The 63,828-nt window shown below is 55.5% G+C and overlaps 1 protein-coding gene across 2 annotated transcripts; it reads right to left on the bottom strand.

Annotated features, from left to right (window-relative positions):
• Positions 1–11,025: 11,025 nt before the first annotated feature.
• USB1 (U6 snRNA biogenesis phosphodiesterase 1) lies at positions 11,026–34,318 on the bottom strand. Of its 2 annotated transcripts, none has more exons than XM_075332016.1 (7): positions 34,274–34,318; positions 29,600–29,751; positions 29,339–29,522; positions 13,862–13,915; positions 12,709–12,814; positions 12,436–12,519; positions 11,026–11,807 (listed from the first exon to the last, which is right to left on the bottom strand). In XM_075332016.1, the coding sequence occupies exons 2-7, from the start codon at positions 29,709–29,711 to the stop codon at positions 11,703–11,705; spliced, it is 645 nt and encodes a 214-aa protein (XP_075188131.1). In that variant the 5' UTR covers positions 29,712–29,751; positions 34,274–34,318; the 3' UTR covers positions 11,026–11,702. The 2 variants fall into 2 exon arrangements, with proteins under 2 accessions (XP_075188131.1, XP_075188132.1); XM_075332017.1 differs by lacking the exon at positions 34,274–34,318 and adding an exon at positions 34,195–34,224.
• Between the last annotated feature and the right edge of the window lie 29,510 nt (positions 34,319–63,828).

The raw sequence follows: 63,828 nt of genomic DNA, 5'->3' as shown, positions 1-63,828 counted from the left end.
TCCTGGTGACGGTGTCTGTAGATAATGAACAGGCAAAGGCGGTCTGTAGCTGTTCTGCCTCCGAACACCTGGACATTGGAATTGCATGTGCCCAGGCTGCCCACACCCATAACATCTGCGCTCTGGGATTCTTCCTCCGCGTCGTATTCCCAAAGGTGGAGCAGGAGTAATGCGAGGCACAGTCACACGAAGGTCCCCATGAGTTGATGGTTTAGGGCAGTGATGGCGAATCTATGGCACGCGTGCCAGACAGGGCACGCAGAGCCGTTTGTGCTGGCACGCGCGCTGTCGCCACACTGCGCCACTTTGATCTGCTGGTGTGGTCGCGCCAGCAGCTCAAACTGGTGTTTAGCAGAGGAGACATTTCTCCTCGCTCTGACACGCCTCCTCTCCTGGGCTGCCGGCCTGTTGCCTAGGAGACGGAGGAGCGTCAGTAGCCGGCGCCGGTGTCTTGTGGCCGCGCGGGAACTGAAGTGACTGAGGACGCAGCAGTGGAGGAGTGGGGGCCAGAAGGTGAGTTTTTTTTTTTTATTTTTAGCCTCTGTGCGGCTGTGCCAAGATGTGGGGGGGACAGAGCCTGCACGGGGGAAACATGCAGCGCACGGGGGACACATGGGGAGCACGGGGGAAACATGCAGCGCACAGGGGAAACATGCAGCGCACGGTGACAGAGCCAACACGGGGGAAACATGGGGAGCACGGGGGAAACATGCAGCGCACGGGGGAAACATGGGGAGCACGGGGGACAGAGCCAGCACGGGGGACAGAGCCAGCACGGGGGAAACATGCAGCGCACGGGGACAGAGCCAGCACGGGGGAAACATGCAGCGCACGGGGGAAACATGGGGAGCACGGGGGAAACATTCAGCGCACGGGGGAAACATGGGGAGCACGGGGGACAGAGCCAGCACGGGGGAAACATGCAGCGCACAGGGGAAACATGGAGTGCACGGGGACAGAGCCAGCACGGGGGAAACATGGAGCGCACGGGGACAGAGCCAGCACGGGGGAAACGGAGCGCACGGGAGACACATGCAGCGCACGGGGGAAACATGCAGCGCACGGGGGAAACATGCAGCGCACGGGGGGGACACATGCAGCGCACGGGGGACACATGCAGCGCACGGGGGACACATGCAGCGCACGGGGGAAACATGCAGAGCACGGGGGACACATGCAGCGCACGGGGGACAGAGCCAGCACGGGGGAAACATGCAGCGCACAGGGGAAACATGGAGCGCACGGGGACAGAGCCAGCACGGGGGAAACGGAGCGCACGGGAGACACATGCAGCGCACGGGGGAAACATGCAGCGCACGGGGGAAACATGCAGAGCACGGGGGACACATGCAGCGCACGGGGGACACATGCAGCGCACGGGGGAAACATGCAGCGCACGGGGGAAACATGCAGCGCACGGGGGAAACATGGGGAGCACGGGGGACAGAGCCAGCACGGGGGAAACATGGAGCGCACGGGGGACACATGGAGCGCACGGGGACAGAGCCAACACGGGGGAAACATGGAGCGCACGGGGGATACATGGAGCGCACGGGGACAGAGCCAGCATGGGGGAAACATGGAGCGCACAGGGGAAACATGGAGCGCACGGGGACAGAGCCAGCACGGGGGAAACATGGAGCGCACGGGAGACACATGGAGCGCACGGGGGAAACATGGAGCGCACGGGGGAAACATGGAGCGCACGGGGGACACATGCAGAGCACGGGGGACACATGCAGCGCACGGGGGACACATGCAGCGCACGGGGGAAACATGGGGAGCACGGGGGAAACATGGGGAGCACGGGGGACAGAGCCAGCACGGGGGAAACATGGAGCGCACGGGGGACACATGCAGCGCACGGGGGACACATGCAGCGCACGGGGGAAACATGGGGAGCACGGGGGAAACATGGGGAGCACGGGGGACAGAGCCAGCACGGGGGAAACATGGAGCGCACGGGGGACACATGGAGCGCACGGGGACAGAGCCAACACGGGGGAAACATGGAGCGCACAGGGGAAACATGGAGCGCACAGGGACAGAGCCAGCACGGGGAAACATGGAGCGCACGGAAGACACATGGAGCGCACGGGGGAAACATGGAGCGCACGGGGGAAACATGGAGCGCACGGGGGAAACATGGAGCGCACGGGGACAGAGCCAGCACGGGGAAACATGGAGCGCACGGAAGACACATGGAGCGCACGGGGGAAACATGGAGCGCACGGGGGAAACATGGGGCGCACGGGGGAAACATGGGGCGCACGGGGGAAACATGGGGCGCACGGGGGAAACATGGGGCGCACGGGGGAAACATGGGGCGCACGGGGGAAACATGGAGCGCACGGGGGAAACATGGAGCGCACGGGGGAAACATGGAGCGCACGGGGGAAACATGGAGCGCACGGGGGAAACATGGGGCGCACGGGGGAAACATGGAGCGCACGGGGGAAACATGGAGCGCACGGGGGAAACATGGAGCGCACGGGGGACACATGGAGCGCACGGGGGACACATGGAGCGCACGGGGGACACATGGAGCGCACGGGGGACACATGGAGCGCACGGGGGACACATGGAGCGCACGGGGGACACATGGAGCGCACGGGGGACACATGGAGCGCACGGGGGACACATGGAGCGCACGGGGGACACATGGAGCGCACGGGGGAAACATGCAGCGCACGGGGGACACATGCAGCGCACGGGGAAAACATGGAGCGCACGGGGGAAACCTGGAGCGCACGGGGACAGAGCCAGCACGGGGGAAACATGGAGCGCACGGGGACAGAGCCAGCACGGGGAAACATGGGGAGCACGGGGGAAACATGGGGAGCACAGGGGAAACATGGGGAGCACGGGGGAAACATGCAGCGCACGGGGGACACATGCAGCGCACGGGGGACACATGCAGCGCACGGGGGACACATGCAGCGCACGGGGGACACATGCAGCGCACGGGGGAAACATGGAGGACAGAGCCAGCACGGGGGAAACATGGAGCGCACGGGGGAAACATGGAGCGCACGGGGGAAACATGGAGCGCACGGGGACAGAGCCAGCACGGGGAAACATGGGGAGCACGGGGGAAACATGGGGAGCACAGGGGAAACATGGGGAGCACAGGGGACACATGCAGCGCACGGGGGACACATGCAGCGCACGGGGGACACATGCAGCGCACGGGGGACACATGCAGCGCACGGGGGACACATGCAGCGCACGGGGGAAACATGGAGGACAGAGCCAGCACGGGGGAAACATGGAGCGCACGGGGGAAACATGGAGCGCACGGGGACAGAGCCAGCACGGGGGAAACATGGAGCGCACGGGGGACAGAGCCAGCACGGGGGAAACATGGAGCGCACGGGGGACAGAGCCAGCACGGGGGAAACATGGAGCGCACGGGGGACAGAGCCAGCACGGGGGAAACATGGAGCGCACGGGGGACAGAGCCAGCACGGGGGAAACATGGAGCGCACGGGGACAGAGCCAGCACGGGGGAAACATGGAGCGCACGGGGAACACATGGTGAGCACGGGGGAAACATGGAGCGCACGGGGACAGAGCCAGCACGGGGAAACATGGGGAGCACAGGGGAAACATGGTGAGCACGGGAGACACATGCAGCGCACGGGGGAAACATGGAGCGCACGGGGGAAACATGGAGCGCACGGGGACAGAGCCAGCACGGGGGAAACATGGAGCGCACAGGGGACAGAGCCAGCACGGGGGAAACATGGGGAGCACGGGGGAACATGGGGAGCACGGGGGAAACATGGAGCGCACAGGGGACAGAGCCAGCACGGGGGAAACATGGAGCGCACAGGGGACAGAGCCAGCACGGGGGAAACATGGAGCGCACGGGACAGAGCCAGCACGGGGGAAACATGGAGCGTACGGGGACAGAGCCAGCACGGGGAAACATGGGGAGCACGGGGGACAGAGCCAGCACGGGGGAAACATGGGTGCACGGGGGACAGAGCTAGCACGGGGCAAACATGGGAGCACGGGGGACAGAGCTAGCACGGGGGGAACATGGGAGCATGGGGCATATACAAACAGAGCACGGGGCAAACTGAGCACGGGGAAAACATGGCTGCAAAGATGGAGAGAAACGTGCAAAGATGGGGGAAACATGGCTGCAAAGATGGGGGTAAACATGACTGTAAGCATGGGTGGAAACATGACTGCAAGGATGGGGGAAATCATGCCAGGATGGGGTACATTTAGCAGGAAGGGAAACATGCCAGGAAGGGGTACATTTACCAGTATGGGGGGTACATTTACCAGTATGGGGGATACATTTACCAGTATGGGGGATACATTTACCAGTATGGGGGGTACATTTACCAGTATGGGGGATACATTTACCAGTATGGGGGGTACATTTACCAGTATGGGGGATACATTTACCAGTATGGGGGATACATTTACCAGTATGGGGGGTACATTTACCAGTATGGGGGGTACATTTACCAGTATGGGGGATACATTTACCAGTATGGGGGATACATTTACCAGTATGGGGGATACATTTACCAGTATGGGGGGTACATTTACCAGTATGGGGGGTACATTTACCAGTATGGGGGGTACATTTACCAGTATGGGGGATACATTTACCAGTATGGGGGATACATTTACCAGTATGGGGGGTACATTTACCAGTATGGGGGATACATTTACCAGTATGGGGGATACATTTACCAGTATGGGGGATACATTTACCAGTATGGGGGATACATTTACCAGTATGGGGGATACATTTACCAGTATGGGGGATACATTTACCAGTATGGGGGATACATTTACCAGAATGGGGGGAAACATGCCAGGATGGGGGTACATGAACATGCCAGGATGGGGGTACGTGAACATGCCAGGATGAGGAAAAATGCCCGGATGGGGAACATTTATCAGGAAGGGTGACATTTATCAGGATGGGGTACATTTACCAGGATAAGGGAACATGCCTGGATGAGGTACATTTACCAGGATGGTGTCATTTAACAGCATGTGGGAACATGACAGGATGGGATACATTTACAATGATGGGGTACATTTACCAGGATGGGGTACATTTATCAGGATGGGGTACATTTACCAGGATGGGGCCATGATGTGGACAAATATACCAGAATGTAGGAAATATATATCAGGATGGGGGTGATGTTTACCGGGAAGTGGCCAGGAAGGGGACATAACTACACAATGAAGGGGAGGGGAGCAACTCGTATGTCTTTATGGGATTTTGAGATGTTCAGACTTTGAAATGTAGATGTGGATTACAGGGTGACATCTGATTGCATTCCAGGCTAAAATCTCTGTCTAATATGCTGCAATTTATTCCAGAAAGATCAATCCAACTGCTGTGTCTGGAAAGGGCTCAGCTCCAATCTGTGGTAAGCATGAATGAGCGTGATGCCCCCTGCTGAAGAGAAGGGAAGACGGCAAAGGAAAGGTTACAATCAACTATTTACATAATAGGATTGGTTGGCACTTCGGAAAAAAAAATGGGTTTAGAACTACAGTTTGGGCACTCGGCCTGTAAAAGGTTCGCCATGACTGGTCTAGGGTGATGGTGAACATTGGGGCCAGAAGGACCAGGGGCCACCAGCGTTGGGGGGTTGGTGTTTTTTTTCTCACTGGGTAGTAGTTTTTTCCACTGAGGCTTGATGGTGAGAGCCTCATCAGCTAGAGCTGCAGCTTCCTCCACAGTGGCTGGTCTCCTTTCACGCACCCATTCCCGGATCTCAGCGGGGCACTTGAAGTAAAACTGCTCTTTTAGGAGGACCTGGAGGACGGTCTCCAAGGTTAAGGCCTCCTCTGCCTCCAACCAACGATGCCACAGATGTTTGAGTTTGTGGGCATACATCTTGAAAGACACTTCCTCATCACATGCTAAAGTACGGAACGGAGTCCTGTAAGTGTCTGGCGTTACAGCATAATGTTCTAGAATAGTCTGTTTAATATCCGCATACTCACAGTTCCACCGAGGGTCCAGAGCTCTATAGGCTGCAGCAGCTCCACCCTCTAAGAGCCCAACCAGATGCCGGACACACTCCCTATCCGGGACTTCCATTAATCGGCACTGATGCTCAAAGTCCTGGAAGAAGCCCTCAATGTCACCAGCAGCCTCATTAAACTGCTTGAAGTCTTTGCGGGACACTCTGGGAAGTTCCCTCATGATGGGTGCTGGGGTTACAGTCTGTCTGGAACCTCTCGCGGCTTCCACAGCGAGCTGCTTATCCAGCAATGCCATCTCCTCCATCCTCCACTCCTTCTCTTTAGCTCCACGCATGACCTCCATCTTATATTCTATGGTGGTCTCCTCTCCCAGCAAGGCCATCTCCTCCTCGTACCACACAACCCACTGACTTTTTTGAGTATTTACCTCCGGCTGCCGTCTTTCTTCCGTTTGCTGGGAGGATCCTTCCTCAGCGTCATTTTGCGAGCAAACTCCTTCCAACGCCTCAATCAGCTGCTCCTTGGAGAGTCCCTTGTAGCTGACTCCCAGTTCACGGGCCTTTGTTTGTAGGTTCACTGCAGTCCAGTTCTTGTACTCTGAGGTTCTGGTTCCAGCTGTTGATGGGCCGTTGTCCTCCATTCCTAATGCTCTGATCCCACCGCTGCCAACCAGTTTGTCACGGGGTGTACAGCAGAGCAAGGAGAGACAACAGGCCGAGGATGATCCAACAGGTTTACTAACAGGAATACAGGAACAGCACACGACAAGTCCAAATAAAACAGATTCGGGGCACCTCCCGATAATCCAAAGTGCCAGATCACGACGTAATAGTCCTTTTCAGAGTCCCAGAAATCCCACACAATCCACTGGACGGCGAGATCTGTCCGCAGAATCAGATCTCGCTCCCTTCCTCTTCAAAACTCAGCTCCCAACTGCACTTAGAAACAGGAGTGTATTGTCTGAGCTCGTGGGCCCGCCCCTCAAGGGTAGGGGTCTATGCAATGGTTGGGCCCACTAGAAGATTCTAGAAGGTTGGCTCCGAGATGTCTACAGGTTTGTGTAGTTGGCGTTATCCACTGCTTACGAAACAATGGGAAGTTCCCCTGGCTGTGTGGACAAGAGATAATTGCATTATGGGCCCAGAGACACAGGAGATGGGGGGAAGGTATGGTTACTTACATCCCAAGACATTTCAAAGTGTTCAGTAAGTACAACCAAAGGAAAGTGACATCACATCCTGACATAGTATTACAGCAAATACAGTGAGAAGGTAAAATACATCACATGGCATCTTACACAAAAAATATGGGATGGAGAAAAGCACATACATCATGACAGCGGGGAGCGCGCTCCTATATACCCAGAATCTGAGGACGCGGGTAGCACGCTCCTATACCACCTCCAGATATACCCAGAATCTGAGGACGCTGGGAGCACGCTCCTATATACCTCCAGATATACCCAGAATCTGAGGACGCTGGGAGCGATCTCCTATATACCTCCCGATATACCCAGAATCTGAGGACGCTGGGAGAACTCCTATATACCTCCCCATATACCCAGAATCTGAGGACGCGGGGAGCGCGCTCCTATATACCTCCCGATATACCCAGAATCTGAGGACGCAGGGAGCACACTCCTATATACCTCCCGATATACCCAGAATCTGAGGACGCGGGGAGCACGCTCCTATATACCTCCCCATATACCCAGAATCTGAGGATGCTGGGAGCGCCTCCTATATACCTCCCCATATACCCAGAATCTGAGGACGCGGGGAGCGCGCTCCTATATACCTCCCGATATACCCAGAATCTGAGGACGTGGGGAGCGTGCTCCTATATACCTCCTGATATATCCAGAATCTGAGGACGCGGGGAGCACACTCCTATATACCTCCTGATATACCCAGAATCTGAGGACGCGGGGAGCACGCTCCTATATACCTCCCGATATACCCAGAATCTGAAGATGCTGGGAGCGCCTCCTATATACCTCCTGATATACCCAGAATCTGAGGACGCTGGGAGCACTGCTATATACCTCCCGATATACCCAGAATCTGAGGACGCGGGGAGCGCACTCCTATATACCTCACCATATACCCAGAATCTGAGGACGCGGGGAGCACGCTCCTATATACCCAGAATCTGAGGACGCGGGGAGCACGCTCCTATATACCTCCCGATATACCCAGAATCTGAGGACGCGGGGAGCGCACTCCTATATACCTCACCATATACAAAGAATCTGAGGACGTGGGGAGCGCGCTCCTATATACCTCCTGATATACACAGAATCTGAGGATGCTGGGAGCGCCTCCTATATACCTCCTGATATACCCAGAATCTGAGGACGCTGGGAGCACTGCTATATACCTCCCGATATACCCAGAATCTGAGGACGCGGGGAGCGCGCTCCTATATACCTCCCGATATACACAGAATCTGAGGACGCGGGGAGCACGCTCCTATATACCCAGAATCTGAGGACGCGGGGAGCACGCTCCTATATACCTCCCGATATACCCAGAATCTGAGGACGCGGGGAGCGCGCTCCTATATACCTCCTGATATAAAATACATCACATGGCATCTTACACAAAAAATATGGGATGGAGAAAAGCACATACATCATGACAGCGGGGAGCGCGCTCCTATATACCTCCCGATATACACAGAATCTGAGGACGCGGGGAGCACGCTCCTATATACCCAGAATCTGAGGACGCGGGGAGCACGCTCCTATATACCTCCCGATATACCCAGAATCTGAGGACGCGGGGAGCACGCCCCTATATAGCTCCCAATATACCCAGAATCTGAGGACGCGGGGAGCGCACCCCTATATAGCTCCCAATATACCCAGAATCTGAGGACGCGGGGAGCGCACCCCTATATACCGCCTGATATACCCAGAATCTGAGGACTCGGGGAGCGTGCTCCTATATACCTCCTGATTTACCCAGAACCTGAGGATGCGGGGAGCGCGCTCCTATATACCTCCCGATATACCCAGAATCTGAGGACGCAGGGAGCGCACTCCTATATACCTCCCCATATACCCAGAATCTGAGGGAGAGGGGAGCGCGCTCCTATATACCTCCCCATATACCCAGAATCTGAGGATGCGGGGAGCGCGCTCCTATATACCGTCCGATATACCCAGAATCTGAGGATGCGGGGAGCGCGCTCCTATATACTTCCTGATATACCCAGAATCTGGGGACGCGGGGAGCGCGCTCCTATATACCTCCCCATATACCCAGAATTGGTCACAAAAGGGGGAATGTGAGAGAACAGGAGCCATTTTGTTCCTATAGTGTCCATCTTGTCCTATAACTAATGATATCAGAGGGCTCCGCTAGCGCTGATGGACGGGAAGTTTCACATTTCTGTCCATGCCCCTAATTTTATTGGTGCACAGTTCAGGAGTTATTTCTTTGTTTGAGGTACTATATAAACTGGTCACGTGGTGTAATAAAGCAGACAACACAGAGCGTGAGTGCTGCAATGACTTCCCGAGCACTCCTAAAACAAATCTTATTAATTTGGAGATTAAGAGGCAAAGAGGGAGGTATCTGCTCACAGTGATGTCACTGCTGTATCATGTAGGTTAGTGCTCGGGCGGAGGTCACATGTCCGCAACATGTGAGAAATCCCCACAGCATTCAGTGTAAGGACAATATATTCCCAGGTTGCTCCTTCACAGGCTGAAGACGTGACCTCTGGCGCCTCCATTGGATTTATCAAGCCTGAGTATGGAACCTTTAACGAGTCCTCCTACACGTGTTCCAGGGTGTTGCCTCCTCCTCAGGGCAGAGCAGGAGATGGGACTTGTGTGGGTGAGGAGCCGCTGACTGGGGAAAGGCAGAACAATTCTCCGAGCACAGTGCTAAGCCGGTGTAAGGAGACTGTCCAGCCCAGCACTGCTCCAGCATTTCACTGGCCGAGGTCACGGGGGGCCGGAGGTCACGGGGGGCCGGAGGTCACGGGGGGCCGGAGGTCACGGGGGGCCGGAGGTCACGGGGGGCGTCCACTGTGGAGATGTCCACTGCTCTTTTCAGATACTGGATTATTGGTCGTTCCATGTCCGCAAATACTGATCAATGTGGAGTTTAATAACGTGTAAAGACGTGGATGACGTCTGTCACATGGACAGCGCAGGAGCTGCACCACCCGCCACGGTTTGGAGGCCACGTCCCCTCCCTCCAGTGGATGGACCCCATGAATGTTTATACAGTAGGGTCATAGAAAGAGATGAGGAAACGTTCCCTACCATGGTCATGAGTCTCATTCACAACACCCTCCCAGAAGTCTACCCTTGCCGCCCAGCAGAGGGCACTGGTGTCCGCCACTTTCTGTATATAATCTGCTCTCAGTGTGGTCGGCCTCCTCTGTGGAGTTTGCCCCCTCAGGCCCCGGCCTGATCACATCCTCCCTGTATCCTGCTGCTGTCACGTCTCTGCTCAGGTAAACGCTGTGCAGCCAATGTGCACAAAAGCCGAATTTCATCACCCCCGAGGTCCCTAGCAGGAGCGGCGTGGAGGTGACGGCGGGCCGTCCTCATGAGACCACCGAAATGAGACCTCACAGGACGGCCAAAAAGCAATGACAGGACCTGGCTCCATCATCTGCAGAACAGCCGCCGCCGGCTCATTCTGTATTTAGGTCTTGGAGACCCCGATGTGAGCGATGGCCGCTGCGGGAAGTGAAGCATGAAGGGAAAGATGAGGCGCACACCGCGCGGCTTCTTCACACTGTGGGGTTTTTACAGATACACAGTTTGGAAACCCCAAAAAGGTAAAAAAAATTGTAAGTATCTGGTCTGATAAGTCTGCAGACACTACGTGACCGATTCCTCGCACACACTGTCCGTAAGGGGGCATGGAAACGCGCACACACTGTCCGTAAGGGGGCATGGAAACGCGCACACACTGTCCGTAAGGGGGCATGGAAACGCGCACACACTGTCCGCTGAGGTGGGGGGGGGGGCAGCCAGCAGCGCTTGTGCAGGAAGAGAAGGCACTAAGTAGACGTCACACAATGTAAGAAATAAGCAGGAATCTTTATAGGAGGTCTCCGCAGAACTCAGATACAGACAGGCTGCCCCAAAAAGACGACGCGGCCCGGCCTCCGGTCAGCAGAGGGGGGATGGACGACGCGGCCCGGCCTCCGGTCAGCAGAGGGGGGATGGAAGACGCGGCCCGGCCTCCGGTCAGCAGAGGGGGGATGGACGACGCGGCCCGGCCTCCGGTCAGCAGAGGGGGGATGGAAGACGCGGCCCGGCCTCCGGTCAGCAGAGGGGGGATGGACGACGCGGCCCGGCCTCCGGTCAGCAGAGGGGGGATGGACGACGCGGCCCGGCCTCCGGTCAGCAGAGGGGGGATGGACGACGCGGCCCGGCCTCCGGTCAGCAGAGGGGGGATGGACGACGCGGCCCGGCCTCCGGTCAGCAGAGGGGGGATGGACGACGCGGCCCGGCCTCCGGTCAGCAGAGGGGGGATGGACGACGCGGCCCGGCCTCCGGTCAGCAGAGGGGGGATGGACGACGCGGCCCGGCCTCCGGTCAGCAGAGGGGGGATGGACGACGCGGCCCGGCCTCCGGTCAGCAGAGGGGGGATGGACGACGCGGCCCGGCCTCCGGTCAGGAGAGGGGGGGATGGACGACGCGGCCCGGCCTCCGGTCAGCAGAGGGGGGATGGACGACGCGGCCCGGCCTCCAGTCAGCAGAGGGGGATGGACATCACCTTATTACCACACTTACAGTAAATGGTGTCTGCATAGAAACGGGTCAGAACATCAGAGTCTTCAAAGTCATCCACAACCCTCTGCAATGGAAAGAAAGAAGGTTGTAAGCTCCGCCCATCTGACCAGACTCATGTGAGATTATCGGCCCCGCCCCCTGTACCCACCTGTAGCTCCAGCAGCCCCGCCCCCTGTACCCACCTGTAGCTCCAGCAGCCCCGCCCCCTGTACCCACCTGTAGCTCCAGCAGCCCCGCCCCCTGTACCCACCTGTAGCTCCAGCAGCCCCGCCCCCTGTACCCACCTGTAGCTCCAGCAGCCCCGCCCCCTGTACCCACCTGTAGCTCCAGCAGCCCCGCCCCCTGTACCCACCTGTAGCTCCAGCAGCCCCGCCCCCTGTACCCACCTGTAGCTCCAGCAGCCCCGCCCCCTGTACCCACCTGTAGCTCCAGCAGCCCCGCCCCCTGTACCCACCTGTAGCTCCAGCAGCCCCGCCCCCTGTACCCACCTGTAGCTCCAGCAGCCCCGCCCCCTGTACCCACCTGTAGGTTCAGCAGCCCCTCCCCCTGTACTCACCTGTAGCTCCAGCAGCCCCACCCCCTGTACTCACCTGTAGGTTCAGCAGCCCCGCCCCCTGTACTCACCTGTAGCTCCAGCAGCCCCGCCCCCTGTACTCACCAGTAGCTCCAGCAGCCCCGCCCCCTGTACTCACCTGTAGCTCCAGCAGACATGCTCCCTGTAAGGCTTTGGCCATGTCACCAACGCACCAGGCCAGGCTGACATGGAAGGAGGGATTCTGTAATAAGAGGCGCAGCGTCAGTGAGTGGCTGACCTCGCACCGCCATCAGCCGGACGCCACCTCTGTGACATCCAGAGCCGTGCGGTGAAGTTACAAGGAGAAATCCCGACTCCGTGCTGTGATCCAGGACAGCGGTGGGCAACGCACAACCACGTCTACAGCGCCCCGCCACACATCTGCTCTTACCTGATAAAAGGTCTCCAGGTGAAACTCCTGTAAAGACAAGTCCACTCCAGACACCACCTCCAGGAGCTGCTGACGTCCTCGGGCGACCTCCAGCCCCAAGAAGGTCCTAAAGGAAAGAGCCGGAAGGGGTCAGAAGGCAGCGAAAAAGTGCGCAACACCCTCACCCCGACACTGCGTGCGCATACCCCAAATCCCTAACCCCTCCGGCCGTCCTCACCCCCCCCACACCCCTGACCCTTCCGACTGTCCTCAACGCCCCCCCTCCCCCCCCCCCCCCGACGCCTCCCTCCGGCCGTCCTCACCCTCCCCACACCCCTGATCCCTCCGGCCGTCCTCACCGCCCCCTCCCACACCCCTGACGCCTCCGGCCGTCCTCACCGCCCCCCCCCCCCCCCCCGACCCCTCCGACCGTCCTCACCCCCCGACCCCTCCAGCCGTCCTCACCCCCCCCTCCCACACCCCTGACCCCTCCGACCGTCCTCACCCCCCCCCCGACCCCTCCGACCGTCCTCACCCCCCGACCCCTCCAGCCATCCTCACCCCCCCCCCCCTCCCACACCCCTGACCCCTCCGGCCGTCCTCACCCCCCTCCCACACCCCTGACCCCTCCGGCCGTCCTCACCCCCCCCCTCCCACACCCCTGACCCCTCCGGCTGTCCTCACCCCCCCCCCCCCCCCACACCCCTGACCCCTCCGACCGTCCTCACCCCCCCCCCCTCCCACACCCCTGACCCCTCCGACCGTCCTCACCCCCCCTCCCACACCCCTGACCCCTCCGACTGTCCTCACCCCCCCCCCCCCCACACCCCTGACCCCTCCGACTGTCCTCACCCCCCCCCACCCCACACCCCTGACCCCTCCGGCCGTCCTCACCCCCCCCCCCCTCCCACACCCCTGACCCCTCCGACCGTCTTCACCCCCCCCCCCACCCCTGACCCCTCCGACTGTCCTCACCCCCCCCCCCACACCCCTGACCCCTACGGCCGTCCTCATCACCCCCCCCCCCCCACCACCACCACACCTGACCCCTACGGCCGTCCTCACCCCCCCCCCCCACACCTGACCCCTCCGACTGTCCTCACCCCCCCCCCCCACACCTGACCCCTACGGCCGTCCCCAGCCCCCCACATCTGACCCCTCCGGCCATACTCACCTGCTTTTCTCTTTGTTCACATAGACTTTTAGCAAGTCAGCGACACACAGGAACCTGCACAAATAATAATGAATTTATTTCTTTAGCGCCAACATATTCCATAGCGCAGGATCACTGAGTGTGGATTTGTGCACAGAATATCAGACATTACATAGTGACAATTCTACAGTTACATGAAGAGTGAGGGTCCGGCTCAGAATCAGGAAATTGGGGGACACGAGGTAACAAATGCTTGTGGTGTACGTCCGTCAGTATAATACAGGGGGATCACACAAGGCGGCATGGGCAGACGCCGGCCAGGACCTCGGCACGGGCAGACGCCGGCCAGGACCTCTTCACGGGCAGACGCCGGCCAGGACCTCGGCACGGGCAGACGCCGGCCAGGACCTCGGCACGGGCAGACGCCGGCCAGGACCTAGGCACGGGCAGACGCCGGCCAGGAGCTCGGCACGGGCAGACGCCGGCCAGGACCTAGGCACGGGCAGACGCCGGCCAGGACCTCGGCACGGGCAGACGCCGGCCAGGACCTCGGCACGGGCAGACGCCGGCCAGGACCTCGGCACGGGCAGACGCCGGCCAGGACCTCGGCACGGGCAGACGCCGGCCAGGACCTCGGCACGGGCAGACGCCGGCCAGGACCTCGGCACGGGCAGACGCCGGCCAGGACCTCGGCACGGGCAGACGCCGGCCAGGACCTCGGCACGGGCAGACGCCGGCCAGGACCTCGGCACGGGCAGACGCCGGCCAGGACCTCGGCACGGGCAGACGCCGGCCAGGACATCAGCAAGGAGGGGAAGGACACCGGGGACAGACTGGAGTGATTCTGAGCGGAGAGCAGGGAATGGACCCAGTGTCCCCGGCTCCAAGCTTCCCTAATAACGTTCCTTTAGAGCGGCCTCTCTCTCCTCATTAATTTATTGCCTGCTCTCCCCGTCCAGCACCGGCATCTTCAGGCTGCATGCAGAGATCCCGGCTGGTGATGGTGCCTGCCGAGCGAATCCCCCTATGTATCATACTGATGGCCAGCACTACGCCACAAGCACGTTACCTCATGTCCCCCCCGATTTCCTGGTGGATTGTAGGTGAGCCGGACCCTCCCGCCTCCGGGTATATCAGCTTTGCTGTCTGTACTTCTCTCATCTGATTTGTAACGTGCTGTGTGAAACCTCAGCACTATAGAAATAAGAGTAATATCAGCAAGAAATGAACTTTTAGGACATGAAACTGGAAACCAGGATTTAACCAGATTGTCTGGGGTAGAGCATTCCAGAGAACTAGTGCAGCAAAAGAGAAGACTTTGAGATAGGAATAAGCGTGTCGGATTATAGAGGACATTAGTCTTAGATCATTACTGGAATGAGAGGACGGGTAAGTGATAGATGAGGAGGAGATGTAGGGGGTGCAGCACTGTGGAGAGGACGGGTAGGTGATAGAGATGAGGAGGAGATGTAGGGGGTGCAGCACTGTGGAGAGGACGGGTAGGTGATAGAGATGAGGAGGAGATGTAGGGTGGTGCAGCACTGTGGAGAGAACGGGTAGGTGATAGAGATGAGGAGGAGATGTAGGGAGGTGCAGCACTGTGGAGAGGATGGGTAGGCGATAGAGATGAGGAGCAGATATAGGGTGGTGCAGCACTGTGGAGAGGATGGGTAGGCGATAGAGATGAGGAGGAGATGTAGGGTGGTGTAGCACTGTGGAGAGGACGGGTAGGTGATAGAGATGAGGAGGAGATGTAGGGTGGTGTAGCACTGTGGAGAGGACGGGTAGGTGATAGAGATGAGGAGGAGATGTAGGGTGGTGCAGCACTGTGGAGAGGACTGGTAGGTGATAGAGATGAGGAGGAGATGTAGGGTGGTGCAGCACTGTGGAGAGGACGGGTAGGTGATAGAGATGAGGAGGAGATGTAGGGTGGTGCAGCACTGTGGAGAGGACGGGTAGGTGACAGAGATGAGGAGGAGATGTAGGGCGGTGCAGCACTGTGGAGAGGACGGGTAGGTGATAGAGATGAGGAGGAGATGTAGGGCGGTGCAGCACTGTGGAGAGGACGGGTAGGTGATAGAGATGAGGAGGAGATGTAGGGTGGTGCAGCACTGTGGAGAGGACGGGTAGGTGATAGAGATGAGGAGGAGATGTAGGGTGGTGCAGCACTGTGGAGAGGACAGGTAGGTGATAGAGATGAGGAGGAGATGTAGGGAGGTGCAGCACTGTGGAGAGGACGGGTAGGTGATAGAGATGAGGAGGAGATGTAGGGTGGTGCAGCACTGTGGAGAGGACGGGTAGGTGATAGAGATGAGGAGGAGATGTAGGGTGGTGCAGCACTGTGGAGAGGACGGGTAGGTGATAGAGATGAGGAGGAGATGTAGGGTGGTGCAGCACTGTGGAGAGGACGGGTAGGTGATAGAGATGAGGAGGAGATGTAGGGTGGTGCAGCACTGTGGAGAGGACAGGTAGGTGATAGAGATGAGGAGGAGATGTAGGGAGGTGCAGCACTGTGGAGAGGACGGGTAGGTGATAGAGATGAGGAGGAGATGTAGGGTGGTGCAGCACTGTGGAGAGGACGGGTAGGTGATAGAGATGAGGAAGAGATGTAGGGTGGTGCAGAAAGATGATAATTGCTCACCGGTAATTGGATTTTCCAGAACCATAACAGCACCATACATGAGAGTGTCCACCCCCAGGAACAGGGATACAGAGGGAAAAAAAAAAAAAAAAGGGCGTCACTTCTCCGCAGCCTCAGTGTTTATAGTATGTAGACGTTAGGGCTACCAGGAGAACTGTTTAAGAGTCAGAGCCTTCACTATAATTGAAGAAATCGGCTCAAACGGTGCTTGAGTCAGAGCATTCAGCACTAAATGTAGATCCCAAGGAGCCGACTTTGGGGACCTCAGGTGTCTGGAAGTGAAGGAGGTTCTAATGAATCTTTGAATCCATGGGTGATCCGGGTTGAATAGCACCCCAGGGCAGAGACCTGCACTTTTAGTGTACTGGTGGATAGACCTTTCTGGAGTCCTTTTTGCAGAACTCTAGAATTTGTCAGGGAAACGTGTTGGACTTGGTTGGTTAAGTTCCTTCCTGAAAATATTAAGAATTTCTCCCAAATTCTTGTGTATTTGAGCGACATCCCTGTTTTCCTGCCTGACATCATGGTAGAGACTAAGGTATTGGAGGAACCCCTGTCTAGAAGGAGTGTCCTTTCAAGTTCCATGCTGTCAGATGTAATCGCTGAACCCGGGGTGCAGGACTGGTCCTTGTGACAGTAGGTTGGTGACATCGAGGAGAATCCAGGGTTCCGATACTGACATGTACAGGAGCCACGTGAACCATGGTCTCCTTGGCCAGAATGGTGTGATGAGAATGACTCTGGCTCTGTCTTCTCAAATTTTCTTGAGTACTGCCGGTATCAGCTGGAAATGGGGGGGATGGAGAAGCATAGGCCAGACGAAAATCCCAATTCTGGAGGAGTGCATTTAGTCCATCTGGGAATTTCCTTTGGTCTAAGGAGAAGAATCACCTTGACGGTTTTGTCTGGTGGTGAATAGATGTATTTCCGGCCATCCCAGAGGCTACACAGATCTGTGTGAAGATGTCTTGATTCAAGGCCCATTCCCCTTGGCTGAGAACATGTCAGCTTTGGAAGTTTGCCGCTGCGTTTTCCGCTCCCTTTATGTGTCGGCCGGTTGAAGATGACAGGTTCCCTTCGGCTAGCTGGAATAACCGTTCTGCTTCTTCAATCAATGATCTGGATCTGGTTCCCCCTGATGGTTTAGGTATGGCACCGCCATCCTGTTGTTGGACATTCTGACCACATCTTTCCATGATACTTGCTCCAAAGCCTGTTGGAGAGCTTGTCTTACCGCTGATAGTTCTGAGAAATTGGAAAAGTGATTTCTTTTGATAGGGTTCCAACTTCCCTGGAGAAAAACAACACCTCCAGGTCAGCTCCCCACCCCAAGGGGCTTGCGTCCGTGGTGACCACAATTGGGTGTTCACTGTCCAGGGAACCCCTTTCCTTAGATTTGCATCGTCTAGTCACTATCCTAAAGATTTGATCACGTTCGAGCTTAGCTGGAATGTTTGGTCTAGACTGTCTGGATTTGTGGTTTGTATTGACAAGACCTGCCATTGTAGATCCCTTGTGTGTATCTGTGCCCACTGGACTGCTGAAATTGTAGCCGTCAGGGAGCCTAAAGGCCACTTCACACATAACGAGATCGCTAACGAAATCGTTGCTACGTCACGGTTACTGTAACGAAACAACGACTTCACCAGCGATCTCGTTACATTTGACACATACCAATGATCCACCCCCTGCTGTGAGATCGTTGGTCGTTGCTGAATGTCCTGGGCCATTTTTGGCTCTTTGGAGTCCTGCTGGGCAGGATGGATCTCTATATTTGACACCTACCAACGATCTCATTAACGACCTAGAAGAGAACTTAAAGTGTGACACTTAGGCGTGTAGTTGCGTCACCTTTTCCACGACCCCTCTGCATCGTTACTAAAGTCATTGGGAAAATGATTGTGTGACATCTCACCAACGACTTAACAACGATCCGGAAACTGTGACGTAGTAACGATCTCGGTATGTGTGAATTGACCTTAACAGAGACATCGCCCGTGTGCATGCTCGTGTAACTTTCTCCCTGAGTTTTGTGATTTTCTCCTTGGGCAAAAAACAGCGCTGGAGTTTTGCATCTAGTTTGATCCCTAGAAAGACTTGCTGTTGGGAAGGGTCTACTTTTAATTTCTCTCTGTTTACGAGCCAGCCGAGGTCCATCAGTATTGCCAGGACCCGCTCGATTGCCATCCAACAGTCTACCTTTGATTTGCCTACCACTAAAAAAAATCCTCTAGAGAAGGCACAATTAGAATGTCTTCCTTCCGCATGTATGACGTCATTTCGGCCACTATCTTGGTGAATATCCTTGGTGCTAGGAGATCCCAAAGGGTAGGCACTGGTACTGTAGGTGGGTTGGGACTCCGTCGATGTCTACAGATACACTGAGGTATTTTTGTTGTTGTGGTAGTACGCGTCCATTAGATCTACGACTGCCATGTAACAACCACGGTAAAGGAGTGTTACAGCTGATTTTATGGTCTCCATTCTCTACTTTGATGTCCTGGTTCAGAGGTTTCAAGTTGACTTGGTCCTGTAGGACCTGATTGGTTTCTTGACCAGAAAGAAACTGCTGTAAAACCCCTGTCCCATGTCAGATGTGGAACTTTGGTTAGTACCCTTTCTTCTAACAGGAGGACAACTTCCTGCTCTAATGCTCCTTGATTTCTTCAGGTTTTTATTATCACGCCGTGGGGGGAAAGGGAGGAAAAAGTTAGTCTTAGGCCCCGCAATAGTGTGTCTATTACCCATCTGGATGATGGGAGTAGAGCCCATTGGTGAGAGAAGAGTTCCAGTCTTCCTCCCACCTGTTGTCTGGCGTCATTGCTGGTGCCTGGGGTTCCCCCTAAAAGGAGCCTTAGTGAATAGTAACCTTTGTTATCTTTGGCCTTCCAGGCACGCTCCTCCCTTGATCTGTCTTCTGTTTGGCCTCCTCTACGTCCTCTTCTTCCTGAGCCACGAAAGAACCTCTGAAATCTTTGGAAGGGCTCTTTTTCTTGTCTGCCGCCTTCTCTAGGATTTCCTCCACTGCTGGCCCGAACTGATCTCTCCCTGACAAGGCAGAGAGCGGAGCTTTACTTTTCACCGGACGTCCGCTGCCCAGCTTTTGAGCCCTAGTGCACTGTGGCTGGAGCTGCACAAGGCGCATGCACGAGCGGCGAACCTCACACTGTGCACCGAGGCATCCGCTAGAAATTCTGCCACCTTCTGAATCGTGGATAGCGCCTCCAGCAGTTTTCCTCTGGGGCAATTATTTTTTTTAATCGGAGAGGATAACTCATTGAGCCAGGAGACCATAGCTCGTGCGGTGCATGTCGCTGCTATGCTGGGCTTGAAGGACCATGCCACAGCTTCACATGTTCTCGTAAAGGAACATGTCCGCCTTTTTGTCCAGTGGATCTTTTATGGATCCCAAGTCCTCAAAGGGGAGGGCCACCCTTTTGGACACTATACCTGTTGCTGTATCAATTTTGGGGGACTTTTCCCAGGAACCACACAGCTCTTCTTTAAAGGGAGACTTTCTTTTCAGAGTTTGGGGAGCTGTTACTTTAACAGGTTTTTTCCTCTCTTTCTTAATGAGCGCTAACAAGTTGTCATGTACCGGAAACAACTTTTTGTTTCCGCTCCTCCAAGTTCCTGAACATGGCCTCCTGTATGGACCTAGGCTCTTTAGGGTCTCGACCCCCATCGTTGCTCTTACTGCTTTTAGGAGTTTGTTGATATCATCCACTGAAAAAAAACTGTGCGTCCGTATTCCTGGTGTGAGGAGTCTGTTGCCGACCTCTAGGAGATTAAGACGCTCCTGACTCGTCCTCCGAGTGAGTATCCGCGGGCACTTGTTTGCTTGTGGAGGGAGAGGGCCCTTTAAATTGGTCCATTTCTGCCCTCATTGTAGAGTTAACCTCTTCTTTGATCCGAGTTTTACCTCCTGTAATGTAGAGGGGGATTCCTCCACCACCATCTTCCATACAAGGATGGCACGGCTTTATCATATTGCCGATCTAGCTTCTTCTTACATGCAGTGCCTCAGGCTACTTCCTCCTGGAAGTGCCAGAATACCGCGCCCCCAGTGTATGACGTCACTGCCACCGGAAATGACCCAGGATACCCTGTGTGCAGCTGCACTTTCCAGGTATGCCCCTGACCGGCCCAGTCTCCAGCATGGAGCGGACGCCGGGAGTACTTCACTGCGGCAGCCGGTAGGTGCACGTACCACACCCTCATGGAACGGTCGGCAGGATCTGTCGTCAGCGGTACGCTCCAGGAAGGAGGTCGCTGCCACCCAGAGATGCCGACAGCAGCCGCACGCAGCACCACATCCATCCCCCTCTGGCCCACGCGAGGGACACACAGATAATCCTGGAACTTTTCCTAGGCAGCACCGAAGATCTGCTCTTCCAGGAACAGGAAACACACTGAGGCTGCGGAGAGGTGCCGCCCTTTTATCTCTGTAGGTTTCCTGTTGCTGGGGGCGGACACTCTCTCTCATGTACGGCGCGGTCATGGTAAAAGGAAGAAGTGCAGAGGACGGGTAGATGATTGTCACGGGGTTCTTCTCCAATATCACACAAACAGAGCAAGAGATGATTGAACCATCCAGAGAACATTTATTCCAAGCAAATCAAACGGTCCCTACAATAATCCACCATACAAAGGGTAAAATAGTCAAAAAACACGAATATACTCCAGAAAGCGATAAAAGCCGCAGCTTCAGCCCAGAGGATCAATCTTTTTCCTTCTCTCTTGAAGTTCTCAAACAGACGGACCAATCTCACAGGTAAGCAGAGTTTAGGTGGATCCCAGGCCCCCCCTCCCCCAGACCTAGGGACAGAAGCACTACAGGGGTAATTATCTACAGACAATACAATGTTCACACATGGAATATACAGAATAGACAGTGAACCACGCCTAAAATACAAACCTACACAACATGATACACAACCCCCCACATTCCACCATCACAGTGATAGATGATGAGGAGATGTAGGGAGGTTCAGCACTGTGGAGAGGACGGGTAGGTGATAGACAGATGAGGAGATGTAGGGTGGTGCAGCACTGTGGAGAGGACGGTAGGTGATCGAGATGAGGAGGAGATGTAGGGCGGTGCAGCACTGTGGAGAGGACGGGTAGGTGACAGATGAGGAGGAGGAGATGTAGGGCGGTGCAGCACTGTGGAGAGGACGGGTAGGTGATAGACAGATGAGGAGATGTAGGGCGGTGCAGACCTGTCAAGCCCTTTGTGTGTGGCAGAGAAGTTTATATTGTACTCTGTAGTGGATGGGTAACCAGTGCAATGACTGGGGCAGAGTGGAGGCATTGGTGTAGCAGATGGAGAGAAGAGGGACACTGATGAGCAGACAGTAGCACAGTCAATCACAGCAACTCTAGGTTTTTGAATGATGGGAGAATGGAACGGTCCCTTCAGGACAATGCTGACCATATTACACATCCATAGCTGTCAACACAAATCCTTCATTACTGGGACAAAAGAGGTGGGGTCACCCCTTCCATATACAGTGCCTACAAGTAGTATTCAACCCCCTGCAGATTTAGCAGGTTTACACATTCGGAATTAACTTGGCATTGTGACATTTGGACTGTAGATCAGCCTGGAAGTGTGAAATGCAGCAAAAAAGAATGTTATTTATTTTTTTTTATATTGTGAAAATAAGAATTATTCTTACCGTTAATTCGGTTTCTAGGACCTTCCACGACAGCATAGGAGGATGTCTCTCCACGCCCTAATTGGGACAGGAAGCACAAGAGGTTAAAAGGACCCTCCCACCTCCCACAGCCAGTGTCTTACAAAGAACCCATAGCATATGAGAAGTACAAACACATCCAGGAATATCGAGGATAAGGGAGGGAATTACCTGCTGTCGTGGAAGGTCCTAGAAACCGAATTATCGGTAAGAATAATTCTTATTTTTCTAGTCCCTTCCACGACAGCATAGGAGGAATACCAACGAATTGATACCTAGGGGGGGACCACAGCCTGCAGGACCTTCCTGCCAAAAGCCAAATCCCTGTAGGAATCCAGATCCAACCGATAATGCTTCGTGAAACTATGGAGGGAAGACCACGTAGCCGCCTTGCAGATCTGCTCAGGAGAAGCCCCTGCCCGTTCAGCCCAGGAGACAGAGGTAGCCCTGGTGGAGTGCGCCGTAAATCCGGTAGGCAGAGAGAGATGCTGAGCGAGGTAGGCCTCTCTAATGGCCCGCACAATCCAGTTGGCGACAGTACTCTTAGCCACCTTCCTGCCCTTATTTCGACCAAAGGGCTGGATAAACAGGTTATGATCAAGACGCCAAGGTGCAGTAACATCCAGGTAGTGCAACACAGTCCGACGAACGTCCAAAGAATGAAACACTTCCTCACCCGGAGTCCTAGGATGCTGACAGAAGGAAGGCAGGACGATGGACTGAGAACGGTGAAAATCCGAAACCACCTTGGGAAGGAAGGAAGGGTCCAGCTGAAAGACAATGCAGTCATCTCTGACGGTCAGGTAAGGCTCCCGAATAGATAATGCTTGAAGTTCCCCGACTCTACGAGCAGACGTAATAGCCACGAGAAAGGCAGTCTTGTGAGAAAGAGAACGGATGTTACAGGAGGACAGAGGCTCAAAGGGAGACTGAGACAGTCCGGTAAGGACCACCTTGAGATCCCAGCGAGGCGTCAGGACCCTCTGACGCGGACAGAGCCTACTAGTGGACACAAAAACGGCGGATCCAGCGATGATCTGCCAGAGCCGTGTCAAAGACTGCACTGAGTGCTGATACCTGAACCTTCAGGGTGCTAGGCCGAAGGCCTAGGTCCAATCCACTCTGGAGGAAGTCTAGAATCTGCGCAACATTAGGCCGGAGCGGGTCAGGAGGCCGAGAACCACACCAGGAGGAAAATCTCTTCCAGATTTTATTGTAAATACTATTAGTCACTGGTTTATGGTTCTTCTGTAGAGTAGCCACAACTTTGTCAGATAGTCCCTGGGCCTTCAGTGCCCGGGCCTCAGAAGCCAGGCAGCCAATTTGAGTTTCTGGGGAGCCGGATGGAAAAATCGGACCCTGGGATAGTAAACTGGGGTCGGAACCCAGGAGGACTGGTCCGTCTATCCCGAGCGTCAGGATCAGGCTGTACCAACTCCTCCGAGGCCACAGAGGGGCTACCAGGATAGTTGTGGCCCCGTCGTCTCTGATCTTCCTCAGGGTCCGTGCGAGAAGAGGAAGTGGGGGGGAAAGCGTAGGCGAGGCAAAAGGACCAATCGTGGCAGAAGGCGTCCACCCCCAACGCCTCGTCCCGTGGGTTCAGGGAGAAATATGTTGCGACCTTGCGATTTCCTGCCGAAGCAAAGAGGTCCACCTCTGGAGCACCCCACCTTGCCACCAGAGAGCAGAACACCGCCTGATCCAGACTCCATTCCCCCGGATGAACATCCCGACGACTCAGGAAATCTGCCTGAAGGTTTAGTGAGCCCTTTAGATGGACTGCAGAAAGGGATAGCAGGGATTGTTCTGCCCAGTGGAAGATCCGGGAGGACACAGACTTCAGGGCGCCTGATCGTGTACTGCACTGATGGCAGAGATGTGCCACTGTGGTGACATTGTCCGAGTAGACCAGGACGTGAGAGTCCCGGACGAGATCCTGAGCCGCAAGGAGGGCTTCCCTGACTGCCCTGAGCTCCCGGTAATTGGAGGATTGGGAGCTGACATAAGGACTCCAGACCCCCTGAAATGGGGAGTTTGCCACCATAGCACCCCATCCCCGCAGGCTGGCATCGGTTGTCAGTGTAACCAGGGGCGTCTGAGTCCAGGCAACCCCCACCTGCAGGTTGTTGGGCCGCAGCCACCAGAGAAGGGATGAGGAGACGGTCCCCGAGAGGCGAAACCATCTGTTCAGGGAGGACGGGAGTCTGTCCCAATGCTCCAGGATATGATCCTGTAGACACCGAGAATGGGCCTGAGCCCACCTGACTGAGGAAATGCAGGATGTCATAGAACCCAGAGCCGACATAGCCGCTCGAAGGGTCGGGCGAGCCTGACGGCGAAGCTTTGATATTTTGGCTAGCAGGGCCACCCTGTGGCCCTCCGGGAGAAAGGATGCCTGCCTGTCGGAGTCCAGCAGCACTCCGAGAAACTGCCGAGTGGAGGAGGGGTGCAACTGTGATTTTTTGTGATTGGGAATCCATCTCAAGGACCGAAGGATTCCTAAAGACTTCTCCACATGGCTCCGGAGGGTCTGAGCGGAGGGAGCCACGAGAAGAAAGTAGTCCAAATATGGAACCAGACAGATACCCTGCAATCGTATGAAGGCGACCACCTCTGCCATGATCTTTGAAAAGATCCTTGGAGCCGAGGAGATCCCGAAGGGAAGCACATTGAATTGGAAATGAAGCACTTCCTCCCCGTGTAGAACCGCAAACCTGAGGTATTGCCTGTGACCCGGATGGATGGGCACATGGAAGTAGGCGTCCTTCAGATCTATGGAGGCCATCTGGTGGTGCAGACCTATCAGGGGAATAGCCGATTTCACGGACTCCATCTTGAACCGCCGGTACCTGACCTGCCGGTTGAGACGCCGTAGATTGATGATAATCCGGACGTCGCCAGACGGCTTTCTGACAAGGAAGAGACGGGAGTAGTGGCCTATCCCTTCTTCCTGACTCGGGACTGGGGAAACGACCCCCGAGTGCATTAGCTCCTGAATCTTTGCGTACAGTAAAGCCTGGGAAACCTGCGACGCCAGAGCCGTAACTCGGAGACCCGGAAGAGGGGGGGAGATGAATTCTATTAAGAGACCCTCTGAGACGATCTTCAGAACCCATTGGCAGGAGGTGATGGACCGCCACTGGGGAAGAAACGCCGAGAGTCGTCCCCCCACCCGGGCCGAGTCACTGTCCTGCTGAGGACGTTGTTGATGGGGAGGGATGAGGATGTTTCTCCCTCTACCCTTAGGATAGCTCCACCGGCCCGCCTTCCCTTTCCCTCTGGGCTGGGAGGCTTGAGGCAGCGAGGGACGAAAGGACCGCTTCCTGGGGGGTCTAGGATCAGGTAAAGCCTTACGATCATTCGCCTTGTCCAAAATATCATCCAGGGCAGGCCCAAACACCAAATCCCCTTTAAACGGAAGGGAGCAAAGTCTCATTTTGGAGGTGGAGTCTCCACTCCAGGCCTTAAGCCAGAGGGCACGTCTGGCAGAGTTAGATAGAACAGAGGTCCTGGCCGCCAGGCGGACTGATTCCACCGAGGTATCTGCCAAAAAACTGGTAGCCTTCCTAAGTAAGGGAAGGGATTCCAGCAACTCATCCCGAGGGGTACCCTGGGAAATATGAGCCTCCAACTGGTCTAACCACCTAAGTAGGGACCGGGTCTAATAATCTGGTCCGTACACTGTTGGCAAAGCTTCTTATCCCAGACTGCAGGTAGCTTTTTTACACAGACTGGACACTTTTTAATCTTTTCAGTCCGTTCATAGCGGTCAGGTTTATCCGGTTTATTGGACCTCTCTGACCTCTCTGACCTCTCTGACCTCTCTGACTTTTCATTTTTGTCAAATTTCTTAGTGGCCTTGTCCTCCTGGAAAACACAGACCAGATAGAGCCATAAATATCCGCCTGAGACCTATGCATGAGGGACCACCCCCCTCCGTACTTACTGTGGCAGGGGGAACACTGGGCTCTGCAGATGCAGCTGCAGGGGAAGACATGTCAGGAAGCACAGCCGAAATCCTTACCATGAATCTGAAGTCTTCAAGGCAGCCCTTATGCAGAAGGGCCTGCCCCCCCAGTGACAGGGAACGTTCCCCGCCTCCTGCATCCGGTCCCTGACAGGCCGTGGCAGCGTTGGCGTGTCCTCCACGCTGCCTCCGCGACCGGAAGTGCCCAAACCGGAAGTTCGCTAGACCGGAAGTCCCGCCCGCGGCAGCACTTCCGGATCGCCAAGCAGCGTGCATGCAGGAAGCGGCCGGCGGCTCAGGGAGGACGCCGGCCGGGGAGCTACACAGCCTGCATCACCCCAGAGGAGTTCCGGAAGGCTGGAGCAGCGGTCCCCCACAGCGTGAGGGAACAGTAGGGGAGGAGCGGCGAAGGCCCGACCGATACTGTCCGGCTTAAGGTAGGAAAAAAAAAAATATACTGTAGTTCGCCGGCCACCACAGCATAGGAGAAAAAGAAAACCTCTCCATGCTCCATGGGGACAGGAAAGACACTGGCTATGGGAGGTGGGAGGGTCCTTTTAAACCTCTTGTGCTTCCTGTCCCAATTAGGGCGTGGAGAGACAACCTCCTATGCTGTCGTGGAAGGGACTAGAGAAAGTTTATTCAGAGGATCATTTATTATTCAACCCCTCAATCCACCAGAATTCTGTTTGGTTCCCCTAAAGTATTAAGAAGTATTTCAGGCACAAAGAACAATGAGCTTCACATGTTTGGATTAATTATCTCTTTTTCCAGCCTTTTCTGACTAATTAAGACCCTCCCCAAACTTGTGAACAGCACTCATACTTGGTCAACATGGGAAAGACAAAGGAGCATTCCAAGGCCATCAGAGACAAGATCGTGGAGGGTCACAAGGCTGGCAAGGGGTACAAAACCCTTTCCAAGGAGTTGGGCCTACCTGTCTCCACTGTTGGGAGCATCATCCGGAAGTGGAAGGCTTATGGAACTACTGTTAGCCTTCCACGGCCTGGACAGCCTTTGAAAGTTTCCACCCGTGCCGAGGCCAGGCTTGTCCAAAGAGTCAAGGCTAACCCAAGGACAACAAGGAAGGAGCTCCGGGAAGATCTCATGGCAGTGGGGACATTGGTTTCAGTCAATACCATAAGTGACGTACTCCACCGCAATGGTCTCCGTTCCAGACGAGCCCGTAAGGTACCTTTACTTTCAAAGCGTCATGTCAAGGCTCGTCTACAGTTTGCTCATGATCACTTGGAGGACTCTGAGACAGACTGGTTCAAGGTTCTCTGGTCTGATGAGACAAAGATCGAGATCTTTGGTGCCAACCACACACGTGACGTTTGGAGACTGGATGGCACTGCATACGACCCCAAGAATACCATCCCTACAGTCAAGCATGGTGGTGGCAGCATCATGCTGTGGGGCTGTTTCTCAGCCAAGGGGCCTGGCTATCTGGTCCGCATCCATGGGAAGATGGATAGCACGGCCTACCTGGAGATTTTGGCCAAGAACCTCCGCTCCTCCATCAAGGATCTTAAGATGGGTCGTCATTTCATCTTCCAACAAGACAACGACCCAAAGCACACAGCCAAGAAAACCAAGGCCTGGTTCAAGAGGGAAAAAAATCAAGGTGTTGCAGTGGCCTAGTCAGTCTCCTGACCTTAACCCAATTGAAAACTTGTGGAAGGAGCTCAAGATTAAAGTCCACATGAGACACCCAAAGAACCTAGATAACTTGGAGAAGATCTGCATGGAGGAGTGGGCCAAGATAACTCCAGAGACCTGTGCCGGCCTGATCAGGTCTTATAAAAGACGATTATTAGCTGTAATTGCAAACAAGGGTTATTCCACAAATTATTAAACCTAGGGGTTGAATAATAATTGACCCACACTTTTATGTTGATAATTTATTAAAATTTAACTGAGCAACAAAACTTGTTGGTTTGTAAGATTTATGCATCTGTTCATAAATCCTGCTCTTGTTTGAAGTTTGCATCTTATCAAACCTGCTAAATCTGCAGGGGGTTGAATACTACTTGTAGGCACTGTATGTATTATAAATCTGCAGGGGGTTGAAGACTACTTGTAGGCACTGTACATATTATAAATCTGCAGGGGGTTGAAGACTACTTGTAGGCACTGTACAATCTGCAGGGGGTTGAAGACTACTTGTAGGCACTGTATGTATTATAAATCTGCAGGGGGTTGAATACTACTTGTAGGCACTGTATGTATTATAAATCTGCAGGGGGTTGAATACTACTTGAAGGCACTGTACATATTATAAATCTGCAGGGGGTTGAATACTACTTGAAGGCACTGTACATATAAATCTGCAGGGGGTTGAAGACTACTTGAAGGCACTGTATGTATTATAAATCTGCAGGGGGTTGAGGACTACTTGTAGGCACTGTATGTATTATAAATCTGCAGGGGGTTGAAGACTACTTGAAGGCACTGTACATATTATAAATCTGCAGGGGGTTGAAGACTACTTGTAGGCACTGTATGTATTATAAATCTGCAGGGGGTTGAATACTACTTGTAGGCACTGTATGTATTATAAATCTGCAGGGGGTTGAATACTACTTGTAGGCACTGTATGTATTATAAATCTGCAGGGGGTTGAAGACTACTTGTAGGCACTGTATGTATTATAAATCTGCAGGGGGTTGAAGACTACTTGTAGGCACTGTATGTATTATAAATCTGCAGGGGGTTGAATACTACTTGTAGGCACTGTATGTATTATAAATCTGCAGGGGGTTGAATACTACTTGTAGGCACTGTATGTATTATAAATCTGCAGGGGGTTGAAGACTACTTGTAGGCACTGTATGTATTATAAATCTGCAGGGGGTTGAATACTACTTGTAGGCACTGTATGTATTATAAATCTGCAGGGGGTTGAAGACTACTTGTAGGCACTGTATGTATTATAAATCTGCAGGGGGTTGAATACTACTTGTAAGCACTGTATGTATTATAAATCTGCAGGGGGTTGAAGACTACTTGTAGGCACTGTATGTATTATAAATCTGCAGGGGGTTGAATACTACTTGTAGGCACTGTATATACAGCACCCACTACTACCATAATATGGCCGATAACAGGGAGTAATAGATTGTAGTCAGCTGTCCTACAGTCTCCCCCCAGTAACGGCTGATAGCAGGGAGTAAAAGCAGAGCACTGACCGTCTGGTGGTGCAGAGCTTCTCCCTCAGGGACTGGATGAACGGCTGGATCCAGTGGTGCCGCAGGATGACGGTGTGTGACAGGCTGACGTGTATCTCCTCTGCTGTGGTCAGGTGGACGCCATGTTTTCGGGCCACAGACTTCAGCTCATCCAGCATCTCCCACAATTCTTCATGAGGCCGAACTGTAAGACAGGAAGACAGTAAAGATGGCGCTGGCCCCTTTGGCTGATGGCTGACGTCCGGCTGTGATGACACTCACACGCCACATAAACATAAGACGCCCAGTTTCCTCGCTCGTGACGAAAGCTTCGCAGACGTCCACCGTGTTCTCCGACATCATCGTGGTGCTCAGCGTCCGGGCTCGAGACCATGTCCAGGACAGACTGCGGGACGGGGAGAGGACATGGCGGCCTGAGATATGAGAAGAAGAGTCACCAGAGCAGACCTCACTCTACAGGGGCATCCGAGACCATGTCCAGGACAGACTGCGGGACGGGGAGAGGACATGGCGGCCTGAGATATGAGAAGAAGAGTCACCAGAGCAGACCTCACTCTACAGGGGCATCCGAGACCATGTCCAGGACAGACTGCGGGACGGGGAGAGGACATGGCGGCCTGAGATATGAGAAGAAGAGTCACCAGAGCAGACCTCACTCTACAGGGGCATCCGAGACCATGTCCAGGACAGACTGCGGGACGGGGAGAGGACATGGCGGCCTGAGATATGAGAAGAAGAGTCACCAGAGCAGACCTCACTCTACAGGGGCATCCGAGACCATGTCCAGGACAGACTGCGGGACGGGGAGAGGACATGGCGGCCTGAGATATGAGAAGAAGAGTCACCAGAGCAGACCTCACTCTACAGGGGCATCCGAGACCATGTCCAGGACAGACTGCGGGACGGGGAGAGGACATGGCGGCCTGAGATATGAGAAGAAGAGTCACCAGAGCAGACCTCACTCTACAGGGGCATCCGAGACCATGTCCAGGACAGACTGCGGGACGGGGAGAGGACATGGCGGCCTGAGATATGAGAAGAAGAGTCACCAGAGCAGACCTCACTCTACAGGGGCATCCGAGACAATGTCCAGGACAGACTGCGGGACGGGGAGAGGACATGGCGGCCTGAGATATGAGAAGAAGAGTCACCAGAGCAGACCTCACTCTACAGGGGCATCCGAGACCATGTCCAGGACAGACTGCGGGACGGGGAGAGGACAGACTGAGGGACGGGGAGAGGACATGGCGGCCTGAGATATGAGAAGAAGAGTCACCAGAGCAGACCTCACTCTACAGGGGTGTCCGAGACAATGTCCAGGACAGACTGCGGGACGGGGAGAGGACAGACTGAGGGACGGGGAGAGGACATGGCGGCCTGAGATATGAGAAGAAGAGTCACCAGAGCAGACCTCACTCTACAGGGGCGTCCGAGACCATGTCCAGGACAGACTGCGGGACGGGGAGAGGACATGGCGGTCTGAAATATGAGAAGAAGAGTCACCAGACCAGACCTCACTCTACAGGAGCGTCCGAGACCATGTCCAGGACAGACTGCGGGACGGGGAGAGGACATGGCGGCCTGAAATATGAGAAGAAGAGTCACCAGAGCAGACCTCACACTACAGGGGCGTCCGAGACCATGTCCAGGACAGACTGCGGGACGGGGAGAGGACAGGCTGCAGGACGGGGAGAGGACACGGCGGCCTGAGATATGAGAAGAAGAGTCACCAGAGCAGACCTCACACTACAGGGGCGTCCGAGACCATGTCCAGGACAGACTGCGGGACGGGGAGAGGACATGGCGGCCTGAGACACGAGAAGAAGAGTCACCAGAGCAGACCTCACACTACAGGGGCGTCCGACACCATGTCCAGGACAGACTGAGGGACGGGGAGAGGACATGGCGGCCTGAGATATGAGAAGAAGAGTCACCAGAGCAGACCTCACTCTACAGGGGCGTCCGAGACCATGTCCAGGACAGACTGCGGGACGGGGAGAGGACATGGCTTCAGATATGAGAAGAAGAGTCACCAGAGCAGACCTCACTCTACAGGGGCATCCGAGACCATGTCCAGGACAGACTGCGGGACGGGGAGAGGACATGGCGGCCTGAGATATGAGAAGAAGAGTCACCAGAGCAGACCTCACTCTACAGGGGCGTCCGAGACCATGTCCAGGACAGACTGCGGGACGGGGAGAGGACATGGCGGCCTGAGACACGAGAAGAAGAGTCACCAGAGCAGACCTCACACTACAGGGGCGTCCGAGACGGGGAGAGGACATGGTGGCCTGAGACACGAGAAGAAGAGTCACCAGAGCAGACCTCACACTACAGGGGCGTCCGAGACGGGGAGAGGACAGGCTGCGGGACGGGGAGAGGACACGGCGGCCTGAGACACGAGAAGAAGAGTCACCAGAGCAGACCTCACTCTACAGGGGTGTCCGAGACCATGTCCAGGACAGACTGCGGGACGGGGAGAGGACATGGCGGCCTGAGACACGAGAAGAAGAGTCACCAGAGCAGACCTCACACTACAGGGGCGTCCGAGACGGGGAGAGGACAGACTGCGGGACGGGGAGAGGACATGGCGGCCTGAGACACGAGAAGAAGAGTCACCAGAGCAGACCTCACACTACAGGGGCGTCCGAGACGGGGAGAGGACAGACTGCGGGACGGGGAGAGGACATGGCGGCCTGAGATATGAGAAGAAGAGTCACCAGAGCAGACCTCACACTACAGGGGCGTCCGAAACCATGTCCAGGACAGACTGCGGGACGGGGGAGAGGACAGACTGCGGGACGGGGAGAGGACAGACTGCGGGACGGGGAGAGGACATGGCGGCCTGAGACACGAGAAGAAGAGTCACCAGAGCAGACCTCACACTACAGGGGCGTCCAAGACGGGGAGAGGACAGACTGCGGGACGGGGAGAGGACATGGCGGCCTGAGATATGAGAAGAAGAGTCACCAGAGCAGACCTCACTCTACAGGGGCATCCGAGACCATGTCCAGGACAGACTGAGGGACGGGGAGAGGACAGACTGCGGGACGGGGAGAGGACAGACTGCGGGACGGGGAGAGGACAGACTGCGGGACGGGGAGAGGACAGACTGCGGGACGGGGAGAGGACATGGCAGCCTGAGACACGAGAAGAAGAGTCACCAGAGCAGACCTCACTCTACAGGGGCATCCGAGACCATGTCCAGGACAGACTGCGGGACGGGGAGAGGACATGTCGGCCTGAGATATGAGAAGAAGAGTCACCAGAGCAGACCTCACTCTACAGGGGCGTCCGAGACCATGTCCAGGACAGAATGCGGGACGGGGAGAGGACATGGCGGCCTGAGACACAAGAAGAAGAGTCACCAGAGCAGACCTCACTCTACAGGAGCGTCTCCACAGAGCCCCCCTGCACCTGGAGTGCCCCCCAGAGCCACCTCCGCTCCTAGAGCCCCCCTGCACCTGGAGTGCCCCCCAGAGCCACCTCCGCTCCTAGAGCCCCCCCAGAGCCACCTCCGCTCCTAGAGCCCCCCCAGAGCCACCTCCGCTCCTAGAGCCCCCCCAGAGCCACCTTTGCTCCTAGAGCCCCCCCAGAGCCACCTCCGCTCCTAGAGCCCCCCCAGAGCCACCTCCGCTCCTAGAGCCCCCCCAGAGCCACCTCCGCTCCTAGAGCCCCCCCAGAGCCACCTCCGCTCCTAGAGCCCCCCCCAGAGCCACCTCCGCTCCTAGAGCCCCCCCAGAGCCACCTCCGCTCCTAGAGCCCCCCAGAGCCACCCTCCGCTCCTAGAGGCCCCCCCAGAGCCACCTCCGCTCCTAGAGCCCCCCCAGAGCCACCTCCGCTCCTAGAGCCCCCCCAGAGCCACCTCCGCTCCTAGAGCCCCAGAGCCACCTCCGCTCCTAGAGCCCCCCCAGAGCCACCTCCGCTCCTAGAGCCCCCCCAGAGCCACCTCCGCTCCTAGAGCCCCCCAGAGCCACCTCCGCTCCTAGAGCCCTCCCAGAGCCACCTCCGCTCCTAGAGCCCCCCCAGAGCCACCTCCGCTCCTAGAGCCCCCCAGAGCCACCTCCGCTCCTAGAGCCCCCCCCAGAGCCACCTCCGCTCCTAAAGCCCCCCAGAGCCACCTCCGCTCCTAGAGCCCCCCCAGAGCCACCTCCGCTCCTAGCGCCCCCCCCCAGAGCCACTTCCGCTCCTAGCGCCCCCCCCAGAGCCACCTCCGCTCCTAGCGCCCCCCCCAGAGCCACCTCCGCTCCTAGAGCCCCCCCGGAGCCACCTCCGCTCCTAAAGCCCCCCAGAGCCACCTCCGCTCCTAGAGCCCCCCCAGAGCCACCTACGCTCCTAGCGCCCCCCCCAGAGCCACTTCCGCTCCTAGCGCCCCCCCCAGAGCCACCTCCGCTCCTAGAGCCCCCCCAGAGCCACCTCCGCTCCTAGCGCCCCCCCCAGAGCCACCTCCGCTCCTAGAGCCCCCCCAGAGCCACCTCCGCTCCTAAAGCCCCCCAGAGCCACCTCCGCTCCTAGAGCCCCCCCAGAGCCACCTACGCTCCTAGCGCCCCCCCCCAGAGCCACTTCCGCTCCTAGCGCCCCCCAGAGCCACCTCCGCTCCTCTAGCGCCCCCCCCCCAGAGCCACCTCCGCTCCTCTAGCGCCCCCCCAGAGCCACCTCCGCTCCTCTAGCGCCCCCCCCCCCAGAGCCACCTCCGCTCCTCTAGCGCCCCCCCCCCCCCAGAGCCACCTCCGCTCCTCTAGCGCCCCCCCCCCCCCAGAGCCACCTCCGCTCCTCTAGCGCCCCCCCCCCCCAGAGCCACCTCCGCTCCTCTAGCGCCCCCCTTCGGCTATGACGTAACATTATCCTGTGCGCACAGTAATGCCGTAATATGATGAAATAACAGCAGTGCCGGTCACGTCATGACGTGGAGACGCAAGCTGTGACGTCACGAACCCGCTCCGCTCCGCCGCTTCCCCCTCTTCCTCAGAACTGCTGTACACGACCAGCGCCAGCCTGACCACGCCCCGGAAGTGCGCACTGGCGGAAGACGTCCGTCTGGAAATTGCGGGAAGCTGATGGTTCCGCTGTACTAATGAGTCAGATGACACCACCCCCACTGTGCACCCCAATATATCCCCACTCACTGTGCACCCCAATATATCCCCACTCACTGTGCACCCCAATATATCCCCACTCACTGTGCACCCCAATATATCCCCACTCACTGTGCACCCCAATATATCGCCACTCACTGTGCACCCCAATATATCCCCACTCACTGTGCGCCCCAATATATCCCCACTCACTGTGCACCCCAATATATCCCCACTCACTGTGCGCCCCAATATATCCCCACTCACTGCACCCCAATATATCCCCACTCACTGTGCACCCCAATATATCCCCACTCACTGTGCACCCCAATATATCCCCACTCACTGTGCACCCCAATATATCCCCACTCACTGTGCACCCCAATATATCCCCACTCACTGTGCGCCCCAATATATCCCACTCACTGTGCACCCCCAATATATCCCCACTCACTGTGCACCCCAATATATCACCACTCACTGTGCACCCCAATATATCCCCACTCACTGTGCACCCCAATATATCCCCACTCACTGTGCACCCCAATATATCCACACTCACTGTGCACCCCAATATATCCCCACTCACTGTGCACCCCAATATATCCCCACTCACTGTGCGCCCCAATATATCCCCACTCACTGTGCGCCCCAATATATCCCCACTCACTGTGCACCCCAATATATCCCCACTCACTGTGCACCCCAATATATCGCCACTCACTGTGCACCCCAATATATCCCCACTCACTGTGCGCCCCAATATATCCCCACTCACTGTGCACCCCAATATATCCCCACTCACTGTGCACCCCAATATATCCCCACTCACTGTGCACCCCAATATATCCCCACTCACTGTGCGCCCCAATATATCCCACTCACTGTGCACCCCAATATATCCCCACTCACTGTGCACCCCAATATATCACCACTCACTGTGCACCCCAATATATCCCCACTCACTGTGCACCCCAATATATCCCCACTCACTGTGCACCCCCAATATATCCACACTCACTGTGCACCCCCAATATATCCCCACTCACTGTGCACCCCAATATATCCCCACTCACTGTGCACCCCAATATATCCCCACTCACTGTGCGCCCCAATATATCCCCACTCACTGTGCGCCCCAATATATCCCCACTCACTGTGCACCCCAATATATCCCCACTCACTGTGCACCCCAATATATCGCCACTCACTGTGCACCCCAATATACCCCCACTCACTGTGCGCCCCAATATATCCCCACTCACTGTGCACCCCAATATATCCCCACTCACTGTGCACCCCAATATATCCCCACTCACTGTGCACCCCCAATATATCCCCACTCACTGTGCACCCCAATATATCCCCACTCACTGTGCACCCCAATATATCCCCACTCACTGTGTGCCCCAATATATCCCCACTCACTGTGCACCCCAATATATCCCCACTCACTGTGCGCCCCAATATATCCCCACTCACTGCACCCCAATATATCCCCACTCACTGTGCACCCCAATATATCCCCACTCACTGTGCACCCCAATATATCACCACTCACTGTGCACCCCAATATATCCCCACTCACTGTGCACCCCAATATATCCCCACTCACTGTGCACCCCAATATATCCCCACTCACTGTGCACCCCAATATATCCCCACTCACTGTGCACCCCAATATATCCCCACTCACTGTGCACCCCAATATATCCCCACTCACTGTGCACCCCAATATATCCCCACTCACTGTGCGCCCCAATATATCCCCACTCACTGTGCACCCCAATATATCCCCACTCACTGTGTGCCCCAATATATCCCCACTCACTGTGCACCCCAGTATATCCCCACTCACTGTGCGCCCCAATATATCCCCACTCACTGTGCGCCCCAATATATCCCCACTCACTGTGCACCCCAATATATCCCCACTCACTTTGCACCCCAATATATCCCCACTCACTGTGCACCCCAATATATCCCCACTCACTGTGCACCCCAATATATCACCACTCACTGTGCACCCCAATATATCACCACTCACTGTGCGCCCCTATGTATCCCCACTCACTGTGCGCTCCAATATATCCCCACTGTGTGCACCCCAATATATCCCCACTCACTGTGCACCCCAATATATCCCCACTCACTGTGCACCCCAATATATCCCCACTCACTGTGCACCCCAATATATCCCCACTCACTGTGCACCCCAATATATCCCCACTCACTGTGCACCCCAATATATCACCACTCACTGTGCGCCCCTATATATCCCCACTCACTGTGCGCCCCAATATATCCCCACTCACTGTGCGCCCCAATATATCCCCACTGTGCACCCCAATATATCCCCACTCACTGTGCACCCCAATATATCACCACTCACTGTGCGCCCCTATATATCCCCACCACTGTGCACCCCAATATATCCCCACTCACTGTGCACCCCAATATATCACCACTCACTGTGCGCCCCTATATATCCCCACTCACTGTGCACCCCAATATATCCCCACTCACTGTGCGCCCCTATATATCCCCACTCACTGTGCGCCCCTATATATCCCCACTCACTGTGCGCTCCAATATATCCCCACTGTGTGCACCCCAATATATCCCCACTCACTGTGCACCCCAATATATCCCCACTCACTGTGCACCCCAATATATCCCCACTCACTGTGCACCCCAATATATCCCCACTCACTGTGCACCCCAATATATCCCCACTCACTGTGCACCCCAATATATCCCCACTCACTGTGCGCCCCTATATATCCCCACTCACTGTGCACCCCAATATATCCCCACTCACTGTGCACCCCAATATATCACCACTCACTGTGCGCCCCTATATATCCCCACTCACTGTGCACCCCAATATATCCCCACTCACTGTGCACCCCAATATATCACCACTCACTGTGCGCCCCTATATATCCCCACTCACTGTGCACCCCAATATATCACCACTCACTGTGCGCCCCTATATATCCCCACTCACTGTGCACCCCAATATATCCCCACTCACTGTGCACCCCAATATATCACCACTCACTGTGCGCCCCTATATATCCCCACTCACTGTGCACCCCAATATATCCCCACTCACTGTGCGCTCCAATATATCCCCACTCACTGTGCACCCCAATATATCCCCACTCACTGTGCACCCCAATATATCCCCACTCACTGTGCACCCCAATATATCCCCACTCACTGGGCACCCCAATATATCCCCACTCACTGTGCGCCCCAATATATCCCCACTCACTGTGCGCCCCAATATATCCCCACTCACTGTGCGCCCCAATATATCCCCACTCACTGTGCGCCCCAATATATCCCCACTCACTGTGCGCTCCAATATATCCCCACTCACTGTGCACCCCAATATATCCCCACTCACTGGGCACCCTAATATATCCCCACTCACTGTGCAGCCCCAATATATCCCCACTCACTGTGCGCCCCAATATATCCCCACTCACTGTGCACCCCAATATATCCCCACTCACTGTGCACCCCAATATATCCCCACTCACTGTGCGCCCCAATATATCCCCACTCACTGTGCACCCCAATATATCCCCACTCACTGTGCACCCCAATATATCCCCACTCACTGTGCGCCCAATATATCCCCACTCACTGTGCACCCCAATATATCCCCACTCACTGTGCGCCCCAATATATCCCCACTCACTGTGCGCCCCCAATATATCCCCACTCACTGTGCTCCCCAATATATCCCCACTCACTGTGCACCCCAATATATCCCCACTCACTGTGCACCCCAATATATCCCCACTCACTGTGTGCCCCAATATATCCCCACTCACTGTGCACCCCAATATATCCCCACTCACTGTGCGCCCCAATATATCCCCACTCACTGCACCCCAATATATCCCCACTCACTGTGCACCCCAATATATCCCCACTCACTGTGCACCCCAATATATCCCCACTCACTGTGCACCCCAATATATCCCCACTCACTGTGCACCCCAATATATCCCCACTCACTGGGCACCCTAATATATCCCCACTCACTGTGCGCCCCAATATATCCCCACTCACTGTGCGCCCCAATATATCCCCACTCACTGTGCACCCCAATATATCCCCACTCACTGTGCACCCCAATATATCCCCACTCACTGTGCGCCCCAATATATCCCCACTCACTGTGCACCCCAATATATCCCCACTCACTGTGCACCCCAATATATCCCCACTCACTGTGCGCCCCAATATATCCCCACTCACTGTGCACCCCAATATATCCCCACTCACTGTGCGCCCCAATATATCCCCACTCACTGTGCGCCCCAATATATCCCCACTCACTGTGCTCCCCAATATATCCCCACTCACTGTGCACCCCAATATATCCCCACTCACTGTGCACCCCAATATATCCCCACTCACTGTGTGCCCCAATATATCCCCACTCACTGTGCACCCCAATATATCCCCACTCACTGTGCGCCCCAATATATCCCCACTCACTGCACCCCAATATATCCCCACTCACTGTGCACCCCAATATATCCCCACTCACTGTGCACCCCAATATATCCCCACTCACTGTGCACCCCAATATATCCCCACTCACTGTGCACCCCAATATATCCCCACTCACTGTGCGCCCCAATATATCCCCACTCACTGTGCACCCCAATATATCCCCACTCACTGTGCACCCCAATATATCACCACTCACTGTGCACCCCCAATATATCCCCACTCACTGTGCACCCCAATATATCCCCACTCACTGTGCACCCCAATATATCCCAACTCACTGTGCACCCCAATATATCCCCACTCACTGTGCACCCCAATATATCCCCACTCACTGTGCACCCCAATATATCCCCACTCACTGTGCGCCCCAATATATCCCCACTCACTGTGCGCCCAATATATCCCCACTCACTGTGCGCCCCAATATATCCCCACTCACTGTGCACCCCAATATATCCCCACTCACTGTGTGCCCCAATATATCCCCACTCACTGTGCGCCCCAATATATCCCCACTCACTGTGCACCCCAATATATCCCCACTCACTGTGCACCCCAATATATCCCCACTCACTGTGCACCCCAATATATACCCACTCACTGTGCACCCCCAATATATCCCCACTCACTGTGCACCCCAATATATCCCCACTCACTGTGCACCCCAATAATCCCCACTCACTGTGCGACCCCAATATATCCCCACTCACTGTGCACCCCAATATATCCCCACTCACTGTGCACCCCAATATATCCCCACTCACTGTGCACCCCAATATATCTCCACTCACTGTGCACCCCAATATATCCCCACTCACTGTGCACCCCAATATATCCCCACTCACTGTGCACCCCAATATATCCCCACTCACTGTGCACCCCAATATATCCCCACTCACTGTGCACCCCAATATATCCCCACTCACTGTGCACCCCAATATATCCCCACTCACTGTGCGCCCCCAATATATCCCCACTCACTGTGCGCTCCCAATATATCCCCACTCACTGTGCGCCCCAATATATCCCCACTCACTGTGCGCCCCAATATATCCCCACTCACTGTGCACCCCAATATATCCCCACTCACTGTGCACCCCAATATATCCCCACTCACTGTGCACCCCAATATATCCCCACTCACTGTGCACCCCAATATATCCCCACTCACTGTGCACCCCAATATATCCCCACTCACTGTGCGCCCCAATATATCCCCACTCACTGTGCGCCCCAATATATCCCCACTCACTGGCACCCCAATATATCCCCACTCACTGTGCACCCCAATATATCCCCACTCACTGTGCGCCCCAATATATCCCCACTCACTGTGCGCCCCAATATATCCCCACTCACTGTGCACCCCAATATATCCCCACTCACTGTGCGCCCCAATATATCCCCACTCACTGTGCGCCCCAATATATCCCCACTCACTGTGCGCTCCAATATATCCCCACTCACTGTGCACCCCAATATATCCCCACTCACTGGGCACCCCAATATATCCCCACTCACTGTGCACCCCAATATATCCCCACTCACTGTGCGCCCCAATATATCCCCACTCACTGTGCGCTCCAATATATCCCCACTCACTGTGCGCCCCAATATATCCCCACTCACTGTGCGCCCCAATATATCCCCACTCACTGTGCGCCCCTATATATCCCCACTCACTGTGCGCTCCAATATATCCCCACTCACTGTGCGCTCCAATATATCCCCACTCACTGTGCACCCCAATATATCCCCACTCACTGGGCACCCTAATATATCCCCACTCACTGTGCGCCCCAATATATCCTCACTCACTGTGTGCCCCAATATATCCCCACTCACTGTGCACCCCAATATATCCCCACTCACTGTGCGCTCCAATATATCCTACTCACTGTGCGCCCCAATATATCCCCACTCACTGTGCACCCCAATATATCCCCACTCACTGTGCTCCCCAATATATCCCCACTCACTGTGCACCCCAATATATCCCCACTCACTGTGCGCCCCAATATATCCCCACTCACTGTGCACCCCAAAATATCCCCACTCACTGTGCGCCCCAATATATCCCCACTCACTGTGCGCCCCAATATATCCCCACTCACTGTGCACCCCAATATATCCCCACTCACTGTGCACCCCAATATATCCCCACTCACTGTGCACCCCAATATATCACCACTCACTGTGCGCCCCTATATATCCCCACTCACTGTGCACCCCAATATATTCCCACTCACTGTGCACCCCAATATATACCCACTCACTGTGCACCCCAATATATCACCACTCACTGTGCGCCCCTATATATCCCCACTCACTGTGCACCCCAATATATCCCCACTCACTGTGCGCCCCAATATATCCCCACTCACTGTGCACCCCAATATATCCCCACTCACTGTGCGCCCCAATATATCCCCACTCACTGTGCACCCCAATATATCCCCACTCACTGTGCACCCCAATATATCCCCACTCACTTTGCACCCCAATATATCCCCACTCACTGTGCACCCCAATATATCCCCACTCACTGTGCACCCCAATATATCCCCACTCACTGTGCACCCCAATATATCCCCACTCACTGTGCACCCCAATATATCCCCACTCACTGTGCACCCCAATATATCCCCACTCACTGTGCACCCCAATATATCACCACTCACTGTGCGCCCCTATATATCCCCACTCACTGTGCACCCCAATATATCCCCACTCACTGTGCGCCCCTATATATCCCCACTCACTGTGCACCCCAATATATCCCCACTCACTGTGCACCCCAATATATCCCCACTCACTGTGCACCCCAATATATCCCCACTCACTGTGCACCCCAATATATCCCCACTCACTGTGCACCCCAATATATCCCCACTCACTGTGCGCCCCAATATATCCCCACTCACTGTGCACCCCAATATATCACCACTCACTGTGCGCCCCTATATATCCCCACTCACTGTGCACCCCAATATATCCCCACTCACTGTGCACCCCAATATATCCCCACTCACTGTGCACCCCAATATATCACCACTCACTGTGCGCCCCTATATATCCCCACTCACTGTGCACCCCAATATATCCCCACTCACTGTGCGCTCCAATATATCCCCACTCACTGTGCACCCCAATATATCCCCACTCACTGTGCACCCCAATATATCCCCACTCACTGTGCACCCCAATATATCCCCACTCACTGGGCACCCTAATATATCCCCACTCACTGTGCACCCCAATATATCCCCACTCACTGTGCGCCCCAATATATCCCCACTCACTGTGCGCCCCAATATATCCCCACTCACTGTGCGCTCCAATATATCCCCACTCACTGTGCACCCCAATATATCCCCACTCACTGGGCACCCCAATATATCCCCACTCACTGTGCACCCCAATATATCCCCACTCACTGTGCGCCCCAATATATCCCCACTCACTGTGCGCTCCAATATATCCCCACTCACTGTGCACCCCAATATATCCCCACTCACTGTGCACCCCAATATATCCCCACTCACTGGGCACCCTAATATATCCCCACTCACTGTGCACCCCAATATATCCCCACTCACTGTGCGCCCCAATATATCCCCACTCACTGTGCGCCCCAATATATCCCCACTCACTGTGCGCCCCAATATATCCCCACTCACTGTGCGCTCCAATATATCCCCACTCACTGTGCACCCCAATATATCCCCACTCACTGGGCACCCCAATATATCCCCACTCACTGTGCACCCCAATATATCCCCACTTACTGTGCGCCCCAATATATCCCCACTCACTGTGCGCTCCAATATATCCCCACTCACTGTGCGCCCCAATATATCCCCACTCACTGTGCGCCCCAATATATCCCCACTCACTGTGCGCCCCTATATATCCCCACTCACTGTGTGCTCCAATATATCCCCACTCACTGTGCGCTCCAATATATCCCCACTCACTGTGCACCCCAATATATCCCCACTCACTGGGCACCCTAATATATCCCCACTCACTGTGCGCCCCAATATATCCCCACTCACTGTGTGCCCCAATATATCCCCACTCACTGTGCACCCCAATATATCCCCACTCACTGTGCGCTCCAATATATCCTACTCACTGTGCGCCCCAATATATCCCCACTCACTGTGCACCCCAATATATCCCCACTCACTGTACTCCCCAATATATCCCCACTCACTGTGCACCCCAATATATCCCCACTCACTGTGCGCCCCAATATATCCCCACTCACTGTGCACCCCAATATATCCCCACTCACTGTGCGCCCCAATATATCCCCACTCACTGTGCTCCCCAATATATCCCCACTCACTGTGCACCCCAATATATCCCCACTCACTGTGCACCCCAATATATCCCCACTCACTGTGCACCCCAATATATCACCACTCACTGTGCGCCCCTATATATCCCCACTCACTGTGCACCCCAATATATCCCCACTCACTGTGCACCCCAATATATACCCACTCACTGTGCACCCCAATATATCACCACTCACTGTGCGCCCCTATATATCCCCACTCACTGTGCACCCCAATATATCCCCACTCACTGTGCACCCCAATATATCCCCACTCACTTTGCACCCCAATATATCCCCACTCACTGTGCGCCCCAATATATCCCCACTCACTGTGCACCCCAATATATCCCCACTCACTGTGCACCCCAATATATCCCCACTCACTTTGCACCCCAATATATCCCCACTCACTGTGCACCCCAATATATCCCCACTCACTGTGCACCCCAATATATCCCCACTCACTGTGCACCCCAATATATCCCCACTCACTGTGCACCCCAATATATCCCCACTCACTGTGCACCCCAATATATCCCCACTCACTGTGCACCCCAATATATCACCACTCACTGTGCACCCCAATATATCCCCACTCACTGTGCGCCCCAATATATCCCCACTCACTGTGCGCCCCAATATATCCCCACTCACTGTGCGCCCCAATATATCCCAACTCACTGTGCGCTCCAATATATCCCCACTCACTGTGCACCCCAATATATCCCCACTCACTGGGCACCCCAATATATCCCCACTCACTGTGCACCCCAATATATCCCCACTCACTGTGCGCCCCAATATATCCCCACTCACTGTGCGCTCCAATATATCCCCACTCACTGTGCACCCCAATATATGCCCACTCACTGTGCACCCCAATATATCCCCACTCACTGTGCACCCCAATATATCCCCACTCACTGGGCACCCCAATATATCCCCACTCACTGTGCACCCCAATATATCCCCACTCACTGTGCGCCCCAATATATCCCCACTCACTGTGCACCCCAATATATCCCCACTCACTGTGCGCCCCAATATATCCCCACTCACTGTGCGCCCCAATATATCCCCACTCACTGTGCGCCCCAATATATCCCCACTCACTGTGCGCTCCAATATATCCCCACTCACTGTGCACCCCAATATATCCCCACTCACTGGGCACCCCAATATATCCCCACTCACTGTGCACCCCAATATATCCCCACTCACTGTGCGCCCCAATATATCCCCACTCACTGTGCGCTCCAATATATCCCCACTCACTGTGCGCCCCAATATATCCCCACTCACTGTGCGCCCCAATATATCCCCAGTCACTGTGCGCCCCTATATATCCCCACTCACTGTGCACCCCAATATATCCCCACTCACTGTGTGCTCCAATATATCCCCACTCACTGTGTACCCCAATATATCACCACTCACTGTGCGCCCCTATATATCCCCACTCACTGTGCACCCCAATATATCCCCACTCACTGTGCGCTCCAATATATCCCCACTCACTGTGCGCCCCTATATATCCCCACTCACTGTGTGCTCCAATATATCCCCACTCACTGTGCGCTCCAATATATCCCCACTCACTGTGCACCCCAATATATCCCCACTCACTGTGCACCCTAATATATCCCCACTCACTGTGCGCCCCAATATATCCCCACTCACTGTGTGCCCCACTATATCCCCACTCACTGTGCACCCCAATATATCCCCACTCACTGTGCGCCCCAATATATCCCCACTCACTGTGCACCCCAATATATCCCCACTGTGCACTTCCCTCTCTTCCTGTCTCTTCCTGATAAGGGGGCATAGATTGGGGTGATGGAATCCACGTGATGCACGTCTTAGGCTTATTTTTCTGACCACAAAGAGCAGCATTTTTGGCCTAAAAAGCGCAGGAGTCGTCCACCTGCCAGGCCTGTACTGAGCCTGAGGTCACTCAGGTGATGTGCAGTGACATCACAAATCACATGAGTGACGTCACCGCTGATCTCTCTCGCTTCAGTCGCGGCCTGATATGTGGTCACAAGTGGAGGACTCCAGCTGTCACCGCACGTCACATGAGTGATGTCACCGCTAATCTCTCTCGCTTCAGCCGCAGCCTGATATGTGGTCACAAGTGGAGGACTCCAGCTGTCACCGCACGTCACATGAGTGACGTCACCGCTGATCTCTCTCGCTTCAGCCGCGGCCTGATATGTGGTCACAAGCGGAGGACTCCAGCTGTCACCGCACATTACATGAGTGATGTCACCGCTAATCTCTCTCGCTTCAGCCGCAGCCTGATATGTGGTCACAAGTGGAGGACTCCAGCTGTCACCGCACATCACATGAGTGACGTCACCGCGGATCTCTCTCGCTTCAGCCGCGGCCTGATATGTGGTCAGAAGTGGAGGACTCCAGCTGTCACCGCACATCACATGAGTGACGTCACTGCTGATCTCTCTCGCTTCAGCCGCGGCCTGATATGTGGTCACAAGTGGAGGACTCCAGCTGTCACTGCACATCACATGAGTGACGTCACTGCTGATCTCTCTCGCTTCAGCCGCGGCCTGATATGTGGTCACAAGCGGAGGACTCCAGCTGTCACCGCACATCACATGAGTGACGTCACCGCTGATCTCTCTCGCTTCAGCCGCGGCCTGATATGTGGTCACAAGTGGAGGACTGCAGCTGTCACCGCACATCACATGAGTGACGTCACTGCTGATCTCTCTCGCTTCAGCCGCGGCCTGATATGTGGTCACAAGCGGAGGACTCCAGCTGTCACCGCACATCACATGAGTGACGTCACCGCTGATCTCTCTCGCTTCAGCCGCGGCCTGATATGTGGTCACAAGTGGAGGACTCCAGCTGTCACCGCACATCACATGAGTGACGTCACCGCTGATCTCTCTCGCTTCAGCCGCGGCCTGATATGTGGTCACAAGTGGAGGACTCCAGCTGTCACCGCACATCACATGAGTGACGTCACCGCTGATCTCGCGCTCGCTTCAGCCGCAGCCTTATAGAGTTAGGTCCAGAAATCTTTGGCCAGTGACACAATTTTGGCGAGTTGGGCTCTGCATGCCACCACATTGGATTTGAAATGAAACCTCTACAACAGAATTCAAGTGCAGATTGTAACGTTTAATTTGAAGGTTTGAACAAAAATATCTGATAGAAATTGTAGGAATTGTCACATTTCTTTACAAACACTCCACATTTTAGGGGGTCAAAAGTAATTGGACAAATAAACCAAACCCAAACAAAATATTTAAATTTTCAATATTTTGTTGCGAATCCTTTGGATGCAATCACTGCCTTAAGTCTGGAACCCATGGACATCACCAAACGCTGGGTTTCCTCCTTCTTAATGCTTTGCCAGGCCTTTACAGCCACAGCCTTCAGGTCTTGCTTGTTTGTGGGTCTTTCCGTCTTAAGTCTGGATTTGAGCAAGTGAAATGCATGCTCAATTGGGTTAAGATCTGGTGATTGACTTGGCCATTGCAGAATGTTCCACTTTTTTGCACTCATGAACTCCTGGGTAGCTTTGGCTGTATGCTTGGGGTCATTGTCCATCTGTACTATGAAGCGCTGTCCGGTCAACTTTGCGGCATTTGGCTGAATCTGGGCTGAAAGTATATCCCGGTACACTTCAGAATTCATCCGGCTACTCTTGTCTGCTGTTATGTCATCAATAAACACAAGTGACCCAGTGCCATTGAAAGCCATGCATGCCCATGCCATCACGTTGCCTCCACCATGTTTTACAGAGGATGTGGTGTGCCTTGGATCATGTGCCGTTCCCTTTCTTCTCCACACTTTTTTCTTCCCATCATTCTGGTACAGGTTGATCTTGGTCTCATCTGTCCATAGAATACTTTTCCAGAACTGAGCTGGCTTCATGAGGTGTTTTTCAGCAAATGTAACTCTGGTCTGTCTATTTTTGGAATTGATGAATGGTTTGCATCTAGATGTGAACCCTTTGTATTTACTTTCATGGAGTCTTCTCTTTACTGGTGACTTAGAGACAGATACACCTACTTCACTGAGAGTGTTCTGGACTTCAGTTGATGTTGTGAACGGGTTCTTCTTCACCAAAGAAAGTATGCGGCGATCATCCACCACTGTTGTCATCCGTGGACGCCCAGGCCTTTTTGAGTTCCCAAGCTCACCAGTCAATTCCTTTTTTCTCAGAATGTACCCGACTGTTGATTTTGCTACTCCAAGCATGTCTGCTATCTCTCTTATAGTTTTTTTTTTTTTTTCAGCCTCAGGATGTTCTGCTTCACCTCAATTGAGAGTTCCTTAGACCGCATGTTGTCTGGTCACAGCAACAGCTTCCAAATGCAAAACCACACACCTGTAATCAACCCCAGACCTTTTAACTACTTCATTGATTACAGGTTAACGAGGGAGACGCCTTCAGAGTTAATTGCAGCCCTTAGAGTCCCTTGTCCAATTACTTTTGGTCCCTTGAAAAAGAGGAGGCTATGCATTACAGAGCTATGATTCCTAAACCCTTTCTCCGATTTGGATGTGAAAACTCTCATATTGCAGCTGGGAGTGTGCACTTTCAGCCCATATTATATATAGAATTGTATTTCTGAACATGTTTTTGTAAACAGCTAAAATAACAAAACTTGTGTCACTGTCCAAATATTTCTGGACCTAACTGTATGTGGTCACAAGCAGAGGACTCCAGCTGTCACCGCACATCACATGAGTGACGTCACCGCTGATCTCTCGCTTCAGCCGCAGCCTTATATGTGGTCACAAGCGGAGGACTCCAGCTGTCACCGCACATTACATGAGTGATGTCACCGCTGATCTCTCTCGCTTCAGCCGCAGCCTTATATGTGGTCACAAGCGGAGGACTCCAGCTGTCACCGCACATTACATGAGTGACGTCACCGCTGATCTCTCTCGCTTCAGCCGCAGCCTGATATGTGGTCACAAGCGGAGGACTCCAGCTGTCGCCGCACATTACATGAGTGACGTCACCACTGATCTCACGCTCGCTTCAGCCGCAGCCTGATATGTGGTCACAAGCGGAGGACTCCAGCTGTCACCGCACATCACATGAGTGATGTCACCGCTGATCTCACGCTCGCTTCAGCCGCGGCCTGATATGTGGTCACAAGCAGAGGACTCCAGCTGTCGCCGCACATTACATGAGTGACGTCACCGCTGATCTCACGCTCGCTTCAGCTGCAGCCTGATATGTGGTCACAAGCGGAGGACTCCAGCTGTCACCGCACATTACATGAGTGATGTCACCGCTGATCTCACGCTCGCTTCAGCTGCAGCCTGATATGTGGTCACAAGCGGAGGACTCCAGCTGTCACCGCACATTACATGAGTGACGTCACCGCTGATCTCGCGCTCGCTTCAGCCGCAGCCTGATATGTGGTCACAAGCGGAGGACTCCAGCTGTCACCGCACATCACATGAGTGATGTCACCGCTGATCTCACGCTCGCTTCAGCCGCGGCCTGATATGTGGTCACAAGCAGAGGACTCCAGCTGTCGCCGCACATTACATGAGTGACGTCACCGCTGATCTCACGCTCGCTTCAGCTGCAGCCTGATATGTGGTCACAAGCGGAGGACTCCAGCTGTCACCGCACATTACATGAGTGATGTCACTGCTGATCTCACGCTCGCTTCAGCCGCGGCCTTATGTGGTCACAAGCGGAGGACTCCAGCTGTCACCGCACATCACATGAGTGACGTCACCGCTGATCTCGCACTCGCTTCAGCCGCGGCCTGATATGTGGTCACAAGCGGAGGACTCCAGCTGTCACCGCACATCACATGAGTGACGTCACCGCTGATCTCACGCTCGCTTCAGCCGCGGCCTGATATGTGGTCACAAGCGGAGGACTCCAGCTGTCACCACACATCACATGAGTGATGTCACCGCTGATCTCTCTCGCTTCAGCCGCGGCCTTATGTGGTCACAAGCGGAGGACTCCAGCTGTCACCGCACATCACATGAGTGACGTCACCGCTGATCTCGCACTCGCTTCAGCCGCGGCCTGATATGTGGTCACAAGCGGAGGACTCCAGCTGTCACCGCACATCACATGAGTGACGTCACCGCTGATCTCACGCTCGCTTCAGCCGCAGCCTGATATGTGGTCACAAGCAGAGGACTCCAGCTGTCGCCGCACATTACATGAGTGACGTCACCACTGATCTCACGCTCGCTTCAGCCGCGGCCTGATATGTGGTCACAAGCAGAGGACTCCAGCTGTCGCCGCACATTACATGAGTGACGTCACCACTGATCTCACGCTCGCTTCAGCCGCAGCCTGATATGTGGTCACAAGCGGAGGACTCCAGCTGTCACCGCACATCACATGAGTGACGTCACCGCTGATCTCTCTCGCTTCAGCTGCAGCCTGATATGTGGTCACAAGCGGAGGACTCCAGCTGTCACCGCACATCACATGAGTGACGTCACCGCTGATCTCTCTCGCTTCAGCCGCGCCTTATATGTGGTCACAAGCGGAGGACTCCAGCTGTCACCGCACATCACATGAGTGACGTCACCACTGATCTCGCGCTCGCTTCAGCCGCGGCCTGATATGTGGTCACAAGTGGAGGACTCCAGCTGTCACCGCACATCACATGAGTGACGTCACCGCTGATCTCGCGCTTGCTTCAGCCGCAGCCTTATATGTGGTCACAAATGGAGGACTCCAGCTGTCACCGCACATCACATGAGTGACGTCACCGCTGATCTCACGCTCGCTTCAGCTGCAGCCTGATATGTGGTCACAAGCAGAGGACTCCAGCTGTCACCGCACATCACATGAGTGACGTCACCACTGATCTCACGCTCGCTTAAGCCGCGGCCTGATATGTGGTCACAAGCAGAGGACTCCAGCTGTCACCGCACATCACATGAGTGACGTCACCACTGATCTCACGCTCGCTTCAGCCACGGCCTGATATGTGGTCACAAGTGGAGGACTCCAGCTGTCACCGCACATCACATGAGTGATGTCACCGCTGATCTCGCGCTCGCTTCAGCCGCGGCCTGATATGTGGTCACAAGTGGAGGACTCCAGCTGTCACCGCACATCACATGAGTGATGTCACCGCTGATCTCGCGCTCGCTTCAGCCGCGGCCTTATATGTGGTCACAAGCGGAGGACTCCAGCTGTCACCGCACATTACATGAGTGATGTCACTGCTGATCTCGCGCTCGCTTCAGCCGCGGCCTTATATGTGGTCACAAGTGGAGGACTCCAGCTGTCACCGCACATCACATGAGTGACGTCACCGCTGATCTCACGCTCGCTTCAGCCGCTGCCTGATATGTGGTCACAAGCGGAGGACTCCAGCTGTCACCGCACATCACATGAGTGATGTCACCGCTGATCTCGCGCTCACTTCAGCCGCGGCCTGATATGTGGTCACAAGCGGAGGACTCCAGCTGTCACCGCACATCACATGAGTGATGTCACCGCTGATCTCGCGCTCGCTTCAGCCGCGGCCTTATATGTGGTCACAAGCGGAGGACTCCAGCTGTCACCGCACATCACATGAGTGATGTCACCGCTGATCTCGCGCTCGCTTCAGCCGCGGCCTTATATGTGGTCACAAGCGGAGGACTCCAGCTGTCACCGCACATCACATGAGTGATGTCACCGCTGATCTCGCGCTCGCTTCAGCCGCGGCCTTATATGTGGTCACAAGCGGAGGACTCCAGCTGTCACCGCACATCACATGAGTGACGTCACCGCTGATCTCGCGCTCGCTTCAGCCGCGGCCTTATATGTGGTCACAAATGGAGGACTCCAGTCAGGAGATGTGCGGTGATAGCTGGAGTCCTTCACCTGTTACCGCATATCAGGCTGCGGCTGAAGTGAGCGCGAGATCAGCGGTGCCTTCAGTCAGGTGATGTGCGGTGACAGCTGGAGTCACCGCTGATCCTGCGCGGCTTACTTCTCTTGCGGCCTGACCCTCACAGCGGTGTTCTATGTTCTATGGGCGCTCGCAGTGATCGTCAGATGTAACAGAGTTATATGCGTTGTGGGACCTCGTGTGGATTACGCCGGACCTGGAGGGGTGTTTTAGTGGTGAAAGTGGTGAAAAAGGGGGCTTTTTTTGTGTTTTATTTCAAATGAAGGATTTTTTGGGGGATTGAGGTTATTTATTTTCACTTACAGGTTAGTGATGGGGGGGGGGGTTGTCTTATAGACGCTTGGCATCACTACTGTAGGACTTAGTGGCAGCTATGGGCTGCTGCCATTAACTCCTTATTACCCCGATTGCCACCGCACCAGGGCAATTGGGATGGGCCGGGAAAAGTCCTGGGACTGTCACATCTAATGGATGCGGCAATTCTGTGCGGCTGCTGGCTGATATTTTTAGGCTGGGGGGCTTCCCATAATGTGGGTCTCCCCAGCCTGAGAATACCAGCCCCCAGCTGTGAGGCTTTATCTTGGCTGGTATCAAAATTGGGGGAACCGCATGTAGGTTTTTTTAAATGTATTTATTTAATTTACTGTATGACATAGACCCGCCCAGTGGCAACTGTGATTGGTTGCAGTGAGACAGCTGTCACTCAGCGTGGGGGCGGGTCTCCCTGCAACCAATCATAGGCGCCGGTGAGCAGGGAAGCAGTGAATATGTATGAGCCTAATGAGCGATGGCTCTGGAAGATGAAAGAGCTGCCGCGGGAGCAGTGTGACAGCCGCCCGGTGCTCGGGGAGTATGAAGCGCTGGCTCCTACCCCTTTGCGCCTGATTCTGGTCCCCATAGACTTTATATGGGGAGCAGTGTGACAGCCGCCCGGTGCTCGGGGAGTATGAAGCGCTGGCTCCTACACCTTTGCGCCTGATTCTGGCCCCCATAGACTTTATATGGGGAGCAGTGTGTCAGCCGCCCGGTGCTCGGGGAGTAGGAAGCGCTGGCTCCTACCCCTTTGCGCCTGATTCTGGTCCCCATAGACTTTATATGGGGAGCAGTGTGACAGCCGCCCGGTGATCGGGGAGTATGAAGCGCTGGCTCCTACCCCTTTGCGCCTGATTCTGGTCCCCATAGACTTTATATGGCAGCAGTGTGGCAGCTACCCGGTGATCGGGGAGTATGAAGCGCTTGCTCCTACCCCTTTGCGCCTGATTCTTGTCCCCATAGACTTTATATGGCAGCAGTGTGGCAGCTACCCGGTGATCGGGGAGTATGAAGCGCTGGCTCCTACCCCTTTTCGCATGATTCTGGTGCCCATAGACTTTATATGGGGCGCAGCATCAGGCCAGATACTGGTGATCAATCCCCGATGACCCGGAGTCTAGTCACAAAAACGCACCAAAACGCATGTAAAGTAACAACTTGCGTTTTTTGTTGCAGTTTTCCCCCCTCCTTGAATTCAATGGGTGAAAAACGGCAAAAGAATTGACCTGCCGCGGGGGTCACCACAAAGACACAGCCAAAAAACTGCAAAACTGAAGTCTCATAGACTTCACCGGGGAAGGAAATTCAGGCAGTTTTAAGACCAAAACTGCACCCAAAAAATGCCGCAAAAAATGCCGCAAAAAATGCCGCAAAAAATGCCACGTGCACACAAGACCTTACACCCGTCTGCAATCCAGATCAGGAGACGCTTGTCAGGTGCTGAGATGTACGGAAATATAGATATATGGCGGCTTTATTATGGAAGGTCACATTGCCCGGGAGCGAAGTATACGTAACACGTCTCCTACTGGGTAAACGGCAAAAAGAGCTTATTCTGAGGTATATATATTATTATTATTTATTATTATAGCGCCATTTATTCCATGGCGCTTTACAAGTGAAAGAGGGTATACGTACAACAATCATTAACAGTACAAGACAGACTGGTATAGGAGGAGAGAGGACCCTGCCCGCGAGGGCTCACAGTCTACAGGAGGAGAGAGGTCCCTGCCCGCGAGGGCTCACAGTCTACAGGAGGAGAGAGGACCCTGCCCGCGAGGGCTCACAGTCTATAGGAGGAGAGAGGACCCTGCCCACGAGGGCTCACAGTCTACAGGAGGAGAGAGGACCCTGCCCACGAGGGCTCACGGTCTACAGAAGGAGAGAGGACCCTGCCCGCGAGGGCTCACAGTCTACAGGAGGAGAGAGGACCCTGCCCGCGAGGGCTCACAGTCTACAGGAGGAGAGAGGACCCTGCCCGCGAGGGCTCACAGTCTACAGGAGGAGAGAGGACCCTGCCCGCGAGGGCTCACAGTCTACAGGAGGAGAGAGGACCCTGCCCGCGAGGGCTCACAGTCTACAGGAGGAGAGAGGACCCTGCCCGCGAGGGCTCACAGTCTACAGGAGGAGAGAGGATCCTGCCCGCGAGGGCTCACAGTCTATAGGAGGAGAGAGGACCCTGCCCGCGAGGGCTCACAGTCTACAGGAGGAGAGAGGACCCTGCCCGCGAGGGCTCACAGTCTACAGGAGGAGAGAGGACCCTGCCCGCGAGGGCTCACAGTCTACAGGAGGAGAGAGGACCCTGCCTGCGAGGGCTCACAGTCTACAGGAGGAGAGAGGACCCTGCCTGCGAGGGCTCACAGTCTACAGCAGGAGAGCGGACCCTACCCGCGAGGGCTCACAGTCTACAGGAGGAGAGAGGACCCTGCCCACGAGGGCTCACGGTCTACAGGAGGAGAGAGGACCCTGCCCGCGAGGGCTCACAGTCTATAAGAGGAGAGAGGACCCTGCCCACGAGGGCTCACAGTCTACAGGAGGAGAGAGGACCCTGCCTGCGAGGGCTCACAGTCTACAGACCTCACTGCTTCACCACCGTGCGGAGCTGCCGCCCCACCACCGTGCGGAGCTGCCGCCCCACCACCGTGCGGAGCTGCCGCCCCACCACCGTGCGGAGCTGCCGCCCCACCACCGTGCGGAGCTGCCGCCCCACCACCGTGCGGAGCTGCCGCCCCACCACCGTGCGGAGCTGCCGCCCCACCACCGTGCGGAGCTGCCGCCCCACCTACACCCCACCTACTGTCTCCTCCCCAAAATCCTTTAGGATGTAAGCCCGCAAGGGCAGGGCCCTCTTCCCCCTGTGCTAGTCTGTCTATTGTAACGTGTACATGTATTCTGTATGTAACCCCCTCATGTACAGCACCATGGAATCAATGGTGCTCTATAAATAAACAATAATAACAACAATAATAATACAGGAGGAGAGAGGACCCTGCCTGCGAGGGCTCACAGTCTACAGGAGGAGAGAGGACCCTGCCTGCGAGGGCTCACAGTCTACAGCAGGAGAGCGGACCCTACCCGCGAGGGCTCACAGTCTACAGGAGGAGAGAAGACTGTTACATCTCGTGGCTCTCCTCTTGCAAGGAATGAGGTGGTCCCCCATTCCTTGTCTGCCGCGAGCCCTCCTACTCAGCAGCGCCAAAGGTCTGGGAGACTGCAGGAGTTTCCTCCTCCTAGATGCAGCAGAAGGGTGACACCTAGTGGTTTACTCCTTGTAAGGAATGGAGTGGTCTCCCATCCCTTGCCTGCCACGTGCCCTCCTGCTCGGCATCGCAGAGCGTCAGAGTGGTTGCACAGTGTGCAAAGGATAGATGCTCAGGGAAGCAGCAAGACTTCCCTTAGCTCTGCACATTGTGAAACTGAAGATCCCGCCTTTATGACCCAGAGGCAGGAGGTTGAGCATGTGCCCCACGTGACGTCTTCTGATTCGCTCACTGGTATCACACGACCAGATAACGAGGCTGGTGATGTGCTGAATCCTGACTGGCCGGGCCAGGACGTCAGAGATCATGATTGGGTCACATCCGTCTCGCGCCCGCCCTTGGCTGGAGCTACATCTCCATAAAAACCCCTCCTGCCATCATGGCGGCGCGCGACCGTCCTTCTATGTTTGGATGTCTGGCAGCGTGCTGCCACGCCACTGTACAGACGTCATTGTATTTTGCAGGTCTCGCCCCTGCCTTGCTGCTCCGGCAGTATTCCGTTTAACAGGCTGTGTTCCTGTCCCAGGTGAGCTCCTTGAATCTCTGTCGGACTCACCTGGTTTCTGAAGCACACGTGCGTGGGCACCTCTGTGCTACCCTCGTGCCATATTCCTGTGACTCCCGCTGGCACACGTGCGTAGGCACCTCTGTGCGTCCCCGTGCAACAGGTACACCGAGTTGTGAGCCCTGTGCCATACAACCCTCACGGGTTAGGGCGGACAGGTGTACGCAGATCGTCTGTGACATTCCAGACGATCGCTAGCAGCAACCCGCTCACTCTTCTCCCACCATAGCAGCGGTCCCTTACACCGCACAGTGGACCTTGACCGGCGGAAGCTGTCCATATACCATCTTGGCACGCTTCCCCGGGTCCCCCTCGTAACAGAGGACCCTGCCCACGAGGGCTCACAGTCTACAGGAGGAGAGAGGACCCTGCCCGCGAGGGCTCACAGTCTACAGGAGGAGAGAGGACCCTGCCCACGAGGGCTCACAGTCCACAGGAGGAGAGAGGACCCTGCCCGCGAGGGCTCACAGTCTACAGGAGGAGAGAGGACCCTGCCCACAAGGGCTCACAGTCTACAGGAGGAGAGAGGACCCTGCCCGCGAGGGCTCACAGTCTACAGGAGGAGAGAGAACCCTGCCCACGAGGGCTCACAGTCTACAGGAGCAGAGAGGACCCTGCCCACGAGGGCTCACAGTCTACAGGAGGAGAGAGGACCCTGCCCACGAGGGCTCACAGTCTACAGGAGGAGAGAGGACCCTGCCCACGAGGGCTCACAGTCTACAGGAGGAGAGAGGACCCTGCCCGCGAGGGCTCACAGTCTACAGGAGGAGAGAGGACCCTGCCCACGAGGGCTCACAGTCTACAGGAGGAGAGAGGACCCTGCCCGCGAGGGCTCACAGTCTACAGGAGGAGAGAGGACCCTGCCCGCGAGGGTTCACAGTCTACAGGAGGAGAGAGGATCCTGCCCACGAGGGCTCACAGTCTACAGGAGGAGAGAGGACCCTGCCCACGAGGGCTCACAGTCTACAGGAGGAGAGAGGACCCTGCCCGCGAGGGCTCACAGTCTACAGGAGGAGAGAGGACCCTGCCCGCGAGGGCTCACAGTCTACAGGAGGAGAGAGGACCCTGCCCGCGAGGGCTCACAGTCTACAGGAGGAGAGAGGACCCTGCCCGCGAGGGCTCACAGTCTACAGGAGGAGAGAGGACCCTGCCCACGAGGGCTCACAGTCTACAGGAGGAGAGAGGATCCTGCCCACGAGGGCTCACAGTCTACAGGAGGAGAGAGGACCCTGTCCACGAGGGCTCACAGTCTACAGGAGGAGAGAGGACTCTGCCCGCGAGGGCTCACAGTTTACAGGAGGAGAGAGGACCCTGCCCGCGAGGGCTCACAGTTTACAGGAGGAGAGAGGACCCTGCCTGCGAGGGTTCACAGTCTATGGGAGGAGAGAGGACCCTGCCTGCGAGGGCTCACAGTCTATGGGAGGAGAGAGGATCCTGCCCGCGAGGGCTCACAGTCTACAGGAGGAGAGAGGACCCTGCCCGCGAGGGCTCACAGTCTATAGGGAATGGGTGATGGTACAATAGGTGAGGACAGAGCTGGTTGCGCAGTGGTGTACTGGACTGAGGGCTATTGTAGGTTGTAGGCTTGTTGGAAGAGGTGGGTCTTGAGGTTCCTCTTGAAGCTTTCCACGGTAGTGGAGAGTCTGATGTGCTGAGGTAGAGCGTTCCAGAGTATGGGGGATGCACGGGAGAAATCTTGTACACGATTATGGGAAGAGGAGATAAGAGAGGAGCAGAGAAGGAGATCTTGTGAGGATCTAAGGTTACGTGCAGGTAGGTACCGGGAGACTAGGTCAGAGATGTAGGGAGGAGACAGGTTGTGCATGGCTTTGTATGTCATGGTTAATGTTTTGAACTGGAGTCGTTGGGCGATGGGAAGCCAGTGAAGGGATTGGCAGAGTGGCGAGGCTGGGGAGTAGCGAGGGGAGAGGTGGATTAAGCGGGCTGCAGAGTTTAGGATAGATTGGAGGGGTGCAAGAGTGTTGGAAGGTAGGCCAGAGAGCAGGAGGTTGCAGTAGTCGAGGCGGGAGATGATGAGGGCATGCACTAATGTTTTTGCTGATTCTTGGTTAAGGAAAGCACAGATCCGGGAGATATTTTTGAGTTGTAGTCTGCATGAGGTAAAGAGGGCTTGGATGTGTGGCTTGAAGGATAGAGCAGAGTCGAGGGTTACTCCAAGGCAACGAGCTTGTGAGACTGGGGAGAGTGAGCAACCATCAAGTTTGATGGAAAGGCTTGTTGGAGGAGATGAGTGAGGAGGAGGAAAGACAATGAACTCTGTTTTGTCCATGTTCAGTTTTAGGAATCGTGCAGAGAAGAAGGATGAAATAGCAGACAGACATTGTGGGATTCTGGTTAGTAGAGAGGTAATGTCAGGTCCAGAGAGGTAGATCTGTGTGTCATCGGCATAGAGATGATACTGGAAGCCGTGGGACTCTATGAGCTGTCCCAGGCCGAAGATGTAGATGGAAAAGAGTAAGGGTCCAAGAACTGAGCCTTGAGGGACACCGACAGATAGGGGCGAGATGAGGAAGTGGTGTGAGAATGGGAGACGCTGAAAGTTCAGTTGGTTAGGTATGAGGATATCCAAGATAGGGCCAAGTCTATGATGCCCAGAGATGAGAGAATCTGTAGTAGGAGGGAATGGTCTACTGTGTCGAAGGCAGAGGACCGGTCCAGGAGGAGGAGGATAGAGTAATGCAGAGGACAGGTCCAGGAGGAGGAGGATAGAGTAGTGTCGCTTGGCTTTGGCGGTTAGTAGATCATTGGTGACTTTGGTTAGGGCAGTTTCGGTAGAATGATGTGGTCGGAAGCCAGATTGAAGCCGAGCAAAGAGGGAGCAGGAGGAGAGGTATGAGGACAATTCAAGATGGACATGCTGTTCCAGTAGTTTTGAGGCGTAGGGGAGAAGGGATATGGGGCGATAGTTTGACACAGAGGATGGGTCAAGGGAGGGCTTTTTGAGGATGGGTGTAATGGAGGCATGTTTAAAGCATGAAGGGAATACACCACTTGTTAGTGATAGGTTGAAGAGATGGGTTAGGGCTGGGATGAAGACTGTGCTGAGATTGGGGATGAGGTGCGATGGGAGCGGGTACAGTGCACAGGTGGTTAGATGTGATCTTGAGAGTAGAGTGGAGAGATTGTTTTCTGTCATGGTGGAGAAGCTGGATTTGGAGGAAGAGAGATGAGTAGCTATGATGAGGGACCGTGGTGATTGTGGGCCAAAGCTTGCTCTGATGTTGTCAATCTTCCGCTTGAAGAAAGAGGCAAAGTCTTCAGCTGAGATGAGAGGAGAGGGAGGTGGTGCCGGAGGACGGAGGAGAGAGGTGAAAGTGTTGAATAGCTGTTTAGGGTTGTGAGAGAGAGAGAGAGAGGATATGAGGGATGAGAAGTAGGTTTGTTTTGCAGCAGTGAGTGTGGACTTGAAGGTGGTGAGGGACTCTTTATATGCAATGAAGTGCTCAGTGGAATGAGACTTCTTCCATCTGCGCTCAGCAATTCTGGAAGCCCGTCTCAGTTCTTTAGTCTGCCTTGTGTGCCAGGGTTGCCTGTTGATTGTGCGGGTTTTGGTGTGTGTGAGGGGGGCAGCTGATTCGAGAGCTGCAGAGATTGTAGTGTTGTATAAAGTTGCAGCGGCATCTGCATCATGTAGAAATGCAATGTCTGTGAGGGGGAGAAGGGACTGAGAAAGGGCGTGTAAATCAATGTGTTTGATATTTCTGCGAAGGGGGGGAAATTTGTGGAGGGGGGGTGTGTACTTGGAAAAGAGAGGGAAGAGAATGTGAGTAGGTTGTGGTCAGACAGGGGGAGAGGTGAGTTAGAGAGGTTAGATAGGGAACAGATGCGAGTGAAGATGAGGTCCAGCGTGTGGCCATCTTTATGAGTAGCTGCAGAAGACCATTGGGTGAGGCTGAAGGAGGAAGCGAGTGTTAGAAGTTTGGAGACAGATGAGTGGGAAGTGTCAATGGGGATATTGAAATCACCCATGATGATGGTGGGGATGTCGGTGGAAAGGAAGTGTAGTAGCCAGGTGGTGAAATGGTCAAAAAAGGCAGTGGCTGGCCCTGGAGGACGGTAAATGACAGCCAGCTGAAGGTTGGAGGGGGCGTAGATGCGTACGGAGTGCACCTCAAAAGATGGGAGCGTGACAGAGGGTGGTAGTGGAATTGGTGTAAAGGAGCATTGGTCGGACAGGAGCAAACCAACTGCTCCACCATGCTTGTTAGTGGGGCGGGGTGTGTGAGAGAGTTGGAGACCGCCATAAGAAAGTGCAGCAGGAGAGGCAGTGTCAGAGGGGGTGAGCCAGGAGAGGCAGTGTCAGAGGGGGTGAGCCAGGAGAGGCAGTGTCAGAGGGGGTGAGCCAGGAGAGGCAGTGTCTGAGGGGGTGAGCCAGGAGAGGCAGTGTCTGAGGGGGTGAGCCAGGAGAGGCAGTGTCTGAGGGGGTGAGCCAGGAGAGGCAGTGTCTGAGGGGGTGAGCCAGGAGAGGCAGTGTCTGAGGGGGTGAGCCAGGAGAGGCAGTGTCTGAGGGGGTGAGCCAGGAGAGGCAGTGTCTGAGGGGGTGAGCCAGGAGAGGCAGTGTCAGAGGGGGTGAGCCAGGAGAGGCAGTGTCAGAGGGGGTGAGCCAGGAGAGGCAGTGTCAGAGGGGGTGAGCCAGGAGAGGCAGTGTCAGAGGGGGTGAGCCAGGAGAGGTAGTGTCAGAGGGGGTGAGCCAGGAGAGGCAGCGTCAGAGGGGGTGAGCCAGGAGAGGCAGCGTCAGAGGGGGTGAGCCAGGAGAGGCAGCGTCTGAGGGGGTGAGCCAGGAGAGGCAGTGTCAGAGGGGGTGAGCCAGGAGAGGCAGTGTCAGAGGGGGTGAGCCAGGAGAGGCAGTGTCAGAGGGGGTGAGCCAGGAGAGGTAGTGTCAGAGGGGGTGAGCCAGGAGAGGCAGCGTCAGAGGGGGTGAGCCAGGAGAGGCAGCGTCAGAGGGGGTGAGCCAGGAGAGGCAGCGTCAGAGGGGGTGAGCCAGGAGAGGCAGCGTCTGAGGGGGTGAGCCAGGAGAGGCAGTGTCAGAGGGGGTGAGCCAGGAGAGGCAGTGTCTGAGGGGGTGAGCCAGGAGAGGCAGTGTCTGAGGGGGTGAGCCAGGAGAGGCAGTGTCTGAGGGGGTGAGCCAGGAGAGGCAGTGTCTGAGGGGGTGAGCCAGGAGAGGCAGTGTCTGAGGGGGTGAGCCAGGAGAGGCAGTGTCTGAGGGGGTGAGCCAGGAGAGGCAGTGTCAGAGGGGGTGAGCCAGGAGAGGCAGTGTCTGAGGGGGTGAGCCAGGAGAGGCAGTGTCTGAGGGGGTGAGCCAGGAGAGGCAGTGTCTGAGGGGGTGAGCCAGGAGAGGCAGTGTCTGAGGGGGTGAGCCAGGAGAGGCAGTGTCTGAGGGGGTGAGCCAGGAGAGGCAGTGTCTGAGGGGGTGAGCCAGGAGAGGCAGTGTCTGAGGGGGTGAGCCAGGAGAGGCAGTGTCTGAGGGGGTGAGCCAGGAGAGGCAGTGTCTGAGGGGGTGAGCCAGGAGAGGCAGTGTCTGAGGGGGTGAGCCAGGAGAGGCAGTGTCTGAGGGGGTGAGCCAGGAGAGGCAGTGTCTGAGGGGGTGAGCCAGGAGAGGCAGTGTCTGAGGGGGTGAGCCAGGAGAGGCAGTGTCTGAGGGGGTGAGCCAGGAGAGGCAGTGTCTGAGGGGGTGAGCCAGGAGAGGCAGTGTCTGAGGGGGTGAGCCAGGAGAGGCAGTGTCTGAGGGGGTGAGCCAGGAGAGGCAGTGTCTGAGGGGGTGAGCCAGGAGAGGCAGTGTCTGAGGGGGTGAGCCAGGAGAGGCAGTGTCTGAGGGGGTGAGCCAGGAGAGGCAGTGTCTGAGGGGGTGAGCCAGGAGAGGCAGTGTCTGAGGGGGTGAGCCAGGAGAGGCAGTGTCTGAGGGGGTGAGCCAGGAGAGGCAGTGTCTGAGGGGGTGAGCCAGGAGAGGCAGTGTCTGAGGGGGTGAGCCAGGAGAGGCAGTGTCTGAGGGGGTGAGCCGGGAGAGGCAGTGTCTGAGGGGGTGAGCCGGGAGAGGCAGTGTCTGAGGGGGTGAGCCGGGAGAGGCAGTGTCTGAGGGGGTGAGCCGGGAGAGGCAGTGTCTGAGGGGGTGAGCCGGGAGAGGCAGTGTCTGAGGGGGTGAGCCGGGAGAGGCAGTGTCTGAGGGGGTGAGCCGGGAGAGGCAGTGTCTGAGGGGGTGAGCCGGGAGAGGCAGTGTCTGAGGGGGTGAGCCGGGAGAGGCAGTGTCTGAGGGGGTGAGCCGGGAGAGGCAGTGTCTGAGGGGGTGAGCCGGGAGAGGCAGCGTCAGAGGGGGTGAGCCGGGAGAGGCAGCGTCAGAGGGGGTGAGACGGGAGAGGCAGCGTCAGAGGGGGTGAGACGGGAGAGGCAGCGTCAGAGGGGGTGAGACGGGAGAGGCAGCGTCAGAGGGGGTGAGCCGGGAGAGGCAGCGTCAGAGGGGGTGAGCCGGGAGAGGCAGGGTCAGAGGGGGTGAGCCAGGAGAGGCAGTGTCAGAGGGGGTGAGCCAGGAGAGGCAGTGTCAGAGGGGGTGAGCCAGGAGAGGCAGTGTCAGAGGGGGTGAGCCAGGTTTCTGTGATGGCGAGGAAGGAGAGTTTATTAGTGATGAACAGATCATGAATGTAGGATAGTTTGTTGCAGACAGAGCGAGCGTTCCATAGAGCTCCTGTTAGTGGGACTGGGGGTGCGGGGGCTGGGTGAATGGGTATGAGGTTTGAGAGGTTGCGGAAATTTGTGTTAGGTTGTTGAAGAGGGTTTGAAGTGACAATAGGTATGTGGTGAGGAGGACCAGGATTAGGAGAGATATCCCCAGCAGTGAGGAGAAGCAGTGAGAGTGTTAGTAGGTGAGAGCAGGAGAGGCCATGAGGGGCCGTGTGTGTCTGGAGACACAGGGTGTAATGTGGAGGAAAATATCTGAGGGGAAGGTAAGATGGGTGGGGAGGATGGAGGGGGAGATGGGTGGGGAGGATGGAGGGGAGATGGGTGGGGAGGATGGAGGGAGAGATGGGTGGGAAGGATGGAGGGAGAGATGGGTGGGGAGGATGGAGGGAGAGATGGGTGGGGAGGATGGAGGGAGAGATGGGTGGGGAGGATGGAGGGAGAGATGGGTGGGGAGGATGGAGGGAGAGATGGGTGGGGAGGATGGAGGGAGAGATGGGTGGGGAGGATGGAGGGAGAGATGGGTGGGGAGGATGGAGGGAGAGATGAATAGTTCATTACTGGCTTTAGGGATCAGAGCGGGCAGTAAAAAGTGAAGTATTATAGGGGTGACGGTGAATAGAAACACAAACATTGTTTACAGTGACTATGTCTGCTGTTACCTTCCGGTCACTTCCGGCCTAATTCTGGCCTAATTCAATGCATCATACTTATATGGTGCAGACTTGTATTGGTGCAGACCAAAGGTTTGGACACACCTTCTCATCTCTAGAACAACTGTTAAGAGGAGACTTTGTGCAGCAGCCTTCATGGTAAAATAGCTGCTAGGAAACCGCTGCTAAGGACCGGCAACAAGCAGAAGAGACCACAAGGAATGGACATTAGACCAGTGGAAATCTGTGCTTTGCTCTGATGAGTCCAAATTTGAGATCTTTGGATCCAACCACCGTGTCTTTGTAGAAAAGGTGAACGGATGGACTCTACATGGCTGGTTCTCACCGTGAAGCATGGAGGAGGAGGGGTGATGGTGTGGGGGGGCTTTGCTGGTTCTCACCGTGAAGCATGGTGGAGGAGGTGTGATGGTGTGGGGGGGGCTTTGCTGGTTCCCACCGTGAAGCATGGTGGAGGAGGTGTGATGGTGTGGGGGGCTTTGCTGGTTCCCACCGTGAAGCATGGTGGAGGAGGTGTGTTGGTGTGGGGGGGCTTTGCTGGTTCCCACCGTGAAGCATGGTTGAGGAGGTGTGATGGTGTGGGGGGGCTTTGATGGTTCCCACCGTGAAGCATGGAGGAGGAGGTGTGATGCTGTGGGGGGGGCTTTGCTGGTTCCCACCGTGAAGCATGGTGGAGGAGGTGTGATGGTGTGGGGGGGCTTTGCTGGTTCTCACCGTGAAGCATGGAGGAGGAGGTGTGATGGTGTGGGGGGGGGCTTTGCTGGTGACACTGTTGGGGATTTATTCAGAATTGAAGGCATACTGAACCAGCATGGCTACCACAGCATCTTGCAGCGGCGTGCTATTCCATCCGGTTTGCGTTTAGTTGGACCATCATTTATTTTTCTACAGGACAATGACCCCAAACACACCTCCAGGCTGTGTAAGGGCTATGTGACTAAGAAGGAGAGTGATGGTGTGGCGCCCCTGACCTGGTCAGGCACCACTGAGTACTGCACCCATGCTGGGGACAGTACAATACAGGTAATCCAGAAGGCTGACCGAGGTGTGACTACACAGGCGCATAGTGATCAGGTCTCACACATGTACCTATGAGAGGACCCCTGGGGATCCCAGGAGGGGGAAAAGCCTTCACCTTCACTGGAATAGTGGA

The sequence above is a fragment of the Anomaloglossus baeobatrachus genome, unplaced genomic scaffold (genome assembly GCF_048569485.1).
Source record: "Anomaloglossus baeobatrachus isolate aAnoBae1 unplaced genomic scaffold, aAnoBae1.hap1 Scaffold_142, whole genome shotgun sequence".
Classification (NCBI taxonomy): domain Eukaryota; kingdom Metazoa; phylum Chordata; class Amphibia; order Anura; family Aromobatidae; genus Anomaloglossus; species Anomaloglossus baeobatrachus.
The sequence above is the reverse complement of the archived record's forward strand: the minus strand, read 5'-3'. Positions and strand labels throughout refer to the sequence as shown.

What these genes read in the sequence shown, in the direction of transcription:
- USB1 (XM_075332016.1), bottom strand. Translation starts at nt 29,711, where the DNA reads ATGGTCTCGAGCCCGGACGCTGAGCACCACGATGATGTCGGAGAACAC. An exon ending in GTCTTATGTTTATGTGGCGT is followed by an intron (nt 29,523 to 29,599) that starts GTGAGTGTCATC and finishes CCTGTCTTACAG; the next exon opens with TTCGGCCTCATGAAGAATTG. An exon ending in GTGAACAAAGAGAAAAGCAG is followed by an intron (nt 12,815 to 13,861) that starts GTGAGTATGGCC and finishes TCTTTCCTTTAG; the next exon opens with GACCTTCTTGGGGCTGGAGG.